Source organism: Phalacrocorax carbo, chromosome Z (assembly GCF_963921805.1).
Source record: "Phalacrocorax carbo chromosome Z, bPhaCar2.1, whole genome shotgun sequence".
NCBI lineage: Eukaryota > Metazoa > Chordata > Aves > Suliformes > Phalacrocoracidae > Phalacrocorax > Phalacrocorax carbo.
In genome coordinates, this window is record NC_087548.1 from 3,064,780 (window position 1) to 3,135,660 (window position 70,881).

At 46.9% G+C, this 70,881-nt stretch overlaps 3 protein-coding genes across 4 annotated transcripts in view; 1 reads left to right on the forward strand and 2 right to left on the reverse strand.

Moving 5' to 3' along the window:
* Positions 1-20,818: 20,818 nt before the first annotated feature.
* Positions 20,819-38,209, reverse strand: SKA1 (spindle and kinetochore associated complex subunit 1). Its single transcript, XM_064438340.1, has 8 exons — positions 38,056-38,209; positions 37,788-37,863; positions 37,079-37,181; positions 36,008-36,132; positions 35,171-35,262; positions 31,525-31,662; positions 26,513-26,682; positions 20,819-22,024 (listed from the first exon to the last, which is right to left on the reverse strand). Exons 2-8 carry the CDS (start codon positions 37,791-37,793, stop codon positions 21,876-21,878), a joined length of 783 nt encoding a protein of 260 aa, XP_064294410.1. The 5' UTR covers positions 37,794-37,863; positions 38,056-38,209; the 3' UTR covers positions 20,819-21,875.
* A 277-nt stretch (positions 38,210-38,486) lies between these two features.
* LOC104048552 (tetraspanin-36-like) lies at positions 38,487-60,601 on the reverse strand. Its single transcript, XM_064438427.1, has 7 exons — positions 60,469-60,601; positions 44,586-44,777; positions 43,685-43,759; positions 43,112-43,207; positions 42,414-42,566; positions 41,612-41,695; positions 38,487-40,188 (listed from the first exon to the last, which is right to left on the reverse strand). The coding sequence occupies exons 1-7, from the start codon at positions 60,526-60,528 to the stop codon at positions 40,102-40,104; spliced, it is 747 nt and encodes a 248-aa protein (XP_064294497.1). The 5' UTR covers positions 60,529-60,601; the 3' UTR covers positions 38,487-40,101.
* A 7,494-nt stretch (positions 60,602-68,095) lies between these two features.
* Positions 68,096-70,881, forward strand: part of CFAP53 (cilia and flagella associated protein 53) — a 20,846-nt gene continuing 18,060 nt past the window's right edge. For both annotated transcript variants that reach the window (XM_064438230.1, XM_064438231.1), the window contains exons 1-2: positions 68,096-68,203; positions 69,662-69,891. In XM_064438230.1, coding sequence (XP_064294300.1) covers positions 68,126-68,203; positions 69,662-69,891 — 308 coding nt within the window. In that variant the 5' untranslated portion in view covers positions 68,096-68,125. The remainder of the gene's footprint in view (positions 68,204-69,661; positions 69,892-70,881) is intronic.

Consider the following 70,881-nt stretch of genomic DNA (forward strand, 5'->3'; position numbering starts at 1 on the left):
TGTAGTTACTCACCCATATTAACGTGTAGATTTCCATGTCTGCACCAAGCCAGCAACCCCACAGCCTGTGAGACCCCAGGGAGCCCTGGAGCATGGCAGCGTCCTTGCGTCTGTCCGCTCCTGAGGTCTGTCCTTGCCAAAGCGGGGCCTTTCCGAGGAGAAAGATGTCACGGATTTTGGGTAGTGCCCCATGGGGCTGAGTTCTTTCCACCCCCGGACGGCATGACCCGCGGATCAGCCTTAATGGAAAAAAAAAGTCACTGTACACTGTATTTACAGTGTGAAAGAACAATTAAAGGAAGCTGCTTCAACAGGCTAAGTGAAGGAAGCACGATAGTTCGATAGTTATTGATCCCCTCCAGACAAGCATGCTGCTTTGATAGAGCCGGAGGGACTGAGCCCCCCTCATCTTCTGCGGGGGAAACAGTGAGAAAAAATAAAAAGAGAAAATGGTCCGGCAAATTAAATTCCCTGGGAATTACACAGGAGGAAATGAAAGTGCATAAACCATTTTTGGTGGTATGGTAACCTGTAGCAAGCCCACTCCATTGTTTCACTAAGATAAATTAATGTTCCCATCTCTGTGAGCAGGAAGGTCTCAAATTGTGCCTGTGAATGCAAGGGGAAAAAATCAGAGAGAAGAAAGAGGAATAAGACTGTTAACAGTTACTATTAAAACCTCCCAGGGAAACAGATTTCCTCTGCCTCGCATCACTGGGAGCTTCGGTGCTGCTTCCCTTTCAAAGCCAAGTGCAGAGGTTATTCCCCCGGTTGACGCAGGTGACAAACACACAGCTGGGGAGAACGAAGGGCATCCTGGGGCCCTCCGGGGAAGAGCTCGATGGGGGAAAATGGGGCCGTTTGGGCAAAGATGTTCTGAAATGTGTCTATTGTCTAGCATCTTGTGTCAAGGTTTTATTACGGCAAGCCATGCGGCAATACCCCTGGCCCTGGCTCGACGGTCCTGGCCCGGTGTTCAGCGGAGAGGTTTCCGCCACCAGAGCGGCTGTCAGCTCTGCTCAGCTCGAGTGCCAAGCACCGTACAGGAACAGAAAATAAATTACCATCCTGCCCGTGGGGTGAGACTGAAACACACAAACCCTGTGCTGTGGGAGCATGGTCCACATCCGTGCTGGCTGGGAGCGACTGGGGATTTGAAGGCTTTTCTTCCGCAGCTTTGGTTTGTGGCACTGCCGTACGCTGAGCCATTTTGTTTTAACAAGTAGGCCAGCGATCTCCCTCTTGCAATTAAGCGATAAGTGTATGCCCACACACGTACACATTTATATTTTCTTTTAAAAGGCAGACACTGCTTTGGTTGATATTGGTTTGGTTTTGATGAAGGGGCTGGATATTACTGGCACTTCTGAAAACCAGGGCAGCGCTCAGTGTCTCACAGGACCTTGGCGGCCGTCCCCAGAGTGGCACTCCATGAACAACAAACTCTGGCAGTGCTGCGAATGGCGTCATGGAGAGGCTCTCACACCCTCCTAGCAACAAGCGCCGCAGCTTGGCAGGATCGGTCCCGAATGCTAACAAGATAAAGGGGCCTCCATTCAAATGGGGTAGTTAAACGGCAGTACTCCAGGCAGCTATAATTAGCTCCTCATCGTCATGAAGCTGCCAAGCGTAATAAATGGAAATACCATCTTTACAGTATCAGTGTTGGTGCGACTCGACGTGTACCCCATAAATCGCCCTCCGGCGTGAGGTGAGCGCGAGGGTGCGTGTTTCCAAGCAGGATGAAGAGAGATGGGATGATAACACAATAAGCGACTTAATTAAACACTATGGAGCCTGAATAGATAATCACGGGCCTGTGCTGCATCTTCACGCACGAGGAATTGTGTCTCTCTTGAAGCGGGGAGAAGCAAAGCTTTCAAAAACCTGCCTGAGTGTTTACATCAATTTCCTGGTGATTGGTGAGGAGGGACCCGGCCCACTTGATCAAAGCAGGCAGCGCTGTTGCCTGAAACGTGTGCCAATAACGGGAGCTGAAAGAATCTCTTTTTTTCCACCCTGCCAGCAAAGTGGTTTTTAATCCAGGCTCTCTCCCTTCCCTATGTGAGACGGCCGAAAGCTGAGGTAAGGCAAACGCAGAAAGGCTCGGCATTAGTCCCGCCTGAAAGCTGGCAATTCAGCCTTCCCACCACAGGCTCGGACTATCGGATGCCTTCAGAATGAGGGTGCTTTTCTCTGCTGTCTCCTTTTCCAGTGCTTCTTATTTTCATTGAGAGACGGGACATTTTTATTCTCTAGCCACAGCATGTGCAGCATTTTATTCAGAGCCTGGAATTCACCCCTTCCACAGGCAAAGAAGCCAAAATCTACGGGGATGGGTTTTTCACCCCAGTTGCATGATGACACTGTTACACGCACTGCAAAATGTTTGTCTTGCATAATATTATTCTGTCTTCTGTCACAGGACTTATCCAATGTTTTTAGGACGATAAATCATCAGCTGCTGAAATAAACGGGACCCGAGCATCTACAGCACGACTGAGTTCCAGAAATCCCCTGCCAGATCCAAACCCGGCGACGTCAGTAAAGTGACACACGTCATCCCAGCGCCATCGTTTCCCGCTGGATACAGCACATTCAGCATGTCCTTTCTGACACACAACCCCGCCTTTTCCAGACACATCCCTGATGTTTTATCAGCCCTTGGAACAAGACACAAAAATGTCGGTGGTTGCCCTGTCTACAGGTGAACTGCAGTAGCGCAACCTGGGATGAATTGTTAACGCTTTCACAGGTATGTAGACAACAGGCAGAGAACGGAGACTACTTTTTTTCATACCAAATTCCATAAAATGAAGCACCGGTGTAAAAGTGGCCGCATTTCCAGAGGTGCTAAGCCCAGCTGCTGGGCTTCAGGGGCATCTCAGGACCTGTGCTTTTATTCATCAACACTTTGCAGGCTGCCTTTTCTCTACATAGATGGGGAATACTGTTAGGAATTGCTCTGTGTTATAAGAATTTCCCATCTTACAATCACTTTCACGTGCTCATGGGGAACCGCAGGATAATTTATGTGGGAAGGGACCTCCGGAGTCCCCCAGTCCAGCCCCCACTGCCGCTTGGAGCGTGTCTCCTTGGATCGGGTTGCTCGCAGAGTTTTCCAGTTGAGCCTTGACCAAGGGTGGAAGGTTGGACGGTGGGGTGGGACAAAGGGGATTTAACAGAATCGGGTGTCTCGTGTGAGGCAGCAAAGAAAATGGTGTTTCTTGCCTCGGCATCCTGCTCTTCTCTCCGGGCTGCAGGCTGCCTACCCCACACTCACATGCTGCTCACCAAATTTTAGCTTTTCTCAGCACTTTGAGCTCGCAGCCCAATTTCGTTCCATCAGCTGTATTATTAATCAGCAGGCTGCAAATTATGTTGCTATAACCCACGTACTTTTTGTATTTTAAACTGAAAATAAAATCATTGAGTGCATAGTAAACAAATCCCAGCTTTCCAGGAGAAGCACGCGACTGGCGCAGCAGAGCAAGGGTAGCTGCGGGTGCTACGGGGCCAGGACAACCAGGAGCCTGGGGGTGGGAGAATGGCCTCACCCAGGTCCTTGTCAGCAGATAATTAGTGGGGCGCTTGTCCATACAGGCTCTGTATGGATCCCAGGGTGGCAAACACACTTGCGAGACCATCTCCCTCCTGCTTCTCACCCAAGTGCCGCTCGGTCTGCTCAGCCGGGGCGGGTTGAACCCAAACCCCTGGGGTTTCAGCCCAGCTGAGCGGCCATGCGGAACCACCCGGAGAGCCACGTACAGCGCTTACCTCAGCCATCACCCAAACCCATACTAAGCAACTAGCTCTCTAAACAGAGGCTGAAAAAAGGATAATAGAACATATTTGAAAATCTCCTTGACTAGTTAACCGTTCATGCAGAAAAAGGAGATACAAAAGTGCCCAAAAAAAGGCTGATCAACGGCCGGGCCAGACCTATTCTTCCCATATCCACATTTCCTACCCAAACTCAGTTTGCCTTTGTAAAGGTCAGTTTGTATTTCTAGATTCAGCGCAGCACACGCTGGTTGGGCTGGGGGTACGGGAAAAAAGCGCCATTTAATAATGCATGGGAACCTTTTTCCCCTCCTGCTACAAAGCGGTGCACTGCTATCGAAGCTCTGGTGCTGGAACAAACACCGGTGTGGGGCACGGCTCGAGTGCAGTCTGGCCACGCAAGCCCCGGCAGCTCCGCTGACTCCACTGAAATTACTCTGCGTTTGCACTGATGCCATCAGGAACAGATGAATTTCTCCAGGGGGGTGTGCAACAGTAAATGTGTGATCTGTTGCCCCGGAGTAGTATTAATGTACAAAAATAAAGTGGAAATTAAAAACAGCAAGACAGGAAAGTGCTGCGAGTGTCAAGCTGGGGAAATTAAACCACTCTAAGTCGCCACGTGTGCTGTTCGCTCCTGCATACACACTCTGATTTCTCCCCAAAGTGTCATAAATCTAGTAGATACTTAAACATCGGTGGCTGCAAAGCAGCCGAGCGGGTGAGTCCTGGCTGGTGGGGACAGGTCACCGGAGTGAAGCTGGCTCGTCCTGCAGCCTGTGCCCATCCTGTCGTGATGCCCTTCAGTACGCGGTGCCCTTCCCCTTCCCGCCACCACTGAGGGCACCAAAAACACAAACACAAGCTCTTTGGCGCAAGACACCACACCTTCCTCTTTTTTTCCCTACCTTTAGAACACCAAAGACAGATCAAGGCTTTGAGTTTATATCTCTCAGAAGGAAAGAGCCGCTGCGGCAGGCCTGGCTCAGCTTTATTCTCACGTAGCAAAGCCGGCTGTGCACGGAGCTGCCTGTTTTGCCTACCTCGCCCTGCCCGCAGTGGCAGCAAGACCCTGGCTTTGGGCACAGACCGTTGCTGGAAGCCTGAACATCAGACGAGACATGCTGTTGAGTTGTCCACTAAGGGAACAGCCCATAACAGAGCCTGCCCCTTTGAAAGGGGAATGCTTTGCAGAAGGAAACGACAGAGTACAAAATCTACCAGGCGCAAATGAAGTTTTACCCGAAGTCCCTGCCAGCTCCTCCAGCACTCTGTGAGGAACGGAGAATTAAATGGAGGAGGAAGGGTCTGAGACAGTTCAGAGCCGCACCGAATCCACAGCTGGGTAACATGGCAGAGGATGGCACAGCATGAACAGTTTGAAGGCCAACCAAGCGGCTAAGCAGATGTGGCGCCTAGGCATCAAGCTCCTGGGGATAAGCCCACGGAATGAAAGTGATGGCGACAGCATAACCCCTTTACCTTCTATTTATTGTAAATAAAGAGGTCGATGCTTCTTTGCTGCCTTGAGCCCACAGATCCTGTCTCTGCCACTCTCCTCCCTCATCCCTACCCTGCCACAGCTGCGCCCAGGCCTCAACACCCTCCTTGCATCCTGAAATAACACCATTTATTCACTTCTTCCTCCGTTTTCCCACATGGTGTTTGATTTAACGCTGGTGTTAGAGCACCCACTCACCAAACCTGGGTGAGAGCAGCGACCGCTGCTGCCTGCCGGCTGTGAGAGATCCCAGCCTGCTCCTTCCGTCTCATCAGCAACAAAACTAGTCGAGAGCAAAGCTTTTGATTACCCAAACTGTCACCAATTTGGCACCGACTTCCTTGAAGGTTTCTTTTTTTCTTCTGTCATATTAAACTGACCTAAAACTGCCAAAGCAAAGAAAAAAGATGAAGCCTCTCATGTCGTAGGCAGCCACCTTTGTAAATCCTTAGGAAGGAGCTTGTTGCAACTCCCCAGTACAGGGGGATGCCGTTAGAGCCGTCATTCTCCACACACCCACATTTCCACCTCCTGCTATTATTTTTCACATGCACTACAACCAGCCTTTACAGACCATGAACATTGCACCCAGGAGCAGAGCCGCCTGCCAGAGTGACAGCAGAAGGAGACCCCCGAGGAGGTGACAAAACTCCCAGCTACGTGTGCTGGGGAGCTCCTGGGATCACCTTGAAGAGCCCAAATTTTGCTACGGTGCTTCCCAGAGCCAGTCTGTCGTGAGCAATTAGTGCTGGCACCGGCGCGCTGGGGCAAGAGCTCCTGCATGTCTCAGCATCACCTCCCTTTCCCTGCCCGGCGTCTTTCCTGGCTTACCTGCTTACCACACAAGGCATTTATCCTGGCATCTCGATCATTAATAAAGAGGCTAATTAAAAGCACAGTCCCTGCCTACCCATAACCCCTGATGTCACTGGTTTAGCTGTAGCTACTGGAGCTGTGATGGGCGAGGGGAGCCCAGGCAGAGGGAAGGGACCACGCAGGGTCCATGTGGAGCTGCAAGGCAATTTTGGAGACTGGTACCCCGATTGCTCTTAACATTTTGTACTCATAGCAGAAATCCAGCCACAGGAAAGAAACCCAGCAGAATTATTTTAAAACTTGTGTTTTTCTTTCTAAAAGCAACTACCTTTATTTTGCCATGGCTGTCCACAGCACACCACACCCAGACAATGCCCGGATTAAACAGCATCACCTCAAAATTGCCGTTTCCCCACTCTTCAGGGCAAACCCCTTGGATTCAGGCTTGGCTTTAAGCAAAGGAGCTACCTCAGGAACAACTCACCTGCTCACATGGGTATTTGAGTGTTTTACCAGCTCCCAGCATTTGCATTGCTGCTGATTTGCAGGACTGAACCCACAGTAAACAAGCAGCTGGATTATCTTTTGCACGAACCTTCACAAAGCATCGCTCCAAATTACCTGGGAGAAGCACAGGAAGCAAAAGAGAAATAAAAAAAGGGAGTTAGTCAAGGTTTTCTTATTCATAGATTATTTTATCCGTTAATTAAAGCAGAGCAGGCTTCAGAATGAGAACAGCTTCCACAAGGTCCCAGTTAAGCAGGATGGTGTTGCCCCTGCCGCAGCAGGTACCTGAAGGACTGCGTGAGGATGGAGGGATCCATGGATGATAACAAAGGAGCTGTCTGAACACACGCAAGTGAAGTTCTCAAATGACCCTAAGCAGCCTGGTTTGGGAAAGCTGCGCTGTCTGCACTGGGAGATGCTATCTCCTCCGAGAACAACCCAGCTGAGGCATCATCCAGTCCTTTGTATTTTAGATCAAACGTCTTGGAAATATTTCAACATTTGAAATAACTAATGCCAAGTGCTCTTCTAATTATAAAGTGTTTTTAAGCTTAAAAAGGTGTTCTTGGAAGCGCTGTGAACTGTTGAACCTCCCAGCCTGCAGGACTGCTGACTGACGGGGAACGGATCGTGCTTTCTAACCACGGTTTCTGGCTCTTGGCCTGACGCTGGCCGTCGCCAGACAGGTCCCTGCAGTAAAAGCCATGGACCTGGCTGAAAGCCATAAGTCCCACACCCACACTTAGCACCTCTTGGGTCCTGTGAGGTACTGAAGCTGAGCAAGATTTTTAATAGGATATCAACCTGAATTTACAGCTCAAGCCAAACCCCTCTAAAGCTGGGAGCATGAAGGGGTCAAGGAGCAGATGCTGACAAGAACCTCGCCGCTGAAAACTCTCCTGGCCCAACACACGGCTGGGATGTCACAGCAGGAGCACATTTGAGGTAACCCCCAAGGTAGTTTGGGAAACGAGCTTTTGATTAACACCACTGTGCCTCTTCTAGGGGCTCTTGGCCAGGAATTCAGCAGGGTGAGGTTGGCAGCGATGCCGAGCTGCTGTTTTCCAACCCAAGATGAGAAGATGCAAAGTACCCTACATCTGATGGGCTCATGACAGCAGCATGACTGTTTGGGGAAGAACAGCTCAGGAGACACTCATTTAGCCCTAGATAAACCCTCTGACGGCACCCGTGTTATTGCACACTCGCTTCATCAATGCTCCAGGTTTCAGTGTGCCTCCAGCAAGGCCCCACGGGCAGCCTGAGGCTGGGATGCGGGAAGCGATGCTGCAGCTTGCTAGCACGTGGCAGCCAGAGACACTAGGACCAAGCCCCGTGGGCTCCAGGTCACCAACAGCATGAGGAAATTTGGCTGCTGACGATGTGCTAATGATGGCAGAGCCACGAGCCCTATTTTCCCCGCCAGCCAGGTCTCCTCTGGCCATATGGTTCTGGGCCAGTCTGGCAGGCCCCGGCTGTCACTGGAGGTGTGCAGACAGGGCTTGAGCTCCAAAATCAGACACGGTACATGGGGCAGGGCAGGACAGCTGATGGCCCCTAGCTGTCCCTATCACCCCCTTCCTCCCAGTTCCCCAGGCTTGGATTGTGCTGGAATTGTTGTCCAAAAGGGATGGTGAGGCAACCGCTCGCTTCCCCCTGCACGCATCTCCCCGCTGCTTCTCCCAGTCAGCTCCAGGCACTGCTTTTGTGCCTGGTATTGGCCAGCGAGCCTTGCATGTCCTCGTTGACCATGGGGTCATCCTGGGAACACCCCTGCTGTGTGGGACATCAGTGGTTGCCAGCAGGGACACAGAGACCATCTCTCCCATCCTTTTCAGGTGGCCGCAGGCAAAGGTTTCACTGTGCTGGGGTGGAAAGCAGAGCTTAGGGCTCTGCCCCTCACAGCCTGCGGCTCTCACATCCATGTTCTTCTTCTTGGTGGCCCCCAAGAAAAGGCAAGGACTATGTGATTTCATCGTGAGATCTGTTTCGCGATGCACACCATGGTTCATCACCGGGAAAGGGTCTGGATAAGTCAAGGCTGCTTTTATGAGTTGAAGGAAGCATCAGCCTCAGCTCACACAGAGCCCTGAAGGTATTTCCAGTGCTGGTTTGACCTCTCTGGTCCTCCCAAGCTTGCAAGATGGGGAAGAGGTTTCCAGCTAAAGAACAAAACCAGAATAACCAGCTAGGCCACTGGTGCCTTTGGACTGGCGGAGACTCCAGCTGCCAGACACCATCTACAGAAGCAAGCCCTTTGATGGCAAGCAGAGCCCAGGCAGGGTAGCAGGGGCAAATGATGCTCGACCTCTCCCAGGTCAGAGGCAAAACCTGCTCTGGGTCAAGTCACAATGGCCCCAAGAAGGATTTGTGTGGTCCCTTGTAGAGTAATTCCTTAACAGACAGAGGACATTGATTTTTCTCCACCCAGCCCCTATCAGCGCCGTATGAAAACACAACATTACTTATTGTAAAAAAAAGACAACAATTTTCTAGGGTGATTTCTCTTCCTGGAGGCACGGGGTGAAGTGTGGCTGCGTGCACACAGCTCCTTGCGCCCAGCCTCCATCCCAGCTCCAGCAGCAGCTCTGGAAGCCCTTCCTCTGGCATCGCCCAGCCCTGTTCCTCACACCCACCCGGAGGACTTTACTCCTCCACCTTCCTTTCTGCGATGCTTGGCATGAACTCAGAGGGCAGGAACGGGTTTCACTCAAGCCCAAGGAAGCTCTGGATCAGCTACCCCATCCACCTGCTAGCCTCTGCTTGAGGTATCATCTCGGGAAGGTCGTGGTGGCCCCAGCTCCATCCACGCATCCAGAGGTGTGCCTCAACCCAAGCACACGACCTGCTGCTTCCACAGCCCCCAAGCAAGGGACGGCCTTTTTTTTGCATGATACAGACGGAAAACTTCCATCCGAATGACATTCACCACCCACCGGCACATGGAGTCAAGCCAGCTCACCCTAATTCTTTTCCTCCTTTGAAGACCCAGTTGGCGTCAACAAGACGTTTTATGGACACCTGCCCTGCCGTGACATGGCCGCGGGCTGGGGAAGAGAGGCAGGACAGCGTAGGAAAGGCGACGCTGAAGGTCGTGCTGCACCATGGGAAAAGCAAAATGAAGCTGGAAACCCCAACTGAAAGAGCAGGACAACCTGCAGAAGGCGCAGAAGACATCAAGCAGACCCTGGGATTGCTGTCGCTAAAGCCCACCAGTGTCAATGACAAGGAGGAAGGTGCCGCAGGATTTCAGAGGAGACCTTTAAGATACATGCAACAAATTAATCTGCAATTTGATGTTTGCAGCCAGGGAAATTTTGTTTATCTCATCAGCTGAGGAACTCCATGACCCATTTGTCCTCCACCGGCGGGCTGAGACAAAAGCTTGGCCATGGCAAAAGAGAATAAGAGACTATAAACGCTCCGATGGAAAAGCTGACTCTAACAGGCTGAGGAGCTTTGTGTCTGGGCTCTGTCATTAGTCAAGCTAATTCAGATAAGTGAGCCATTCAAGGCCCAGCAAGAGCCAGAGCAAAATAATCACGGGGTTAGAAGAATGAAGAGATCTCTTGAAAATACCCAGATTTCTGATGGCTGCTGTGAGCACACGTACAAAGCCAGAGAACCAGAGGGGCTGAGGGTCTGGAGGCCCAGGAGGTGCTTTTGAGTCAGAGCACGGAGGGCTTGGTGGCCACAGCGAACCAGAAAGACCCTTCAGTGGCTGGACCTCGGTGATGTTTGGTTCAACGGCACATCCCATCAGCCCAGTTAAGAAAATGAAATGGTTGGGCTGGAGACTTCTAAGCACCCTTTTTCTGGTCGTTGGGGAGTCACTTGCCTGCATCCGAGTTCAGAAAATAGGAATAAGTTAAAATTCACCATCTCTGAAGCACCTTTGCAAGAACCCCTGCTGCAGCCAGCGCCCAGGTCCCCTCCCAGGCATTATCCCCCAGGCGTGGGTGCAGAGAGGAACCAGCATTTCAGCCCCTTCCCTTGCTGGTGCCTTTGGGGTGAGGACAAGTTTGGTAGAGCTTTTGCATCGCCCCACACCAGAATTAGAAGAAAGGAGGTAAAACCAGCAGAAAGCAAAGGATAAAAGTTGCTGTTCAAGCCATCCTATGGTCCCTCTGTCACCTCCCTCCGTGCTCTCTGTGCCTTGAACTGGTATTTTGTAGAGCTGAAAGAAAATAGGAAATACCTTCCCCAGCCATGAGGGGAGCTTCCCATCCTTCAATGCAAGGCAGCCCAGCTTTTCCCCACGCTGCTGAAAAGCTGGGACCTCAGCTTTGGCTGGATGAATATATTCCAGCTGAAGGCAGATGAAGGGAAATATCAAAACCGGCATCAAAAAAGCTGCACTACCATCAAAGCAGTGGTGAGCAAAGCGAAGCCTTCGCAAACCTGTATTTTAATCTTGATCTGCTCTGAAAGTCAGCTCTGCAAAGCCCAGAAGCTTTGCCTTCCCCACCACCTCCACGCAGCATCCTCCCGGCCTTGAAATGAAAGGGTGTTTTGCTGCACTTCCTGATGCTTCTGATGCTATTTTGTAGAGCATCTCCCTGACACTCTCCATTTCCAGGTGAGCTTCCCAAGGTTAATAAAGAATTCGGTCACGGGGCTGAAAAAAAACACACGCAAGGGAGCAAATCTGACATGCAGGTGGGAGAAACACAGACGCCCGTGGCTTCATGTGAGGAAGAGCTCAGGCAGCACCAAAATGTGGGGCCAGAGCTTGCAGCAAACAGCTCCAAAGGCTGGGCAGAAGGTTCTTCTCAGCTGTGGCTAGGTTTAAGCTGGATATTGGGAGAGATTTCTTTCTGATAAGGTGCGAAGGTGAAGCCAAGTGGGTTTAATGTGGAGCTTGGCAAGTCAATGAGCAAAAAGCATCACTCCTTGGAAAGGTATTTGCGAGGCGAGAGCTCAGGGGAACACGGGGAGGCGGTGGCCATGAATGAAGAAAACTGCACTGCAATTCTAACCGTCGGCTCACGGTGTGGCCTTGGGAAGTACTTTAACGCCCCGATGACTCATTTTCCTTTTGTACAATAGGGATAACAATACTAATCCGCGCTTAGGAACCACTCCAGACATCAACATTAAGGCATAATCACAAGAGAACCCCTCCCGGTACACATTGCAACACAAAATATGAATAACAGAGCACTGAGCCCAGCCCAAAGCAGGAAGAAGCCCCTTGAGCATGTCACTGCAGGTGATGGAAGAGCCAAAGCATCTCAAAACCTCTAAACCCCTCCAGGAGCGGGGGACAAGCGGCCATGAGGCCAGGAGGGGATGGAGGAGCCCTGGAGCCAGGCACTCAGCAGCGCAGAGACATCCTTTTGATGCTCTTATACTTTATTAATAAAGCAGGGGTCCCTCCACACAGGCTTGGCTCGCTCTTCGCATCAGAGGCTGTTTAAATTTTAATTGGTGTGTGCATATACATTTATACCCAACCAGCTCCTGGCTGAGATGTTGCCATGGCATCTCCCAGGCCCAAAGCACTGGCATTCGGCTGCCGGGTTATTCACACTCGGCCCTGCTGAGGGAGAACGGAGCAGTTCATAGCCGGGATGCACCAGCACAGGGAAAACCAGGCTGGTTTTTCACATTCATAGGGCTTTAAAGAATCAGGGAAATTGCAGCCATTCTGCCTAATTACCCGCTTCATTATCGGCAGGGGAAAGCAATGCTGAAACTCCGGCAATTTCCAAATTTCCCTGTTGCTGGGAAGGGAGAAGCGAAGAGCTCGGTGGGGCTGGTTCACCAGGACAGCCCAAGCGCCGGGTTTGCGATGTTCCCTGCGACAAGAGCCTACAGCAGCTCACCTGTTGCTCATATATCCCATCCTCCTGGGTGCGGCTCTGTGTGGGGTCCCAGGGCTGTTTCCCAGCAGGGAGCAATCCTGAGCCTTTTTCTCCTCAAGCAACTGAGCATCAACTAGAAGGAAACTCTGCTGCAAAGAATAACAACAGAAATCAACATATTTCCAGCTTGTAACAGTTAGCATGTTATTTAATTAAAAAACTCTATTGAGAGCAGTGTGAGTTCCCAGAGGGAAAAACGTGTTTGAATTACTTTGGCGGCTGATGCTTACCACAGTTATCGCTAGGCTCTGCCCCAGACCCCCACTGCACCCGAGAGTGAGGAATACTTTTAATGCTAATTCCCCATGAAGTCATGTTCTGGGGCCACCTTGGCTTTGTTGAGCCTTCCCAGGAGGTTGCGTGACAGATCATTTACAGCCTATTTACTTGGACACATTTAAATGAGGAGCCTTTGCACCCTGTGTAAGTTTTTTGGGGGTTTTAAAAGCCTTCAAACTTCTAGGATATCGCAGGAATACATAACTGAGCGCCGCTAAAGAGCTAGAAAGTGTGAAGTGTAGTTTTGATTTAAGCTTATCTGGAGGCATCATCCAGAAGAACAGTTTTCCCCCCCGTTTTCCTTATGAAGCACCTGGAGCTCTGACGAGGTAGGGAACACTGTCCCAAATTACGGGTTCATTTCAAGGCAAACCTGGTTTATCCACAGTGGGTGTCATCAGAAGATGCGGATTTGGGGCAAAGCATTATTTAGAAATTAGAAGCTCACAGGGCAGCACCAGGGAACGAAGAGGCCCATTAATGTAACTAATTCCCTTACTTTTTTGCAAGGGTGTAGAATCGGACCATCAGCCCTTCGATCCAGGTTGCCAAGACGACCAACACAACCGCACTCTTTCCAGATGGAAGCAGACAAGAGACTAGCGATAAACCTGCTCTTAATTAAACATTTGTCTTGCAATTACATACTTCCGTGTAATTATCGCCATCAAGACAAACACCAAGTGGATTACACAGAAAAGAGACAGACGGTAAAGGTTAACGGGTCTTTTTCTCCCTTTGCAGTTATTCCTGAGCAGAGGGAAGGGCAGGACATCTGGAGAGCCGCTGCTGCTTCAAGGGAAGAACAAACCCATTCAAGGAAGAGTTGGTCTGAACTGGCAGATTTTGAAGTTACAGGACTTAGGATGGACAACCAAGGGCTTGGTCCAGGCTCAGTACAACCCAGACCCCAGCCAACAGGCTCCCGTGGCTGTGCATCACCCCTCTAACACCTTCCTGTGTTTTATCATCCTCAAGCTCCATGAGGGTAAACCTGAACCCACTGTTAAGGGCCTGCGGCTTCACTGCATGGTTTTGGGCTCTGCAAACACAGAGGTTGGAAATACCAGGAGGTGGCTTCAGGTTATCCCTCCTCCCACCCCAGCCCATCCGTCCCCACAGCAAGGTCAGCGTAACAGCTGCTTCAGACTTGTCTCCCCTTGAATCACCTCATTCTACACTAAATAATGCAAACTACTCTTTTCTGTTACATCAAACCTTTTCAGCCATCCTCATATCCATTTTCTGGCTTCTCTTTAATTTATCCTAAGATGCAACCTGGACCTCACAGAGAAAGGATCACAGAATCATTAAGGTTGGAAAAGACCTCTGGGGGCATCAAGGCCAACCCCCAACCCAACACCCCCAGGCCTCCTAAACCATGGCCCCAAGGGCCACGGCTGCACGTCCTTTGAACCCCGCCAGGGACGGTGACTCCCCCACCTCTCTGGGCAGCCTGTGCCAGGGCCTGACCGCTCTGGCAGGGAAGACATTTCCCCTCATCTCCAACCTAAACCTCCCCTGACGCAGCTTGAGGCCGTTCCCTCTCGTCCTGTCCCTGGTGACTGGGGAGCAGAGACCAGCCCCCCCCTCACTCCAGCCCCTCTCAGGCAGCTGCAGAGAGCGAGAAGGGCTCCCCTCAGCCCCCCCTTCTCCAGGCTAAACCCCCCCAGCCCCCTCAGCCGCCCCCCAGCACACTTGTGCTCCAGACCCTGCCCCAGCCCCGCTGCCCTTCTCTGGACACGCTCCAGCCCCTCAAGGCCCTTCTTGTCCCGAGGGGCCCAAACCTGAGCCCAGCATTCGAGGTGGGGCCTCCCCAGGGCCCAGCACAGGGGCCCCATCCCTGCCCAGCTCCTGCTGGCCACACCAGGGCTGACACAAGCCCGGGGGCTGGTGGCCTCCTTGGCCACCTGGGCACACTGCAGGCTGGTCCAAGCTAAGTCCCCACCTCTAATTAGTACACTGACTGACTGCCTTCCATTTCTAACAGAGTTCCCACTCGGTAAACCCAGTTTTATTATATATTTTTAATCGGCTTGATTTGCAATAACCACACACAATTGATTCCTACTTCAATTTGTGCTCCGCTGTGATCATCAAGTCTCCTCCAACATATCCCTTCTGACTCTACCTCGGTTTCTCTTTACCACAGGTACCTCTCATCTCTCAAAGAACGTGCAGATGTGGCATGTGGGGACATGGTTTAGGAGACCTGGGGGTGTTGGGTTGGGGGTTGCACTTGATGCTCCTAGAGGTCTTTTCCAAGACGCAGCACAAGGAGAAGGTGAGGCAGCACTGCCCAGCACCCTTAGGCACGGGAGCTAGGGAAGCAGAATTATCTGCAAATCAGATTTTAACAAAATTCACCAACCCAGCACCTTGGAGCCCGGATAATTCATTGCATCCAGCTGTAACTGAGAAGAGACGAAAGGGATGCTCAGAGGTGAGGCCTCCCTCGAGACTCCCAGGGTGAGATGTAAGGAAGACAACACCAGACAGAGGTTTAGCACCCACATGCTCCCACAGTGCGCATCACACAACTGCGATAACCCTGCAAGCCCTGCCAACATCCCCACGCAGCTCAAGACAGAGGTGCCCTGGCACGGCTGAAAGCATCACGTAGACCCAGGCCAGTAAAACAAAACGGGAAAATATGGATTATTAAACCCAAACTTTTTAATAGCTTGAATAAACCTCAGACTCGCCCAACAACCGACTTGAAGTCACGCTTACTCACAGCCGTCTCCCCCAGATGAACCATCCAGAAGCAAGCTGCAGGTCTCCTCCCTCCTCCAAATGAATCATTTTTCTACTCTGAAATCGAAGGCCGCATAGAAGAGCAACCTTGCTGCGTTCCCAAAGGTTAATCTGATTTGCTGAGCCACAGCTAAATTATTAACGATTAGCGCTGCAGTTTCTATTAAGGAACGAGCGGACAGGTAGCAACCATTACGCCAGCAAATCTTTTAAGCCGGCACAGCTCACGTCTACGAAGCAGCTCGTCCGACTCCCGGCCTGCTCGGGCCACAGGGAAATTTAATTATTTAGGTTTCTCAGCTGCTGCATAAATATCAAACGTAAAACAGCAGTTCATAATTGAAATGCTGCTGCTCAGAGCACGGCGAGGCGCTGCCTCAGCAGGGAGGAGCGAGACGAGGCTGGCCAGCGCGATGAGGTACGTGGGCTGAGCCGCTCCCCTCAGCGAATTCCCCTTGAAATTAAAAAAAAAGGTTAAAAAAAGTGAAAAATGCAAACTTCAGAACAGATCAATCCACAAGGCTTTTTGTGAACATGAAACAGCCTTAAAACACAGCCAGGAGAGTCCAAGCAGCTCCAGTTCACAAAGTGATTTAAAGGCCTGCACTTATCATCACTTATTAATCTCACGTCAATTAAATAAGAAGCTCTGCTCAACTGGGATAGAAAACCATTTTAAAGCCATCGCATTGCTATTGACCGCTGGGATATTCTAATACTTTACCTACATTCAGTAAATCCATGAAGAACCGAGGAAATGGGAAAACCTATTTTCCTAGCGCAATTCTCAACACGAGGAAGCAGAGGCTATGACCTAATCCATCAAAGTACAACTACACTTAATTGGTTTCGATCAGAGCTTTCCAAAATACTTGGGTTTATTCAGCTTGGAAAACAACGCACGTAGGAATAAACCTGTTCCACGTTTCTGCCTATATGTATAAAATGCCTGAGTGCTTCTGCCTATACATAAACCCCAGCGTGTTTAAAGTGGTTTAATTTAAACAAGTTTTTCTGCATTTTAATTGCATCCCAATTCCCAGGAAATTCCCTGTGACACAGGTTAGATTTAAAAAAAAAAAAAGAATTTACCAATTAATAAGAAAACACTGTTTAGTTTTTGTACTTTACTGGGGAACATAGTAAGCGTAATTTACAAGGATACTAAGCTTTATAGCCGCTTAAATATAGATTCTCCTGGTTATCATCCTCATGAGTTCCAAATTTAGCCCAGCTCTTGGTTCTGGTTGCATTCAACGTGTCTTCGGGGATCTCGTCCAGCAAGGAGCAAGGACTCAAGGGAAAAAAAAAAACCCTATAAATGTAAAACTGGATTTAAAACTATTATTTAAATCAAGGTTTCCTGGTTTCCCACGCTGGTCCTCAGCAGAGGATTGCTCTGTAAAAAGCTGAATGGCTTTGTAGCTTGTTTGGAACACGAAGCTACGCCGCTCCTCGTACACCCGCTTGCACGGGGCAGGGGAAGGTTTGCCTCCTTAACGAGCGATTGCAATCACGACAGTACGTTACGGTTTAGTCCCTTGAGCCATAGTAAGCACCGTCCTAGAGAAAAGGTCTTAAAATTTTTAAATTTTTAAATTCTTTTTTTTAATTGAGAACAATTCAGAGAGCCACTTGATAAAACTGTGCCTGGGAGACGCCCTTCTCAACTCAGAGCTTCTTCTGTCAAAGTCCCCGATAGGAATTACCTCCTTTATCCAGCGTTCCTTCGCACAGTTATTTACCGCCCTTGTTTGGTATCAACTCCCTATCAGCGAAGATCCAGCATGAATGACATAAAACGCTCATTTTCCCTTCCTCCTCGTGGGCACTGTGAGAGGGAACATGTGCTCTCACAGATGGAAATCACTACCTCCTGCAATAACACGCAGTTAAACACCCCCAACTAAATACTCACGGGTAAGAGCGCTTTGAGCATTGATTGCGACAGATAATTATTTCCATCAGTGCCTCTTCAAGAGGAGCAAAGGGAGAACAAAAAAAAAACAGCCCTCCTTTTTTTAAGCCAACAGAACAGCAAAGCAACAGTACCAGAGAGCATTTTAAAAAGCAACATAGCTTTGTCTCAACTTTTTCAGATGCACACAAGGGTCCCCGACAGGCACAAAACCCAACTACCCTGGACTGTGCACATCGTGGGCTTTCCTCTTCCACGTAGCACAGCCGGGCATTTCGTCAGTCCTGCTCCTGCCGGGCTTGTGCAACGTTCCCCATCATTATCAAGTAGCATCTTTCCCGCCCTCTAAAGCCCCCCCCAAACACAGGGCAAGAGAATTTGGTTTGATATCTGACCATCAAGGCCAAATCTAACAGACACTTCTTCCCGCCTCTGGCCAAGACAGAATCATTAAAGTTGGAGAAGACCTCTGGGAGCATCAAGGCCAACCCCCAACCCAACACCCCCAGGCCTCCTAAACCATGGCCCCAAGGGACACGTCTGCACATCCTTTGAACCCCGCCAGGGACGGTGACTCCCCCACCTCTCTGGGCAGCCTGTGCCAGGGCCTGACCGCTCTGGCAGGGAAGACATTTCCCCTCAGCTCCAACCTAAACCTCCCCTGACGCAGCCTGAGGCCGTTCCCTCTCGTCCTGTCCCTGGTGACTTGGGAGCAGAGACCAGCCCCCCCCTCACTCCAGCCCCTCTCAGGCAGCTGCAGAGAGCGAGAAGGGCTCCCCTCAGCCCCCCCTTCTCCAGGCTAAACCCCCCCAGCCCCCTCAGCCGCCCCCCAGCACACTTGTGCTCCAGACCCTGCCCCAGCCCCGCTGCCCTTCTCTGGACACGCTCCAGCCCCTCCAGGCCCTTCTTGTCCCGAGGGGCCCAAACCTGAGCCCAGCACTCGAGGTGGGGCCTCCCCAGGGCCGAGCACAGGGGCCCATCCCTGCCCGGCTCCTGCTGGCCACCCCAGTGCTGACACAAGCCCGGGGGCTGGTGGCCTCCTTGGCCACCTGGGCACTGCTGGCTCATGCTTGGCTGGTAAATTTACCACATCGCCTCAGATTATCGCAAACGTTAAGTTCCATATTTTGTCTAGACCAGCCTGAGGAGGTAACTTTGCTCCCCAAGTTTGTATCCATCAACTGCTACTCCTGCTCCTTATGGCTCCCACTATGTCGGGGGTGGGGTGGGTAGAGAGTAACAGGTGTGACAGCACAGAGCCAGCCACGTCCTGAGGAGGACAGAGTCACGCTGCAGGAAGAAGGCGATTCCCTTCTCGTTTATCAGGTAATTCAATTTGTGTTAACTCAGTTTTATTTCCTCGTTTCCAGAACAGAAGTTTTCAAAGCTTTCAGAGAAGCTGACATTTGGAAGAGCGCAAGGTAGCGCTGGAAAGCTGCGCGTTAGCTATGTTTTGGAGGATTATTACATTAAACCATCTGGCAGGACTGGCAAAAACGCTCACTGGTATCCAGCGCTACTGCCAATTGTATGCTGATGAAAGGCACGGCGAGCGCCAGCCTAAGAGAAGTAATACAGCAGGAGAGAGTCATCTCGAGGCAACTCCTGGAGACGACCATTTTGTCCCCAAAACATTTTGGAAACATCAAGAACTCATTCGAAAGAGAGAGGAACTTGCTGAGCGACTAGGACGCCATGTTCTGGCGTGAACTTTTAGACAAAGGAAGGTGGAAGGGTACAGCGAGTGACCACAATCCACGGCTTGACTTCCTCGTGAGAAGAAAGAAAACACGTTAGGGATGGGGGATTAAAATAATGAGCACATTTGTGAGAATCTGCCCGAGGGAGAATAGTTTAGAAAATTAAAAACTCCATAGTAACAGGCTGAAAGCTGTTAACCAACATCTAATTAATCACAAACTGCAATCCCCACAACAAAACATTAAAAGGAATTACAGGCAGGAGAAAAATATTCCTGCAGCAACCAAGCTTAGCCAGACCAAAACAAGTACTAAGGAAAAAAAAAAGAAATAAAATCACTGCAGCCACAGCGATGATACCTGAACAGGAAAAAAACCCCCAAACTTCTGACAAAACCAGCAGGACTTTACTGTGAACACCAAGAAGGTGGTTATGGTGTGTACTATTATCAGGTCTTGCCTTCTGCTCGATATTAAAAACCAATCTCTAGGGTCTCAGCCTCAACCTAAGCATAAAAAAAACCCTGTTGGCAGCAAGCAGCCATCGGGCCGCGGTGAGCACAATCACGCTGCGCGCTGGCACAAGCGGCGCTCGGCCATTTTAGAAGCACAATTTAGTCTTTGGCTACAGTTTGCTGTTACACCAGCCGTCAGAGGGCACGGTCGCTGCAAGCTGGCCTGATTTCTGCTGCTCTCGCTCTGCTCCAGCCTTTAAATCTGCGAGCGCAGATTCTGTGCCTGGCCAGAAGGTCCCAGGGAGCTGCCAGAGCTGCATGTTTCCTGTCCCTGGCGCTACGCAGGGATTTCACAACCTCAAGTCCTGCTAATTTGAACAGCGAGGAACCAAATGTTTTGAGAACTGCAACTTTTAAAGAATCATTAAGAAAGGGTTTCTCATCTTTCTGATTACTATAATAATTGAAATATTAGATGCCCACGTCTCTGTATCAATTGCCCATCAACAAATTCCTTTTTAAGCCTGCCATAACTGTCCTGTAAACTCAGATCTCTCGCCTTACAGCAAAGTGTTCACTTGGACATGGTTCTCCTGGGTCCATTTGCGGCTCTTTTTGCTTCTTCCCCACATTTTTAAAGTTAAAACCATACAATCACTAACTAAATTGCAGAGAAGGGAAAGTCAACATGCTGTAAATACTGAAATAGCCCCACGTCCAACAGACCAACCTCCCTCCAGGGACACCTACGCAGCGGGATCTCCTCCTGCTGCAGGCTGGAGGGCTGACGAGTCAGATGGTCAGAGGAGAACGGAAGAAAACAGAAGCTCCAGACTGTCCAGCAGCTGAACAAGTCACCTGGAAATGTCAAAACCAAATATGAGTATGAAATAGAAGGTTGTGGGTCCTGACTCTTGAAGGACTCTTAAGAGAACTTGAAGCTGGGCAACATAAAAACACATCAAACCAAACAAAAAAAAGGACCTGATGATCCATGGACTCAAACCTCTATGATTTAATATAAAATAAGCTTTGCAAAAACACAGATGGACTCAACTGATGCCTATGGAAGCTGATTTTGCACATCTTCCTGTGCTGGGTGTTTATCCAGATGTGAAATATACGCCAACACAATGCAGAGTAGGGACCTCTGCTTGGATGTCAACCTCCCAGGGCAAAAGACCAGAAAACCCCCCCAAAACCAACCACTCAGCACAGAAAAAAAACCCCAGGAATTCTAGGATTATATAGCACTCACCAGTGCCTCTTTATTGAGAAAGTTCAAAGTTCATTCAGGGTCTTTTGCTCATTAAATTGTCATCTTAACACTGACAGGGTACAAGAGGAGGTATTTTAGATTAAATGTTAGGATAAAAGTAGATACAGGCTCGTGGAAGAAAGAGTCCATAGCTTTTCTTATCAAACCAGTTTTGATTACTCACAGAGCTGATACTGATCACAATAATTCTACTCAGGAACTTACCACACTAATAGGTCATTTGAAAACAACCTTCTAGAATAAAAAACTGTGAGGAGTTTGACCAGTATTTTCAAAGTGAAAGTCAGCATTTTTCAATTAAAAAACCCCCATTGCTTCACTGTTTGAGTCTAACGGGTTGGTCTGAGGGGAAAAAAATCTGGCTGCATGATGAAGTATGAAAACCACATGGCTAACGGAACTACCGATCATCAGTCTGGAAATGTTTAAACCACCTCAGATCTTCCTGCTCAAGCGATGCAGGAAACATCAAAACATACAATTAGGATAAGAAGAAAAAGATTAAGGAAAGGAAATCTGGAAATTGGTTTGAGGGATTAAAAAACAACCCAAACAATCAAATGCTTCCTTTGAGTTGCTGCAGAGCCTTAAACAGTCTCCAACTCATAAACACAAAAGGAACATTATTAACATGCAGAGAATTTAACTTTCAAGTGCTGACCTGCAAATGTGATTAAAACCTCCTGTGACCACAGGTGCACCAATCGCCCTATCTGTTTTGCATCTGTAATTTGCCAGAAGACAGTAGTTCCTCTCATGTTTTCAAAACAAACCTCAAATCCTTTAAGGCCATTTGATGTTGCCACTCCTGATTCAGGATAGATGTTTGAAAAAAAAACACAAAACCAAACAACACAAAACCCCTTCTTGGTCCCCACTACTGCCTTTTAGAAAATAAGGGAGGTGAACAGGAATGCCCTCATGTAGAATCTCTCTGTGGACAACAAAATCCCTCTGCATCTCAAAGTACTTCTGCCTTCCGTATCTTGGGTAAGCGCAACATGGAAAGCTCATTAGCAGATGACGTAGCGGACAAGTCTTGAGCCACGGACTTCTCTCACTCTCTGGCAGTGCCGCAGGATATTGAGGATCCTATGGAAGCGCTTATCCACTTTCAGTTGGGTGAACTCTCTGATATCAGCCTCCACAATAAAAAATTCACCTGGAAAACAAACGATGACTTTGCTGTAGAAATGACCGTGTTGTGGGATATGCTTAACGTTTCACAAGCAACAATACAACCTCTTTCAAACAGTTCCACGCGCTGATGAGAAAATACAACTGGCAGTATGAGGGCCTCACGCTATCTCAGGAACTTCGTTCTGCTTCCCAAATTTGCCACCAGAAAGAAGAATTCCCAGCCTTCCCATTAAGTTCAACTACCCTGCACCGGCTGCGGGCCCCATCCAGCGAGCTCCGTCCGTTGTCAGCTGTGTCTGCCAACACCACTCACACCATCCACTGACCCGAGCAAAACCAGAGAGGCTCAGGGTCTCCTTAAAGATCATAGGGCATCTTTACCGTGGAAGGGCACCACACATCAGTGTTTCAGTCACGGAACACAGCCGAGTAGCTGCGTTATTTGAATCACAAGTAATTGCTTTGCAAGGTCCAAAATAATCATAGAACCATAAAATGTCCTGAGCTGGAAGGGATCCACAAGTATCATCGAGTCCAACTCCTGTCCCTGCACAGGACACCCCCAAATTCACACCATAAGCCATGGCCTAATGATGCTCTCTCAGCAGGCACCCTAGTTCTGGAATTGGCCCTTTACAAATAAAAGGAAGAAGCCCTGCATACGTCAGAGCTATGCGGCCCACCATTCCCTTGACTTTCATCAGGTTTGGAAAAGACTAATTCTTTCTTAATTAAGGAAATGCAGGAAAAAGACTAAACCACATGGCAAGGCATCCTCCCTGCGCCTCTAGGAGAGTGGCGTAGGAAGGTCCCGCATCAGAGCTGGCAGCCCATCCCTTCTTGTAGTTGATTAACTACTTCTAAAGGAAATTCTCATTATCAAGTGCTCGTAAGAAACCAGGGCCTCGACTGGAGTTAAAGCATCTAAAAGGCCCCCAACAGAAAGTCCCCCCCAAGCTAATAGCCGACACGACGAAGGAAGGCATTATTCTAAGCACTCCATCACTATATTCACTAGCTGTGATTTCATATTCAGTCTTTATACGCTGCTCAGGTGGGGAATTAATTATACATCTAGTAAAACGACTGTACATTTAATGCTTCCTGTAACATGCCATAAGGTTTTAACCACTCATCTCCACAAAGCTGTGAGAATGCAAAGTAATCTGAAACCAGGAAGATGCTAATTAAGGTATAAGGAAGAAACATCCAATTATCTCTAAGGATAGTAAGCAGAAGGAAATAACGTATTCTTCCACGCTATCACACTTCCAAGTCTTATGAGAAAAGAGTCACAAGGCTAGGGGTGTTCTAACTTGGAAGAAGAGAGCATTCTCCCTCTTCCTGTTGCCTGTAAAGTCAGGCAGAGGCACCATCGCCTTAGATAAGATGGAGCATTTCTTCTTTCTATTAAATTATTGGAGAGTCCTTCCAGTTTAAGCAAGGAGAAAGCAGCTGATGCTAGCTGGAAAGCTGAAGATGCCAGGAAAGCTTTTGTTTAATAAACAAGTACAATGCTGGTTTACACAGGGAAGTCTATTTTTTTTAAATGTAAACATTTAATCTTTAAATTTCACCTGCTGAGCGAGCTCACAGGACACACGCTCCGCTCTGAAGGAGCATCCAAGGACGTGATGGCTGTTAGAACCAAGGCCCCAGGGTGCTGTTTAGAGGCACAGCGTTCCCCACGATATTGCTCAGAGCTGAGGAATATCAGGCTGTGTTTTCTCACGGACTGGGCCATTTTGAGAGTCGGTGACACAGACACCTAATAGGCTCTTCCAGAGACAGTAACTGTCAAGAGCTGGCTGTTTTCCCCCAGATGGGAACTAGCCTGGAATCCAGGAAGAGCTTGCAACACTGCTAAATTCACATACAGGTGAGAAGGGGAAGGTTTGTTTACTCCAAAAAGAATAAAACCTGCATAACTGCTTAAAATATACCTACAGCTGGATAGAGCCTATTTGCAATTGTCAGTAATAGGGCAATACCCCTAAACAGCGTTAGGATTATATCTGGGGGAGCCACAAAATGTCCTGAATTTGTGCAGAATAGAATTTCTTCTTATATTTGCCCAGAATTCAAGGCAACAACATTCAGCATAGCAGGATCTTTATTTATGAAGAAACCAGAGCTGGAGAGAGGGCAGTGGTTTGGTTGGAAACAGTAGGTCCATGCACTAAATAACTAGCTAAACTAACCAAATCAGCTTACTGGCTGGGAAGTTACCCTGCATAAACCAGGCAGCATCTTTTCTCATCTTGAAATGAGAGGAAGAGGTCAGCTGGCAATCAGCCCAGGCTGAGAAACTGTGGGAATCCTAAGCAGAGACTCACAGCAGAAATTCAAGCAAACAAATCAATGAATGCACCACCTCATCCTGAAAAATGCAATGGATAAAGACATTTAATCATTTCGTGCTGGCCAGATAAGAACCATCTGACAGCCTGCCAGCCTTTTTCTCTAGACTTTCTAGTCACAACAAACAAACAAAAAATCTACCACACACACACACTCTCAGATGCTGAATGTCCTGGTTTCCTAACTGAACCTTCCAATGTAAACAAGAAAATAAAAGGCTCTTTCTCAGGTACCTAAAGAAATTAAAAGCCTCAGTTTTTCAGATATAAAAACAACCACCCCAACAAAACACTTCCTTGGAGAAAATTCTCTCTGACTAGTTGTAGCTTTCTCAAGTTGCTAGAACAGCTCCTCCACTGCAGCCAAGGCTGCTGCGGATCACGGTTCAGATTAAGCAGCATTCCGGACCTAGGATGGCCCTTCTAGTGTTTAGCCTCTCCTCTGTAGCCACGGGCTCAAACCCCTTACTCCCAATCTGAAGACAGTAACAGTTAAACCAAAAAAATACTGTAAGTTAAAAATGATGACGCAAGTATTTTAAGAAATCCCAGATTAATATGAGCCATTGTTAGACTGAAGCAGAACTTGTCTAGGGAAAAACTAAACAATCCGAGCCCAAATCAGCGGGCGGTCACGTGAAGTAGTGTAGCTGCATGCCCTTAGCGTGCTTTCATTAACGTCCTTTACAACGTTGACTTTCATGACATGTTTATCCTCCAAGTCTCAAAGTGAAGAGCCAGGTATGTCCACCCTATCAGAATTCCTTCCCTACAGAAGAGATGCATTTAGAATCTAGAAGTTAGTGATGTTATCACCATACCGTAAATATTGAGAGCGCAACAAATCCAAAGGAAGGAAGAAAAAGCCATAGTTTGTCACAAGGTGACCCCCGAGTACGCAGTGAACGTGCTTAGGGCGAGTGTTCTTGCGTTCTGGCCAGGGCAGAAATCGGGAGGTTGGCGCCAAGGCATTGTCAGAAAACGAGCTCTTTCTGTGAGACATAATTTGTGTCTGAAGTTGGAAACATGAGGGCATTCTAAGGACATCGCCATGCTTGATATGCGGTACACCCCTCCAGGAATAATTACATACTTGTCCTCAAAAGGAATGCCAAAAAAAGAGGAGATTTTAATATTAGAGATTTACTGTGCCACATATCTTTGGGAAAACTAACCCGTAAGTACAATTCACTGTTAAATTGAGACAGACATTTTGGTGCATTTTTGCTCCCTTTATGCCTTTCAGAGGAGAAAACTTCTTAAGGTTGTCAGACAGCCCTGCCTCTTCCACAAAGTCACTGTGGCATGACTGATTACCCAGATTTTCCAGCTTCAGAACAAATTTTTAATAGTTCATGTCCATTCTAGCTTAAAAACTGGAAACGCAGTATATGCAGTTTGGTTATCAAACTAGGAGTTTCCAGAACTTGTAGTGATTCCAAATACAATCTTTGTGCACTCAAAGTTTTTGCTAAAACACGCCACAAAAGTGACGTATTGTCAGTGAAAACATATAAAAAGTAACCAAATCAGTTATGGGAAAACTCTTCAGTCACAACAATAACCCTTGTCGCTACGCTATAGGACTTCATCCAGAAAAGGCAACTGGATTTTATTCTGAGTACCCAGGTCAGTACAGTAATTAGGCATTTCTATTCCTTATGGCCTGGAATCTGTTCTGGAGACGGATCTCATTTCTGTTCTCCTCCCCTTACAGCAAGGGAGAGCCAAAACTTCCATCGCTCCAGGCTGTCGAAACGTTGTTCGCCCCTGATAGTGGATAAGAATTCTTCAGGGCCAAACCTGATCTCGACCGCGGCACCCCGTGCTGGGAAGGGAGGGAAAGCCCCACTAAGCCTACAGATTATGACTTTTTTTTCCACTGTTCTCAGTCTGAGAATAAGCAATAGCAGGTTTTCTAAAATTTTTCGAGACCGATTGTTTTAAACACTCCCACAGGTTAAACCGTTCCACCAACCACCAGAGTGCCTGGATGGACTGTTTTCTGAGAATAAGATGCTACAAGTTACGCTATAAAATGAAAAGCGCATGCGGTCATTAATCATTCACTATTTTGTCCAGTGTTTTTATACTTGTGCTGCAATATCCAAATTGTACGAGTTTGGTACTAACATTGCAAACAAACATACCTTTTGTATCCTTAGTTTCTTCTTCCAGGAACCTGTGGTAGAGATTTCTGACTGCTCCATTCATCGATTTCAAAGGCTGATGCAAGATCTTGTACTTGCCCACCACAGCCTTGTTCATATCTTGAACGACTGCGTTAATCTGATCGTATGTTAAACGACCTTTCATATACCTACAAATAAAAATAAAAACCAGTAACCAGAAAGTCACAAATGAAGTTCATGCTTATTTTTCTCTTCCATCAGCCGTAACTGAACATGCTATTCCTAGTTAGAGGCGGTTTCTTCTGCTTCGTGTTAATGAACAAACGCAGTAGTTAATATTGTTCATTTCCTTGATTAATAATCCTGAAAAGCCAGGAAGATGAAACATCAGAAAACTAAATTAATAAATAAAAACTATCCAGTGCTTTAGGTGTAAGGAGCTTTTTCAAGATGGAGTAAAAGTTGCTTTTCTAGCGTACCACCTACACTACAAACGCAGAAGAACCAAGTGGCTTTGCAGAAAATATAATACAAGCCAAAACTGAAATTCAGTGCTTCTGCCTAAAAGTGCAATTTGGTTCATATTATAATCATAAATAGCCTGTGTTTGATCTTACAGCCATTCCTTCGGGTTTGGTTTGTGTGGGGTTTGTTTTTTGTTTTTTTTTTTTTTAAGACATACCAGTTTTGGGTTGGTTTCTCTATTTTATTGTGCAGCCAAATGAGCTATACAGACACAGTTCTGCACTACCAACATCCACTTCTGAGCTTTCAGAGCATTTCATAAGACTAGTACTAAAATAATAAGATCTGTTGATAACAGCCTAGAGGTACAGGAAGCACAGAAGATAAAAAACAAAGCGATGTGGAAATATTAGAACATTGGAATAGTTGCAAGTAAGGCTATTCAGTATTTATAGATGTAAAGGCATGCATTCAGGGAAGGGGAAACATGCTACAAACTGAGAAGCTGTTCTAGAACATTAAATCTGAAGCCTCGGAGGACAAGCAGTAAGCTAAATACAAAACAAAACCCCAGAAAACACCGCAGTAAGAGTAAGAGCCGGGGCAACCTAGCAGCTTGAACTACCCTGTGATCATCAGGCTACAACAAACGGAACCCGGCTGTTTGTGTTTGGTTTGGTATCAGTTTGCAAATATGTGGAATTGAGGAAAGTGTTACAGTTCGTTTTAAGAATGAATGGGGATCGTCAGGCCAGGACAGCAGGCAGCTAAAAGCTGTAGAAAAGACGACTGAAAAGGTCAATGAACAGGAAATTCTTCCCTCATTTTAATCTGAATGGAAAAAAAACCCCTCAATCTTCAGAAAACATACAAAGAATTTAAAGCATAAGTAGCCGATCAGTTACAAATTCAATATTCCAAACCAGAATGTGGGTGGGCGTTACACAATTGCCAACTAAAAATTAAGCCCTTGCTGTAGCTTTTAATAGCCAGCCCCACCAGGGAGACAGGTCTGCACAGGGTGCGTAAAAACTCCAGGAATCGAGCAATTGCTTTAACTTCAGTCTGAATTGCTAAATTATTTGTAGCCAGTTTCCAACGTTATTGATATTTTAATTAATCCCGATTCAAAGTTGGAGGTGCAGCCATTTTTATAAAGACGCTCTGCGTGATGCACACAAATAAAAGCAGCACTGCTGCCCCTGAAACACAGTCACACTGAGCAGAAACGAGTAACACAGCCTCTAACCGCAGAAGGGCTCTGCCTGTGTACATGAACTGCTATTTATGGCTCTATCTGCATCCCTTTGCCCATTCAGAAAGTCACAGGGGAACGCACAGAGCGATGAAGATTGAGGCCAAAGGTATAACACACCTATAAGATTGAGGCCAAAGGTATAACACACCTATATTTAAGTTCCTGTGCCCAACAGACACACAGTGAATACACTCGATAAAGCCAAGAAAACACCTCAGCTCATCCTGACACAGGAACAGAGAAGCAGGATTCAGCTGCCTAAACCTAAGAACCGAGTGCTCTTGGAGAGGCCCTCAGGCATCCAAGACGCTCACACGGGGCCAGACGTGCCAGGGTTTACAGAAAATTCAGTACCTAGAGATCTGGCAGTTACACGCTAAAGCATCTCCAGCGGCACCAGCCAGTTCTGCCCAGGCAACCACGGTTCGCCGCCCGCAGCCACGCAGCTGAGCCGCTTTCTGGTTTTGCTGATTTGCCCGACGGGCCGTTCCGCAGCAAGAGCGGGGGCACGCGGTGAGCGTGGGGACACCTGTGTCGCAGGCATTTACACAGAGGTGCCATAATCCGAAACTAAAATTCTGTCAAAAGCAACTGGAATTTTTCTTCTGCGTGTAAACTAACTCCAGCTGTTCGTCTTCTCACTTTTCTATCAGCCGTGGCTAGCAAACCCGTAAATGCTGACATTTATTGCAGTCCATACATACACTAATATAAAAATACAAAGTTGAGAAGTTCCAAATTAATCTATTTAATTTAGATTTAAAAGAACTTTAAAATCTGCTTCACTATAAAAAAGGCAAAATCATTCAGAATGCTTTTCTTTTTATAAAAAGCATGGCCCAATTTCTTTTTTTTAAACCACAGAAGCCCTTTTCAAAACATTTTTTTTCCTGTAGGTACGAAAACCAAAGCACAGCGCTATGTGCTTCAAAGAAAATAACATCAATATATCACATATATACCACTGGAAAAAGAGATAAATCTCCTAATGGCCAAATCTGCTTCCTCAAAAACGCTTAGGCTGAAAGAAACAAATATTCCCCCAAGTTCCTATCTTCTGAGACTTTAGAGTTATAATGAACATGCAGATTCTAAAAATGTATCTTAGGCGGTAAGAATTTTAGAGACAGAGTAAAGCAAGCATTTTCCTTTGCCTTGAATTGAAAGTTAACCGAGCCATCTACTATGCAATTGCCCTTTTCTTCCTCCAAAAAGTGTCTTTCTGCAACAGATTTGAAGGCTCAGATAATTTGCAAGTCTCTTACTGTGCGAGAGTATTCTATTTGATCAAGGCGCTCCGTATCCGACCCCAAACACAGCATGCGCCTTTGTTAAATACCTGCTGCAGAGTTCTAAAAATATGAAGTCACTGAAGACTGTATATCCCTTTTAGTGCCCTAATGATGTTGAGGATTGATTCTCCTTCACTTTGAGCACAGAGGGGGTGAAAACCACCTAGATTTTTCAGTTACACTCTACCACAGCTGTGGTAGGAAGGGAGAGAGGAATGAGACACTCTTGGCTGCTGCAAAACCCACGATACCCAGCTGGTAACGGATTTAGACTCATATGTGACGCATATGCACAGTTGTGCTTTATTAAGTCCCTCAGACAGGCTTTGCACATCAGCACAGTCCTGTACGAGCACAGCCACTCGGCTCCGGGACCGGGGCTGTGTAAAAATGCGGTAGTATCCCTTGTTACTGTTGCCAGCAGGTATAAAGAGATCCTACATCAGCGCTGACCTGGAGAACTGGGATACGAACCTAATTCTCATCCTTTTAGGAGAATATGTTAGGTGTGAGAAAATCGGGGTCATGGACATTTGCTGCTTCGATTTGATTAAATGGTATGTGAAATCGCAGGCTTTGCGGACTCCCCCAATCTGGTATCAAAACACTGCCAGGCAACAGAAAAACACCTTGCAGATTAATAGATCTATTTAAATTCATGTAAATCTTCCTCCACAGAACAAACATGCTTTCCCCATCTGAATAAAAATAGTTATATAGCCTCACAAGCACAGCTTAAGGTGCAACCTTTCTGTAAACCAGCAAGAGTATCCAGCTGGCCTCCATCACCACTTTCCCCACTATCAAATGTTCCACTTTCAAGGATAATGAAACACTTTAAGGGGTTATCAGGGAAGATCATAGCTTTAACAGGAGGTTAAACCAACATTTGGCTGGAACAGGCTACATCTACTTCTTTTGCCTTAGCAGAAATAAAGGCCAAAAATTCCCATGCTCCAGCTTTACCTTTCCCAAATTTTATCGGGAGAAAAGTACCTAAGGGAGTAAATCCACCAAACACGAGAGATGACCCGCAGAATAAGAATACCAGGTGCACGCACTCCTAAGAAGTAACCAAAGAAGAATCCTTTATTATTAGCTCAACATTCAGGCTCCTTCATTTTTTGGATTGAGCAATTTGGTGGAAGAAAATGGTCACTGCTCACCTGGATATTTTGAAGGTTATAGGAAAGATGACTTGAAAGCCTCAAGTAAAACAGAGATTAAAAAAATCTTACTGAAACAAGCGTTGTCAGGGAACACATGGAATGGAGAGGCTAGATAACAATTTAGCCTTAGGCATCAAGAGAATTTTCTCGTTTTTGCAGAAATATTTGTCATTGTCCCAAAAATGCCATATAAGAAAAGTTATTCCTACAAGACAGACTTCAGACAAGGATACCTATTAATCAGATCCTGATGGTAGGGGAAAAAAACCCACAGCTCTCTATTCCAGAAAGTCGGGGTGTTTCAGTGGGAGGTGTTTTTTTTGCTTTTAACAAGTCTGACTTCTTTTCCTGTCTCAAAACAGATTGGTAAATCAAGACTTGAGGTTTTCAGAAACCAATAGTTGGGTCAAGTAAAACCAGCATTTATCATTATTTTACCTTTTAAGTGTAACCACACCTTTCATCTTATGAGATGATGGCTCTTTTTTTTAAACGTCCGTTCTCAAACCCCGTTCTCAAACCCCATCCATTAGCTAATATATTTCTGTTTGTACAATCGAAGTGACTTTTGAGATAAGATGTTTGGGTTTTAACTGATTAGTTCTGATCTTCCCAAAATATACATAGAAAAAAAGAACCTAATTAGCTCTATTCATTTCATCTTCAGGTTTGCCAGTGTTGCATATAAACTATTTGCAGCTATCATCACGATGTTTCATCCTGTGGAACATTTAAAGCTTCAAAACATCCCCGTCAGCCTCAGCTCTGCAAGAGCTCACTTTCCCAAACCTACGTTTACCACCCAAATTGGCACGACGGGGTCTAAGAAAAGCCACGCTTACTTACGCAGGAACGCTTTGAAATTCTTCTGTAGTTATTAAGGCTGCTTCTTTAATAAGCCTTGACTCTTTGGTAGGTTTCTTTGCACGTTCGGGTTCTACAGCTTTTGTTTGTTCTTCACATTTCACAGTTAGCCCAGTGATGCTGTAAAATGAAAGAATATTAAGTGTATAAACAGCAGATCAGTAGTAAGGAGAATACTGTGACATTATCAAGCCTGCTTACTCACAGGCCTAAGTTCCAACCCATCTGTTAGGCTGGATGAACACAAATCACCATCTTTCCTGAAAGAAAAATAAATAAAGCAAGCCTACTCCATTTCAAATTGCATACTTTAGCTGACTTCATTATAGCTCTTCATTTCTCTGCTCGAGAGGCTGCTAGCAGGTGAATTGGCAGGAGGCCAAACGCAGCACAGAGCAGTTAAAAATTCAATGTACCATTACATTTCACAGAACATGAGGCCTCGCTTTTTATCAGATGAACCGCAGCACAGAGCTGCAGCCTAAACAGGCAGATTTGAAATACTTCACGGCTCTTTGAAAGAAGTTCACATCTTGGGAAGCCTGACTCATCCATTAATCTTTTGAAGCAAAGAAATTCAACACCATCCAGCAGGCTGGGATTTTTTTTTTTTAAATACATATAATTTTTTTTTTTAGGCAAGATCCCAAAAGCCAAGGAGTTTCCTGCTTTGCGTGATTATCGGAGCGTTATTTTTATAATTTCACCCTTCCTTCAAACCCTCGGCTTAGAGCTTCAAACACCGAGTTAGCTGCCAGCCACGCACCTAGCTGCTCTCCTACTCAGCGGTAAAAGGACAGCAAAAGCGATGCATTTGGCCAAATTCACCATCATCTGACTACAAGGACACCAGCAGGCTGCGATGTGCAACAGAAGTAACGCAGCACTGAGCTGACCTGTCACAAAGACCTGATCCGCTAACTCTGACCTAACCCTCCCACAGGAAGGGACTTTCGTTTGACGTGGGGCCCTGCAGCCAGCGAAGGGCACAGCAGTGCCTCTGTTGACCCGAGGGCTGGAATTTGTCACTTGATGTGACACCCCCAAACCTGGCGTCCCCGTTTCCCAGGGAAGACGACTGCGGCGTGTGGGAGAGCGAGTGCCACCTGCTGGGCTCCCAAACTGTCTGGCCCGTGACAGAGCGACAGTGGGAGCTCTGCTCCCCGCCGTGCCACAAGGCAGAGCCCTTCAGAAATGCAGGGCACCAACAGTTAAACTAATTCAGACGCAAACATCTGAAAAACAAGGCGAGGCCCTGCACAAAACTACTCCTGGCACCCTGGAGCTAGCACTAGTGCAGGGAATGCCGGCAAAGAGGCAAAGGGAAGGGTGGGGAATTTGGGTGGTGTAGGGGTGGGTTTGGAATAGAAGGATAAACACAAGGACCGAAGGAGGTGAATTTGCGTCTTAAAACTTTTCTCCTCCTGTATGGTCCAATCTCCTGCCATCCTCCTCACTGCAGCAAACCTCTTATCTTTTCTAGATGATTCCCCACCCCCAGGTACTTCTGCTTTGGGTTCCTACCCGCTACCTTTCATGTACGTTGCAGCAGCGAGATGCTATGCTTACAGCTCACTGCTGGCCAGGACCACGCAAACAAAGAACCAAAGCTTGTATTCAAAATCTGGGTTTGGTGTAATCAGAAACCGCTCTCAATAAACATCTGGAGCACAAAGGGCTTGGATACCTTGTACTCGCTTTTTATTTCAGTGACATTCCTCCATTAAATAAGAACACCAAAACCAAGAACACAGGAGAGAAACAATAGTGAAAGCCATGAAGCCACAAAGCCCAATTCGTCTGTGTGGGCTTTTTCATTCTTTCTGAGGTTTGAAGGCCTGTCTCAGCCACGTTCCAGCACTCACTCTGTTTTCTGAGGGACTTACCTCATGACATTCACTCAACAGACAATTAGTACTCAGCTCCCCGAGTGTTCTGGGACACGCAGGAAGAGAAATGGAGAGGGTTAACAGAGGAAGGTTTGGGGAAGGGGACTGAAGATCCCTTTACACTGACACAGATGGGTTCTGACCAATTGCAGTCTGTTGGACACTGACAGAACAGCCATTGCAAGGTGGCAGAGCACCATCTGTAGAAAGTTATTAGAACAACTTGCTTAGTTTTACACGTGGTTCTGCCTAAAAAGAGAAGAACCAGCTAAACTTGTATCACAGTTAACTTCTTGATCAAAAGCAGGGCAAGACTGGAGGTGAAACCAACACCACAAAGAATCTTTTTGATATCAGAGGCGATACAATCACTAAACCAGCCTCATTTGCATATAAACTATCCCCAGGAGGTAATATAAACTTAAGGTAAAGATTTTTCCTAAATTAAGAAAGTTCTGAAAAGGTGGCAGAACCGCAGCGATAATTTCTGAGGAACTTCCATTCTTTCACACACAAAAGCATGAATTCTGCAACACCTAAATGGAAATGGGAATTGAAAAGGAGCAAGGCATCTCTAGACACGTTTTAGGAAGCTGTTTCCTACACCGAGGGTTCACGCCTGGACAGTCACGCTCAGAAAAAAAAGCTGCTGCACAAGTCATCTCTTCACCAGGTAAGACCAGTCCAAGTTTCAATACAAGCAGTACCTACACAGGTGAGAATATTGCTACATACTATCTAAAATTACAGTTCATTTTTCCCTTCTGTAACCTTGTTTCCATATCCTTAAACTTTCACTTTGCTGGAATACGCCTGTAATGTTTTCAGCCTGAGGCTTGTCTAGTATTAGGAGCGAGACCAGGTAAAGCTGATAGATTCAGGGCACATATTGGAAGCACTGAATTCAAAGAGACTGACACACTGAATTCTGACAAGCTACAAGGGTGGATATAAGTTCTGGGACCTCCAGATGTTAGAATCTAGGAGAGACCCCTATCTGGCATACACTAACATCACTCAAAAATAAAAAGCAGCTCCCAACAGCCAGAGAAAGAGCTGACCACCCTGAGAAAGCTCAGCAGACTTATAATGTCTTAGAAGCTGAAAAATAGCTATTGTTTCTCACACTTGTGTCTCATTCTCCCACTTGAGAAAATTCTCAACATTATTTTGAACAGCTTCTTAGTACAGCCCTCTCAAGGGCAGGTGGATGTCATTGCTAGCTAAAATAAATGCCAGGCTGTTGCAGGGAAAGGAGAATAAAAATACCACAACCATAATACAAATCCCCACAGAAAGATGATTGAGTTAGAGGATTTTTTTTCTTTTTATTATATTGGAAAGGCAGCACTGAGTTTCAGTCCCAGTGACCCAGCATTTGGATCACTAACCGACCCTTCAATCCTCAGGTGCTACAGCTATCAAACCAGCGCGTTTGCAATTCTAAAGCAAGGAAATCTCAGATTTATTGAAGAATTAGTTTTCGACTGTAATGTCACACCTGCCACTGGAAGCTTTCGTCTGAACAACTTGGTGTGTTATAGGTTTTACCTGAGGGATTTGTTAGAGTGCTAGGACAAGCCTGGTAGTGATCAGTCAGGAGCAAACTCCAAAATCAATACACATAACCACCCTGGCTCCCAAAAGTTCACAGTTAATGTACAGTAAAAGAAGCAGAGCTGTACTACGCTGCAGCTGCCAAGAACTGCCCAGTACCTCCGTACTCACGTACCACATACCAGCTCTGTGTTGGTTTTGGCAGATGGGAAGGAATGTTTTCACGGAGGTGCTGTGCTTCATTTTGATCTCTCTCAGCAGACTTCTGGAGCTCCTGAAATTAATGTTAGACTTCATCAGAAATCAGAAACTTAATATCAAGCAAGTAAAATTAGTTTACTATTAGGGGAATGCTAAAATGATTTTTTTAACTTGAGAGGTGTTCTTTGCTCTCTCTCTCAACATCATCTGACCTCTTTACCTAATTTCCCCAAGAGCAACTAGCAAAGCTCAGAAAAACAAAGCTAAGAGTGAGAAAACATAAGCTTGTCTGTCCTTGCTCTCAAAGCATCAGAGATATTTGAGTGAGCAAGAAGTAAATCTTTAACAATATACCCTATCAGGTCTGGGCAGGGAAAAGGCGGTAGTGATGAAGAGATACTACAGGAAAGTCATCTACATTCTCCAAACACCACTTTCACAAAAGACTTAACACATGAAGGCGCTGCAAACGCACAGTAAAACAGCGGATAAATATTCTCATTAAATCCATTTCATAGCTATTGCAAGGATGTAAAGATAGAACTGCTCTTTCAATCGCAGTATCTATTATGATAAAGACATGCTTTCAATGTATACAATTTTTTTTTTTTTCCAGGTTTAGTGTTCACTCTGCTGGAGAGCTGCTTAATGTTTATTAAGCAAGCCTGTTCTGAGTCCCAGTTCCACTTGTGAGCAGCCTCATGCATCCAAACATTTCACTTCAGGTCTAGAAAAGAACAATGATGCACTTATCAAAGATTCCTTTGAATTTTTCCTTATCTCATGAAGCAGGAAAAAACCCACAAACAAAAGATTACTTTTAGCAAATTCTTCAGTTTTTCTTGCTGTTGAACTTCCATTTCCATTTTATTCAGGAGATCATGCAAGAGAACCATCTCATGTCCTATTTTACAGAGCATAGATTTGAGGGATGGTTCTTGACCTGTCAAAGAGAGAACATTAAGCCAAACAGCCAAAACACCACTTAACACAAAACCAAAACCACAGTTCCCTCCCTTCCACAAGCATCAGTTATCCACAAACTCCAGCTCCCCAACGACCATATCATCCCAGGAAAAGCAGCAATGTTCACTGGTCAAATAGTCAGCCTCCTACTCTGCAGAGCCAGAAGAGTTCAAAGCTGCTGCTGCAGGAATAAAGGCCCCTCTCCAGCATGATGCTGGAAGTGCTAATCTATACCTGCTACCATTGCGGGTGGAAGACCCAGCTTTTTAACATAGCCTGGCTTTCACAACTGCTTGGCTGCACAACCCGTTCTTCTTCATAACCTCCCTGCTTAGGGGAGCTAGAAAGCTACTGCCCTTTTTGGAAATGGTTATAACCCCTCTTCAAACAGGAGGTTAGTCTAGATGACCCTCCCAACCAACATTTCAATGATCCTGCATAACATCTATTTGTGCCTAGCGGAGGACAAGAGATGACCCCAAAACATTCAGATCAATTTCAGTACCTCAGTTTAAGTAGGCTTGCAAACCCCTGCCTGTTTACATCTCAGCCAGGCACTCCTGGAATACTACAAAGAGACACTTGTATAAACCTCCGTTTGTGCCTTTGCATTTTTGTAATTAGGCCTAACATACTCACCAAAACATTCTCCCACCTAGAGCTCTCCCCACCAAGTATATTGAATATAGAGTGCATTAATGACCAGTCTCCAAGCCCTTCAGAGGAGCACACTTAGCTCGTGTTCTCTGCTTGGCACCCAGTTCCCTGATAACACTCCCATTTTGCCATCCTTGCTCGCATTTTTGTTGTTGTTTTCCGTATTTCACTTGATTTCACCTTCATGTTACATTCTTCATCTAATTAGAGCGTTCCCATTTCCCACAAAGGGGTGCAAACCAAAACCCTCTCTTAATTTCTTTTACCTATGTTTCTTAATTGAAGGGTCTTTTTAATAGTCGAAATCTTCGTGTTGATGTGAAAACATAAATCTTCCAGGTCTGAGGATGCCATATTCCTGTTATGATACTGAGGGGAAATAAAAAAGAAAGCAGTAATTTAAGAAAGAGCTAAGTCACAAATGCTAAGCAGAATTTTAAAAATTACCGTGATGCATCAAAGCAGCAAGGGAACTTAACTGAATCAGTAAGCATAGTAACTACCTCTTATTTTAGTAAATTGAAAACAGGAAAGTACAAAGTGACTGGTGTAAGACAAGAGAAAGCAGTTTCCCTGAATTCTGGCAATAAACGCAGTGTAATATTAATACAATCATTCCTCATGAAACTGGGAAAGTCTTTGTTATATTAAGGCATTCACTACCACAAAGTTGGAAATTTACTGTGATACATAAGAAATACCTGATTTATTTAAAAAACTGCTATAAGGCTCTCTCGGGGAGCTTGGATCTGATTATCAATACTTAAAGAGGTGGGCTTTGGTTTTTTTTAAAAAAAGATCAGTAATTAACCAAAAGAAAACGCACACTTGCTTGCTAGCAGAGCACGGAGGCACAAAATTTAGCATTATATATCGGTCGCTCTTGTGTAAGTATACTTATTAAGGCTATTGTAGGAACTAATTGATAAAAACACGTTGCTGAAATGCATCTTATCCAACGGCAGCGTAACAAACCTCCATTCAACACTATCGCCTGACAGCCCTTGGGTACACAGCGCTTACGCGGCTCCCTCTGGCGGTCACCTCACACCTGAAAACAAGCTTTTATTTTACTCTTATTTTTAAAACACTAAGAACTAGCACGCTCGCTAAACGAGGCCCTAGAGATTCGCCAGCTTCCGCACCTCAGGAGAAACCGTTACCACCCGCGGCAGCCCGCCCTTTTACCTCACGTCCCGACCCAGGACGAGCTCTTCCCCCCCTCCCAGGGCCCCGCTCTCACCGCTGAGGCGACGGGAGGTGGCTCGGTGGGGCAGGTGAGGATGAGCGAAGCTTCCCCACGCGAAAAACCCAACCAAATCCACCGTCCCGCGGCGGCGGCGCCGTTTCAAATCCGCCGCGCTCGGCCGGGCCGTGAAGGGCGCAAGCGCCTGCGCATGCGCGGGAGCCGCCAGTGAGGCGGCGGGCAGAAGGGCGGGCGGAAGGGCGGGCGGGAAGTGCTGAGGGGAGAGGCCTCCCGCCCTGGTGAAGGGCGCAAGCGCCTGCGCATGCGCGGGAGCCGCCAGTGAGGCGGCGGGCAGAAGGGCGGGCGGAAGGGCGGGCGGGAAGTGCTGAGGGGAGAGGCCTCCCGCCCTGGTGCCGGCACAGAGGGCTACCCTCCGGAACTGGAATTCCACCAACAAAAAAAAAAAAACACCCCACAGCATTTATTAATTGGTGATATAAATTAAGTTTATTTCGGCATTCAACAGAAGACAAAGCCCTCAATAAAAATTACGTCACACTTCAACATATACATGCTCATACTAGTATGTCTCCTATAGAACATCACTACCCATTGCTTTTCTTCTCGCGGGGGGGGGGGGGGGGATAAATAAAGACCTCACATTTACCCCAAACTCCTTTTCTTCTAATTAGCTACAGATATAAAAGGTTTATTGCTAAGGATAGAGGCTTATCTCTCCAAAGAAAAAATAACCAAATACACTATTGCTTTTTCACAATTCCCTGTTAAAGAATAGCTCCCAGTTCCCTCCCTCCCCACATCACAACCCTAAAAATAACCCCAAAACCCCCTGAAGAACAGAGAAGCGGATTAACATACAAATGCGTTAAGGAAGGTTCATTTTTAACGCAGCGATGCAGTCCAAGAAGTGACCACATTCAGCAGACCTTTAAGGAGAAAGGAAAACTAGCAAACAAGGAGTTGCACAACACTGCCAGACAACAGGTTACTGTAATTCCTTGGGCCAAGAAAGCATTGCCAACATTTTAGCAGTGAAAAGCGGTCAGGCCTTCAGCGGCACAGGGACAGCTGCACTAACCCCTCCAGCAGTCCTGTCTACAGACCAACACTGCGCCAACATGTCCTGTGACTCCCAAGTTCCAGCCCATATTTGCCTCAGTAACTCTTGCAACTTCTACGTTAAACAGAGAGACATAGTCTTTTAGACATTTAGACATTGTCTTTTAGCCAAACCATAAAAGCAACAGTAAAAAGAGAAAAAAAATTCAAAAGCCCTGCTTCATAAGCAATTTTTAATGTCAAATGATAATAATAATTAAAAAAAAAAAGGACAAAAAAAAAACCAAGCCAAAGAGAGCTCTCCCGGGCCCAAGAGCTCGTCCCCTTCTAACTTGGGATTGTTCACATTTGCTAGCTGCTTCAAAAAACAACTCAAATGTCTGTTTTAGACTTTAAACACGAGGTTGTCTTGCACTAACAACCTCTGCAGTAAACTGAATTACAACATGTGACCATAAGAAGGAGGAAAAAAACCTAAAAGGAAACATCATCAGATGTAGAGACAACATATTCTAACTCCCCATGGTTATGAAGAATATTTGAACCTGGCTTTCAAAACCATCTTTTGCTTTTTAACCACGCCATGGGACTCACCTGCTGCTTGTGCAGACAACTGAAACCCCTCCTGTGGTCTCAATCAGCTGAGTGATTAAAAAATAACATTTCTTCTGCATGTTTTAAGGGTAGAGGACAGAACTGCAGAAGAAAAATTATTTCTGGAATCTATTACACCATCTGGTGCTATCCAAAGTCACAAACCCAAATCTACAATAACCATACAGAAAGCTGAGGTGTGCAAGATCAGGGTATGTTACTGCAGGGCATGGAATATTGAGATTGCCATTTCACATCACCCACAAGAAACTGTCTCAAGTCAATATAAAATGTTCTGTTTCATGTACATAAAATATTTAGCAAGAAGGTCATAAATTCTCCTTTAGCGTCCATCTTTACAAGTCTATTTTATCATCAGGAAGCAAAAAATAAAAATAAAAAAAACAAACCAGTGATCTTTGCATTTTATTAAGCAAACACCCCTGAGTAAAGAGGCTGATATCCACTGTCTTCTCTCTTGCAAGTAAGCACGCAGACACTCAGCATGCCAAAGAACTGAAAAAGAGAGAGAGAGATTTAGTTCTGCTGTATTTTGCTTCAGTCAGACCCAATACCAATATGTTCATTAGACATTTTTATCATAGCAATGATATTCTTTTCATATTATAAAACACTTAGAAAATACATCTACAAAAGTAATTTTTTTTGCATATCAATTTCTAGTAATAGTTCTAGCTCAAATTTTTCCTCCCTAGTTTCTTCCATTAATTTACACATCCACATTAATTCCTAGTTAACTTACTGTGGGAAAAAATTTCAGTGAAAGCATGGGATTATTCTGGACTTAAAACAAGTTTTATAAAACATTTAAGCATATAAAATATGCAAATAAAGGTAAGCAGAATATGCTATGGAAATCTTTAGAGATGATCACAGGAGAGATCCTGGTGGGAGGGTTTACCACAAATAGTAATGGGACATGTAATGAGAGTATAGAACTCATCACTTTTATAGAGGGAAGGGAAATGATGGAAACTACGTTCCTGAGCCATTTAAGGCCATGAGATCAAATGCTGGAAACAATCACCTCTCTGCTAGGGCTAAAATTAAGACAAGGAAAGTTTAACTACGTCAAGCCCCAGTCCTGAGATGACAACTGGACAGATTTTGGCTTCTGCATTCAGTTCAGGAGTGGGATGTTAAACAGTGAGTGTTCTGCACTGGCTCACCTTACAGCCGCTCTTCTATAGAGAGCAGATATTCAAAGGAAAAAAAAACCACTTTGCTGTTATTAAATGATTCAAATCTCTGTCAACAAGGAACAGGTTACTAATCATGGAGAACAGGCACAGAGAACAATGACAAACCACCAGGCTAAAATTTATGGGTCAAATCTTTGAAGAAACACCTGTGTAACTTTGATGTGCCAATTGTGTCAGGGCTTTTCAAATCTAGTTTTCACCCACAAGATGATCTGGTTTCACATTTCATTTAATTCAACCTCCTATAGATCTTCTATAAATAGCCCTTCTGGTTTCATTCCTAGTCATATTTCTAGTTCATTTTGATTCTAAGTCTCTAAGCACAGGACTATTCATTGGATTCTATCTAAAAACAAACTTTGATGAGCAATTTTTTAAACCTCAGTTAACTATAGCAAAGCTGGTTGTTTTAATAAAGAATTCTAGATCTAGGCCTTTTAGCACATCCAGCTTTTTGTACTTCCTACCAAACAACCAAGATGGATTCTCCATTGACTTGCCATCCCAAATCCCCCACCAGCTTTCTGGATTCCTCCCCTTATCATCAGGCGGATGAAATGGAGCAAGTTGGAAGAAAACAAGCGAGGAACAGAGGACTGGGTCTACTTCAGAGCCAGGAAAAGGCTGTATGCTAATAGGACATGGTAGTAGAAAAAACCCTGGGATCAAAGGATAAACAGTATTATTTTCCACAGGAGAAGAGATAAAACATTCACCTTTACAATGGCAAACCCCAGGATTACAAGCATAGCATAGCTGATAACGCTCTGCAGCCCAGACTCCAGTTCCCCTGCGCAGCCCTGCCATGAAAAAGATGGGTGAAAACAAATCAGAAGATGCAATTCAGCTGTATGGGTTTTGGCTTTTTTCTCCCCCGACACTTAAAAGGAAGCAGAACCTTGTAAGACCTGACTGACCAACCGCTGCAGACCTGAGGGCTTCTGTTCTTGTCTCCCAGACCCAATGGCTTGTTGTTCACCTCTTGCTTTGGGAGAGGCACTAACATTTGATGCTTCTCAGAGTCTCCTCTGGCTTGGGTCACTTAAAGAAGTGGCCAAAACTCAGAGCCAGGAAGACCGGCAATGGTATCGATAAAAGGCAATTTATGGGTTTGTGGCCCAGACTGAAGAACCTGGTATGCAATTCTCCAGATTCATGGTCAATCCTAGATGAGTCTCTTCCCCTACCCCAGGGAACAACTACATGCCCATAGCTAGCGCTCTGGCCTTGTCACGTTGCTTCTGTAGCAACATGAAATGGAGGACTGTTACCAGCAGACAGACAAGCCAAACATCCAGACCGGTGCCCCTCGGTCATTACCTAGGAGCTTTTATAGAGTAATAGGAGAAGGAAAATAGCTAGAGGAAAATCATGGGGAGAGAAGGGGTTGGGGGACAAATTGCTGAAAAGAATTGGATTAAGTGATGCCTAAACCCTGTCTAAAGTGCTTTCCACATTGGTTCTGGCTGGCTGAGAATGATCGCGGCCCAGCTGTGAGACCGTGCCCTTCACCCTTACCCGCGTATTGAGTTCCTCTGGCTGATCCAGACGCCCTGTGCAGTTCTTCATATCTTGCCTGCAGCAGCTCAGAGGGACGCTGTTGTTACCGGTGGAGTTAAACCACTGTGTGTTTGTCCAGTCGCTGTAATTCTTTACCCCACAACAGTGAAGCTGCCAAACACAGGATAGTTATAGGGATGTATGAATACATAGGAACCTGAATGCTAATGTTGAGTGGGCAAGAGTTGCCTGCGGTACGCAGCAGATTTACAAAGAGCAGCATTTCAGGAAAACAATAGTAGATATAATAGCAGCTTCCCTTCATACGCTATGACCTTCTTATTAGTTTATTCCTTGTGAAAGCTTTAGTAGTAGCGTGACAGGTTGCAGGATAGAGTCTTCTGTCATCTTTCTGTTTTATGGTACAGGATTCTCAGCAGCAGTTTTTCATTTGGTCTGATTCAAAGGCCACTCATGTCAACAAGACCATTCGTTTACATGAACTTCACACCAAGAGCCTGAAAACACCAACTCTGCAAAGTGGGGAGTGCCCTCAATTGCCTTGGAAAATCAGATGCTAAACACTGCTGCAGAGTTGAGTTCCCGGATATGACCGTACTGACCCTCCTTCCCTCCCTTCCCAGCCCAAATTCCTTGTTTAGGACCCTATTTTTCTTTTCTAAATAATTCTCAGGACAATTTAAATGTTTTCTTACCTGTACTTGCAAGTAATCCACAACAGTAGACTCTGGATTTTTCCCATCATACTTGTCAAAGACTGAGTGCATGGTGCCTTGCACGTCAGTTTTTACCTATTTAGAGAGGAAAAAAAATACATATTGTTTTAACATGAGAGCTAAGAATTTTACCTAGTGGAAACAGCAAAAGATCTGTATCCCAGCTAAGTTGGGGTGGGGAAAACGACTTAAAAAAAAATAAAAAACAAGCGATGTTTTAGATAAAATGCAGGTAGCACATCCCCAGAATCCCATTCCTGTATATAGGAGCTTGCCTCCCCTGCTGGAAGAGCCCTCCTTTGTGAGCATCAACAACTGTTTAATCCAACTTTAGAGACTGTTGCGATACCTGCCAGGTACTTTATGTATTCACCATGTTCCTGATAAAAACTGATCCACGCAGCGGATGGTGACATCCCCATTCCCGCTTGCCCTGCAGATTGCAGGAGAGGGGATGGAGTGCAAGAAAACTGCATCCACTGGAATGCTCTAACAACACAAGATATATTCTTTACGTTTAGGTTAGCATAGAGATACTAATTCTTTGCTTACCTTTTCCCTGTAAACAAATCCCAGGACAAATGCAGATACTTCTGCAATAAAGATAACTAGGATAATGGCCAAGAACTGAAATTAAAAGAAAGAGACTGTAAGGAAGAATCCCGCAACATTTGAATTCAACTGCACGTTACCCATCACATTAGTTTATAGTGGTAAGTTGTCATTTTCTGTTGTTGCCTCTCCAATCAGTTTCCAGAAAATAATTTAGAACAAGATTACTGTGCACGGCTGGGACTACGACTGTGGTTCCACAGGATCTGTGCCCAATGCGGGCGGCCTCCTCAACACTGCCACGATGTGATCTGTGTGAAGAGCCCATGAAACACTTCACAGGGTGGCTGTTGAACAGGACATTGCTCAAATAACCCAGGAGCTTAGTTAGGTACCTTAGGCACTGCTTGCTGAGGTCATACTGCCTTCAAGGCATGAGCTGCGGGCCCAAAGTTATTCAGCTTTAGCCTTTCTGGGTTTTTAAAAATCATTCTAGAAGTAGTCGGGGATTCAGAGAACTAAAGTCTGCAGAAAAATACCTTTTTTCCCTCTCTTGCTTTGGAAATTCACATCTGTTCCCTCACCATCACCCTTCTTCTCAAAACTTGCTGCTCTCCACACTTACCTCCAGCAAGCTAGCTGAGGCAGAGCCATGAAACTGCCCATGGCTGTGGGTATTTGTGGGCAGCGCAACTAATAATTTAGCCTGCACCTCACTCACCGTCAATCAGTGCGTCACAGCGGTACATAACGCCCACGACAGAGCAGTGCTTCAGCAATATACTCCAAAATAATATTTTACTTTCTGTTCTGCATGTGCTGAGACGGTCTAGTGTAGCACCTCCCATACCACGCAACAGGGTGAAGAAGACAACGACGTGCAAGAACGTGCAGCACTCACCAGCCCTAGGCCAACTCGAGACTCCCGGAAGGTGGCACAGCAGCCGATCAATCCAATGATGAACATTACCACAGCAACACAAATAATGATCACGGCTGGCAACAGAGCATACTTGTCCTGCAGAAAGTTGTCGTAGCTCTTGTAGGTGTTAATGACATATGCCCCAACATAGCTGAGACCAGCTGCTGCTGCCTGAAATGCAATAAAAAGTTATTAGCAGTTATTTATTAAGCATTTGCCCAAGAAATTAAATATGGACCTTTTTGTAACAGTGCAATTAACATCTCAGCTTTAGAATTAATGACTGTAGTATGCAAAGATCTGGACAAAAAAAAAAAAAGATGCATCTGAAACTGAATGCAATCAAAGGTTGACACAGAGAAGACAACGTTCACTTCCCGTGAATCAATCCTCTACTAATGAGGCACACGTTAGCTGAGCTGAAACACGGCCATCTATCGCTGTGCATCAGCCAGTATCTCTGCAGAAGGCCAAGTTCACACTTCCTACCCAAGATCACCTACATCCTACCCAATGCTGCATTTGGAGGGATCAACTTTTAAGATGGTCACCACAGGGGTGGGTTGTTAGGTTTGGGCTTTTTTTTTTTTTTGAGAAAAAACTCATCCTTTCCACTCTCACAAGAGCATTAACCACTAAGACAGGCAGAAATGTTCTTGATCTTAGCAAAACACAGTCCCTCCTTTTCCTGGAGGAAACAGATATCTGCATCCTCCAAAACAAATTCTCCTCCAAAAGGATGTTTTGCCAATTGAAGCCAACATACAGTGCACCAGTGACAGCTGCCCAGCTAGCAGCCCTGGAGACCCAAGGCTTTTATCCGCAGAAGTGAGTACAGCCCTGGAAGTAACCAACAGACTCAGCAACGCCTTACCAATGCCTTACCAATGGCATTAAATAAAATTCAAGAGTTAAAACAGCTCATCCACCCTCTATAGCCCTGCAGCACAAGACTACGCCTGTAAAAATGAAACACTGTCCGTACTCACGTTCTGGAAACTTGATGGAAACCACTCTGTTTTCAACAGGCTACAGCTGGATTTCATCATGTAGCTTACGAGCCATTTATTACTTCCCTCAGTGCTGTACGTTTTAATTAAATCAAATACTCCTCGCACTGGAGCTAGGACTTGCTAATTCCTTTACCTTGTTTGGCTCCTTCCCCTCCAGCCAAGTCTGGTGCCTGCCCTTCAATTACCTCCAAGCGCAGGGGACATCCTTCATTTCAGACAGCTCTCATTCCTCTCGCATTCCTGGACGCTGCCTGTACCTCAAAATTACTGGAATCCGATGCACCAAGTGATAAAACCAGGATCAAACTAACCCTTAGAGATGTTTAGCAAACATCATGCAAGATCCTGCTGTGTCGGGGCTCAGGTAGGGCAGGTCCTCTACAAAGTGAGATATCAGGAAAAGGAATAGGGTCGCCAGTTCTCAAGAGATTGGTTTTTTTACTTCTAAACATGCATTGGGTTTCCAGGGGGTGCTAAAGATTAAAGCAGTTCCTAAAACTTCCTTTAACTTTTCCTCTCATTGAGGAAAATCTCTTTCCCATTTCCCCATCTGCAGGCATACAGTGACCAGGGCTTCTTTCTCCCACCCCTTTTTAGGGATGCAGGGAAAGGATGAGACCGCTTTAGCTCAAAGGGCACCATTGCCTTCTCACTTCACCACCACAAGCAACCTCACCTCCTCCTCCTCCAACACTACGCTTTTGTACTGAAAGTGGGAGATGAAAAGTCGCTGGAGCAGTAGCAGCACTAAAGTTGGGGCTGGGGACATCGCACCTCCATCCTGCCTTGCCTCCAGTTGCACAAAAAGAGTGAGGCGTATGACTCAAAAAGCGCATCCCATATTTCTGGCCTGGAGAGCTGGACACACGTGGAACTATCCACCTATGCTCCATTCTGGAACAGCATCGCCTGGGCAAGGGCAGCCACGGAGAAGGAAGCAATGCTCCTGCGCTAACTATCCATCATCGTGGAGAAAACGCGATGATGGGATTTACCCAATATAGCCTTTATTCCTAATATTTTCTAGGACTATCGAGCACCGTGATTGGCCACGTTGGTCCCAAGCCCAGTGAAAACAACACAGAATTACGAGGAACTTTTAAAGGCTTTTTCCAGGCTCAGAACACTAACTGTAGAGGCTCTGCTCCCAAGTTTAAGATGGAGTTTGCAAAGTGTTTTAAGGTAATCTACAATGGAATTAGTTTGTTTTGTTTTGGTTTAATTTCTCATGAAAAAGTATCTTAATTCAATGTTCTTCATCTGGAAGAAAGAAAAACCACTTTTCCATTTGCTGGACTAAAAGATGTATTTTATTTGAAACAGATGCTAAAAAATGAGCCTAAAAAATGTATCCAGATACAGAGAATTCATCCAAGTTAAAAGTTGATAACTTTTTGCTTATTCCTTCATAGTTTTTTGTGCAGTGTTAATATCCTAAATCTAAGGAACATAGCATTGTGAATTCTCAGTCAGATCACAGTCACTCAGGACACAAGATTCAAGATGGGATGCAGGAGCTTTTATTGACCACAGAAGTGCTCTGCTCAGCTGGGCCGGCACCAGCTCAGAACGCAGCTCATACAGCTCCTAAAAGGGTTCAGAGTTTGTCCCCTGCTCCCATGGAAGAGGTGGAAAACATCCAAGTGACCACAACAGGAACAGAGTGATGCTCTGGGCTGACTTAAAAACTTCTCCCTACTTTTGCATGGCAAAAAATATTACATGAATAATGCCACAGTTGTTGTCACAGTCATCCCGTCCTGACTGTAACCCTTGACTGCATTTGTTGCTGGATTTTGAAGCCCTCCTGGTAAACGTAGGTATGGCTGGAAAGTAATGGTATTCTGGTTTCTCAGGTTTTTGGGAAGTTTCGGGCAGGTGCACCATGGATCCCCAGCATGCACCAAGTCATAATCCTCCACTACGAATACAGCCACAAACACGGCAATGCTCTCAGCCCCTGTGCTTGTACCCCAAAACCCCCTCGTCCTTGGTCCTTCTGCTGCTGCCATCACCACCAACCTAACACAGAGCTAAGTTATGGCTTTACAAATTCCAGGCTAGAGAAAGTACTCCCAGGCAGTCACCCCAAACCAAAGGTGGAGCCGGCCACTTGCAGCACAAAGCCTCCTGCACGTGCATTTTTAAATCAGGCACTTGCATCTGGGCACAGCCACTAAGGAGAACGTTTTCCCTGAGGCCATCAGCCTTCGGTGCAGCTCAGCATCCAGACTGGGACGCCCCACCACAGCTGTCATCAACTGCTGAGCACCCACAGTCCCAAGAGAAAACCAGAAGGACCACGAGACCCTCAGAAAGCTTCATGATGGAGGAAGGCAGTCCCTGGGGAAACGGAGCAGGGGTGACTTCACCGCAGGAAAGGCGGCACGGACTGAATAGCCAGGGTACAAATAAAGCATAAGCCATATTTTTGGCAAGTAAATGAGTCACCTGCATTCAGCAGCAATGTCATGGCAAAATATGCCCAACGGAACAGCCTTGTGACTCAGTTAATGTGTAAAAAGTTAATGTGCAAAAAGTTAATGTGCAAAGTGCGAAGTTAATTGTTCATTGTATTTGGAGAACGCAAAGCCCTGCTCTTTTGCATAACTCCCGTCCCAGCCTTTGCAAGTAGTTCTGTACTTCTAAAGACAGCCTAGAGACCGTCTGTTTCATAATTTGATCTTCCTATAGGATGTTTTACAGAAAAAGAATCCTCCAATATTTCCATTATACTTCTGCAAGCAATTTAGACAACAGAGGCATTCACCATCTCTCCTCTCTACTTTATGCCTGGTTTTCTACCGATTTTCCTCAACGCACGATGCAAAGGAAGCATGCACAGGAAATGCTAAATATGGACCAACTGTGAGAAACTAAGCAAAACCTTGTGGCTAGTAAAGGGCTACCACAGGTTCAAAAGAACACTGTGAAGCCAATTCACAGAAGTCCTATAAAGCCAGGACTAGAACCATAGAATGTCCTGAATTGGCATTGAGCCCAGCTCCTGTCCCCGCACAGGACACCCCAAATTCACACCGTGTCTCTGAGGGCCTTGTCCAGGTGCTTCTGGAATATCACCAGGCTGGTGCCGTGATGCCTCCCTGGGGAGCCTGTTCCAGGGCTCCACCACCCTCTGGGGGAAGAGCCTTTCCCTAATGCCCAGCCTAACCCTCCCCTGGCACATCTCCCTGCCGTTCCCTCAGGACTAGCAAACCTCCACAACAGTAAACCAACATCAGAGGGTCCAGCGTTGAGTTCAAGGAGATTCTTGTCCACGCTTTATCAATGCAAATACAGACTGGCACTAACATAGCAGGTTTTACTGAAACATTCACGATTGTCTGGCTTCTGGTCAGAGATGAAACACAACCAGCAAGAAGGCTATTATAATTTCTGAACTTCTGCTTCCAAGCAGAAAAAGGAAGCGTAATGAGGTAAAAATAAAAGACTTTGGGTTAAGACCTAGCTTGAAGGAAGTTCACTTTTTTTCCTGACAAACTGAGATACAGCCACGGCTTCACCCATCGTTTTTAATTCTAAGTGAAGATTCTGAAGCCCGAAGGGCAGGGTCACTCAGGAGTGGAAGGCATTTCAGGTAACAATCTGTTCCCTGTTTTATTTATGCAGGTGAGTCTCAGAGCCAAACTTGGAAAGCAAAGATGGAAAGTATTTCGGAACATAAATTTGAGCTCTCCCCTTAAGTCTTCTCAGTACTTAAGTTCAAAATCCAGTGGAGGGATTTTCCCCTAATGTTGCAAAATCTTCAGCCCATTCCTAGATTTACAATTAAACTTCTCTAGAAGAGTACGAGAAGAAATGTCCTTTGTACTGCTGTAGTTGTTTAGTCAAGAGTAAGAAGTGTAAAGTACGCCTGATTAAACAGGTTTCTGTTGGATCTCAAAAAAAAAAAAAATCACAAATGCGAAGGCCAGTTTAAGCGATTACTTTTGGGGAGGAAGAGATCAAATAATTCCGCCTTCATGATCAGCCAAACACCTCAAACGCATCTAAAATTGTAAACAAAGTTGCCAGGATTATTCTGAGAAATTAATACTTGAAATTGTTATTTTTCTTCACAATTTTTTAGTCTCCTGCTTGGAAGTTTTCTTTCATAAGAAGTCAGCGCAGAATAGGATCACGCGATGCACGGAGAGGCTTGGCACAACGCAGCTGGCACAAACCTCAGCGCAGGCAGCCAAGGAGTGGTGCAAGGCTTGTATGGGAGAACCTGTTCGCCTCGTCCATGGGGCTGCATTGCTGCCTGCGCATTGCTGTGGTCTGCCAGTGACGGCAAGCAGAACATCCTAACCTTACCCCTTCCTCCCCAAACATCCCCAGCTGACTCACTGGGGCTGTAGGAAACGCTGCTGCTATTTCCTTACAACGCTGATGATACCCATAAGACAAGCTGAAGAGATGAGGTAAATGGAAATTCTGCAAGAAAGCCCCGTTTCACAGCTGAGCGACGAAGCTGCGACTCTGCTGTCTCACCCGCCACAGCTCGCATCATTCAAGGGCCTTACACCAGAATTACTTGCTTTTTCATATCCCGCGCCTCTGACAGGAAGCAGAGATGTCCAATTGTTTGAGTGAGAACAATGAACTCCTTGTTGGGGTTGAGAAAAAAGAAAGCCACGCTGTAACAACTGGGTTTTCCAAAGGTGATGTTTGGGCAGGTCCTGGGCAGAGTTACTCACCAAGTTGATTTCACCCACATCTTCCATACTTAGCCCAGCCAACCGAGCCAGGGAGGCAGGTATAATACGGTGATGGTCTGCTGCAGGGATGTATATAACAAGCCAGAACTCTCTCCAGCCACATAATGCACACAGAGCACTGTGAATAGTCAATCCTGCCCGTGAAACAGAAGGGGATAGGACTGGGTGGCTACAAGGAGCCCGAGCTGTCTCACTGATGCAGATCAGGACAACCATAGTGGATTTAATATATTTTTTAAAAGTACAGCAAGTTTGCCGATGACACCAGGCTGCGTGGTGCGGTTTCCCGCTGGAGGGAAGGGATGCCATCCAGAGGGACATGGACAGGCTTGAGAGGTGGGCCCGTGCGAACCTCATGAAGGTCAACAAGGCCAAGTGCAAAGTCTGCACATGGGTCAGGGAAATCCCAAGCACAAATACAGGCTGGGCGGAGAATGGATGGAGAGGAGAAGGACTTGGGGGTGTTGGTTGATAAGCTCAACACAACCCGGTAATGTTGTGAAACCCAGAAGGCCAACTGTATCCTGGGCTGCCTCAAAAGAAGTGTGGCCAGCAGGTCAAGAGAGGTGATTCAGCCCTTCTCTTTGGCTCTTGTGAGACCCCAACACTGAGTGCTGCGTCCAGCTCTGGGGCCCCTGACATAAGAAGGACATGGACCTGTCGGAGCAAGTCCAGAGAAGGGCCACGAAGATGATCTGAGGGCTGGAGCACCTCTCCTATGAGGACAGGCTGATAGAGTTGGGGTTGTTCAGCCTGGAGAAGACAAGGCTGCGGGGAGACCTTACTGCAGCCTTCCAGCACCAAAAAGGGGCCTACAAGAAAGCTGGAAAGGGTCTTTTTACAAGGGCAAGTAGTGATCGGACAAGGTGTGATGGCTTTAAACTGAAAAAGGGTAGGTTTAGATTGGATATAAGGAAGAAATTCCTCACTCTGAGGGCGGTGAGGCACTGGCACAGGTTGCCCAGAGAAGCTGTGGATGCCCCATCGCTGGAAGTGCTCAAGGCCAGGTTGGACGGGGCTTTGAGCAACCTGGTCTGGTGGAAGGTGTCCCTGCCCATGGCAGGGGGGTTGGGACTAGATGATCTTTAAGGTTCCTTCCAACCCAAACTGTTCTATGAATCTATGATTTTTACCTTGTGTCCTACCATCAGAAGGGGAATTTTTTTATATGCTGATGACCATGAGCCCCTGCCTTTCCAGAGAGACTTACGGCCATGCAAAAACTTCACAACACTTTTACCAGTGTCACAGCCATAGAAGGGGCCCCTTAAACCTCCCTCTGTAGAACTGCTTTGAAAAAGAAGAAAAAAAAACCCAAACAAAAAAAAACCAACAAAATTTGCATCTATCATTCAGGCAGAACAGATACTTTTCCACCTTCACTTCTTTGCTTTAATCAGTTGACTTTACTTGATGGCTGAGAACAGAAGTTTGCATTGTTTGCATTTCTCAGCATAGGCTTCTTTCCTCCTCTCACCAAATATAAATACAATACAGTAAAAGAGCCAAACTACTAGCTATGATATTTGAAGGCAGTGTTTGTTGTTTTGAGGTTTTGTGGGTTTTTTTGGAAGGTTTCTCCCATCATCCTCCAATTTCAGAGTGTTGATTTGATCATTTGGTCTGTTCATGTGGACCAGCACAGGATTTTCTTTTTAAAAGGCTGGTCAGTTAAATACAGAATAACAAAGCTATAGTGTTAAAAGGAAAAGCTGTAAGAACAGGTTAAATTGCAAATTCATCAAACAAGCGTGTTCAGCAAGATGCATCCTCTATACAGTAGAAGAACTGAGACAACGAGACTTAAAGGCATTTGTCCCACATCAGACAGGACTTTCCCAGGGCCAGCTCTAATATCCGCCGCAGCACAAAACTTGCACTGAGTTGACTTTGTCCCATATCATTAACTTTTTATGGGCAAAGAAAGATATGGTAAATAATACTGTTTGTCTTTAAAGAGTAATAGCAGTTGCTTTCTGCAGCAAACTACTACAAACACATCTTGGAAGAACTATCAATATCCACGCCAACACTTTCTCAACTATTGCATTCTAGTTCTTCATTAGACAATCAGCCCAGGGAGGTGTTTTAGTTAATTTTAAGGCTTGAAAACTACTTTTTTAACCAGTATCTTTGCATAGCAATGACTTAACGTAGAGCACCTCACCCAGTACAATACCTGATAGTGACGTTTTGCCCTCACATCCAACGACTACATTCACTGGGATGCTATCACCTTTCCAGCAATTTTAATTTGCCAGAGGACAGAGTAGGATATTATCTTCAATTATTAATTTGCCAAGTGTTTGACACTACAGTGCTGTCCCCATGCCCCCCATATCTAGAATCAGGCCCCAGTAACACTGGTCTCAATTACAGCTGCACACCCCCTCCGTAATGCAGAAGATGCTCCTTGTCTTTGGTTTTTTTTGTATACAAAAAAAGGGGGGGTTTATTCACCTTGACAGGTAAATCCCCTGTTCAAAAGGGTTTGCACAACATTTCCTCCATAAATAATTTATTATTACCCAGCATGCATGGCAAGGGGAATTACTCTTTCTGGCTCCCTCGCTGCTTTATTGTACCACAAGTTTTATTCTTCCCAGACGCCACCAGATTTTCAGGTTGCCCCTAGCTGCTGCGTTACTCTGTTTCCACGGAGTCAACAGGTTTTCTAGTGACTTCAGGGGAAAACAAAGCCACTGAGTACTTCCAAGAAAGCCTTCTTCATTTTATGCTCTCTATAATGACTTTACAACTCCTGTTTAAAACTTCAGCCACCATTTCCTACCCTGCTTAGGGTAATCATTTCTCTGAACCATAAATCAATTATTGCTGCACTGGTGTGATCCAGCTTCATGCAGGACAGCGTGTGACCCTCCACCTGTGGCACGGAGCAGCAGGTAGGCTCTGGCATGTCCATCAGATGGCCATGCAGGCGGCAACTGCTACGGAGGGGATGTACCCACCATGTGCTGCAGCTCCCGGCCACACGCCGGTGCAGTACAAGGTCACAAAAGCACAGTAGGGTTGGGGTGAGAAGGAACATCTGGAGATCATCTAGTCCAACCCCCTGCTCAAGCAGGGCCACCTAGAGCTGGTTGCCCAGGACCACATCCAGATGGCTTCTGAATATCCCCAAGGATGGCGACTTGAACACCTTTCTGGGCAGCCTGTGCCAGTGCTCTGTCACCTTCACAATGAAAAAGTGTTTCCTGATGTTCAGAGGGAACTTCCAGTGTTTCAGTTTGTGCCCACTGACTTTGGTCCTGCCACTGGGAACCACTGAAAAGAGCCTGGCTCCGTCCTCTTGGCACCCTCCCTTCAGGTATTTATGTACATCAGGAAGATCCCCCTGAGCCTTCTCTTCTCCAGAACAAACAGTCCCAGCTCTCTCAGCCGTTCCTCGCAGGAGAGATGCTTCATCGCCCTTGCTACCCTCTCTCCAGTATGTCTGTGTCTTCTTCCACTGGGGAGCCCAGCACTGGACGCAGCGCTCCAGACGTGGCCTCACCAGTGCTGAGCAGAAGGGAAGGACCACCTCCCTCCACCTGCTGGCAACGCTCCTCCTGATGCAGCCCAGGATACCCTCCTCCTCCTCCTCCTCCTCACAGCAAAGGCCCATTGCTGGCTCATGGTCACTTTGGTGCCCACCAGGACACCCAGAGCCTTTTCTGCCGACCTGCTTTCCAGGACACACACAGCTCTGCTCCCCACTGTCCTACAGGTCCTTTAGTTTCTGAGGACTTGGAAGCCCATAGCTTTAAGTCTTTCTCCACCTTTTTTCTACTGGGGAAAACAAAAAAGCAATCAGCAATTTAAAAATCTAGCGCACACATTTCTGTGTTCCCTCAGACCCTCAAGTTGTGAAAACTTTGATTTGCAAGTTGGCTTTGGATTGGAGCAGAAAAGCACCGAAGCTGTGAGCCCCTACCAAGCTGTCCTCGATAGCCAGCAGCACCAACAGCCCAGGAGAGACTCGCCGCTGAGCTCGTGCCAGTCATTAGCCACAGTTTCAAAACCTTTAAATCACGGTCTCCTCCTGCGGGATGCAGAGGTGAGACCTAACCAACAAAACTGTACATAGCCTGCTTATACAAAGCCATGGGATACTCTTCAAAATACATTATATCTAAATATTTAGCTGCGATGTACAACTATGGGGCATGTTTCAGCTTGCCTTCACAACACACTGCAGCGCTGCTCGGTGGGAAGCGCTTGCTTTTTTGTTTTCTTCCTCAAATTAAAAAATGAGCAGTAGCCAAAAGGCTCTGAAAACCTGTGGCTTTCTTTCAAGGGGAAAAAAAAAACAACCCTAAACCAGCATCTACTTGCAGTTTTTACATGCTGCAAACCCACACTATTAAGAGATTCTGGTTTTAGTGCATTTGTTTTCAAGTTATATTAAATAAGCGTTCTCCTTGGTGTTGTCCAAGCATGTTGTCTTCTGTTCCTCGAGCCTAACTCCAGGTTTATTTTCCCATCCCTAAAAGCCAGCATGTGTCCTATGAGGTTTAAGTGGTGGGATGTCGTCGTGGAGACTCTGCACGCTAGTGCAAAGCAAGGAATCCTGCCCCAAATCCTCTGACTTCTAATGCTTAAACCCCTGCCTTGGGGTCAGCGTGCTTCTGCTAATCAGAATCACAGAGCGTCACGCCCCTCTGAGGGCAACAGGACCACTATTAGGAGAAAGCAGCACTGCCCTTTTCACTCTTATTTACACCAAAAATACAGACACAGACTACAGGGCAAGAGCCGGCTGTGAGTATAACTTCAGCTGAGAGTGGATGGATTTATCAGCTGCTGCCAGGCTGTTTGGGATCTGAACAGGCAGTTCAGACAAAAACCACCTTCTAGTTCAATATTTGCCTTCAGAACCACCCTAGTTCCTTAATAAGCTGGTCCTGGCTCAGCCACCAGATCTTGCAACTTCCATCACATGAGCTACAGAGTGAACAGCAAAGAAATGCTCCTAAACCACAGTGGAGCTAATCTTAAAGCCTGGGGAAACTTCTTGGAGCTGTTAATGGGGCAGATGCCTCTAATCTGCCCTGAAATATTGCTTGTCACCCAGCTGAAAAGGAAGGGATGGGGGGAGCAGGGCCACGTGGCAGCTGCGAGCTTCTTCCCAAAAGGAAAAGCAGAGGTTGGGATTCTCCTGACACAAAGGGATCCTGCCCGCTCCATGGTAAAGCGAACACAGCTCGGCAGTGCAACGCTTTTGGGGAAAATGAAGGAAGTGGCCGGTTCATACATCAGCTAGAGGAAAGAGCTGCTTTCTGTTCCCCCTGGATAGAGCATCCGCAAGCTCTGAACTTCTTGCGGAGGGGTGACACCATGGGACCTCTCGAGCAGTTGTAATTATCAGAGGCGCTTCTACAACGTCAGACCTCTGGCTCTGGAGAGCTGCAAACCCTGAGACTCGCAAAGAGACCACAGCGTGTTTAGGACCGGATCCAGAGCCCGGCCACGCGACAGGAGCCTTTTCACAGCCTCAGGGACCACTGGGGACAGTCAGGTGAAGCTTGTACCCTCTCCTCTGCCCTTCTGGGGAAAAGTTGCTCACGCCATATCTGCATCACCATGCGAACACTTCCCCTTTCCCGACCGCACAGCACCAACATCTTCGTTTTAATTTTGGCCGTGAGGCCCTTACGCATACAGCAAAGCGCATTTTCCTGAAAGTCAGTTAAGTTCTGCTTCCTGATTTTGGGCAGAGTAGTTTAAAAAAAAGGAGGAACTTTGCTTTTCAAGGTACACTCAAGTGGATCACACCGAAGTGCTCACGTCCGATACCAAGCCCCGGCCGATATCAGCCCCGTCCCGTGACCACTCTGGCTCACGCGGCTGTTTTTCCCCCCACAGTTCAGCAACGAGTTCACAGCAGAGCTCGAAACGAACCCACCCCTTTCTGCTTCCCACCCAGCGCTCCTCACGCTGCGTCCAAACATCCCCCAAACCTCCCATGGCTCCATCAGAGCGGCAGAAAGAAGGAGCCCAGGGGGGCAGCCTGTCCCGAGCCCTTTCAGAAGTGGATAAATGACCACAGCTTTACTTGTGGATGTGCTAAAAAAATACATCTATATATAAAGCTCTTGGTTAAGGAGCTTTTTCCACCACGGACGCTGCTGAGTCAGACTGACCCCGTGGCCGATCAGCATCATTTCCCTGACCCGCAGCGGGGAGGAGAGCTTCCAGAGCTCTTCCACTTTCCTGTCAAGTATCACACAGAGGGTTAAAACCCATCAGAGCTGCCTGTCCCTCGTGGGCAGCTACAGGCAGGATTAAGGATTTGCCTAAGAACAGATGGAGGAAAGGTGAGAAAGAGGTCACAGGGCTGCTGACACCCAGGCCTCTAATGACGCTTTGGAGAATACTTCTATCCTTAAAAATGAATGTGTTTCTACTCAATCGTTAAAAATGTATGTTTCTAGCGCCAATAATCTCCAACATAACCTTTGCTATTCACTACATTTTCAATTCCATCCAGGGATTAAAAAAATCTCCTCCTTATTGGGGTTATTCATTTATTTTTTAAGTATCCATCTGATTTCTCTCAGATGGAGGCTTCAGAGCAAGCATTCCCAAACACTCCCATCACCAGCATGAGTGATTTCAAACCACTCACAAATGCAGGAATTTATTTTTTTTTACAGATAAATTCATCCCTTTCAATTACTAAAAATCATTTAAGAGCAATACCACAGCAATGCTGTGATTGCTTGAGCTTCCAGTGCACCCTCTCACATCACTCAGCAAACTACTTTAAGGTTGAAAACAAGTGGCTTTTGGTCTTGGATGCACCAAGGGCAAAGGAGATAAGGAGATAGATTAAGCCCAGACCAATCAGACAAAAATACTCCTTGGATGCCCAGACCAGTCTGGGTATCTCCTCAAAGCAGAGATAACACTAATACCCCAAAACACATTTGATTCATGCTTACTGGAAGCTTCTGGGCCACAAATCCAAAGATATTTGCAGAAACCACCTGATGAAGGGTAGAGAAGGGAGATGGGGGACAGCTGGCCAGCGTGAGCTTTGCAGTGCTGGGACATTCTCACCAGCGTCCAGGTGGGCAGGCAAAGCCCCTCTCTATTCTCCAGTCAATGGATGACTCTTGCAACCATCAGGATTCAAATCCCAACCCTGAAACTGTAGTTCACACCTCATTAGCAAAGAGGCAGAACCCATCTGGGTTTTCTGAAGAATCAATAAAGCTCCTGAAGAAGCCATGATGAGCTCAAATGCTCCCTGAGCGTGTGCGGCACAGAAGGAGCCAGGGATCGGCTGGGGAAATCTGAGTCCGGCTTCGTTGCTCACAGGCAGAGCACACCCTGTCAGGGATCACTCTCCTGGGCTTCTCCTCCTTGGACAGTCCCGTTGCTGTCAACAGATCGACTTCTGCTCTCCCCAGTTCCCCAGTCCTGCTAAAACCACCCAAGGAATAACTTACCTTTATCCTCCTCTCTGCTGTCAGGCAAGCGAAGCAAGGCTGGGGATGCGCCTGCCTCTGATAAAAAGTGAATGGGAAACCTGGGCAAACCTGGAGCAATGCGTAAGGTGGCTTTTTGGCAATGAAGTCCACAGGACTTCGGTCCACAGGACAGGGTGGACACCAAACCCTCTCTGGAAGCAGAAATCTGTTAAGTCCAAGTTAAGCGACAAGCCCCCTCACAAGATGTTGCCAAGAACATCAGAGTCTCCTCCAACACTTCCTCTCCCTCTTTTAGGTTACCTGAATTCAACCAAACCAGCATTTCATCTTCACCTAGAACAGGCCAACACCCATTTACCAAAATAACCACACACTTGGACCTAATTAATAGGTGCTAAAAAGCAAAATTGGAGGTGGGTAGATCTCCCCCAGCTTGAAGCACCACCCTTGGTAACTGGAGTAAAGCCAGCTTCAATCAATGCCTTGTTTGTGGGGGTCACACACAGCCACAGCCCCCCCAAACCACCCAGTAGCAGAATAACCTGCAGATATGGTGCTGAGTCTGGTCAATAAGGGAGAAGTTCCTTTTTCACCTCATTTAGGAAGCCCCTAGATGTTATTCTGTAAAATCTGTCTTTCTTCACTCCTGCAGCCTGGTAACAATCAGATCCAAAAGAGGATCTATTGCCTTTTTAGGACATTTCTAAGCAATAAACTTTGTTGAAGCACCATAACTGCACCAGCTGCTGAATACACAGGTGGTGAATTATTTTCCACGATCACTTCCAAGCTGGGCAAGATTTGCAGCTTGCAATGCTTGGGCACAAATTAACCCTTAGAAAAGTCATCTAATGTTCTTTGCAAACCTTCTGTTTTGATAATGATCTGGAGCCTTGTACTTGAAGAGCCCCAGCTGTTAGAAATGTTCTGAAAGAGAATCTAAGAGTCAGTTCCTCCTTCCCCACCCTCCGAAAACCTGAATTCCAGGTTCCACAGTTCTGCTGCAGGAATGCGATTACCACACGTAATGGTGGCGCAGCGTCTAAATGCCACAGGCTTTAGGGCTGCATTGCTCTTCCTAGGGTAAAAACCAAAGGGCTGGTCTGGGTCGCCCCAAATTCAGAGGCTATAGGATAATTACAGGTCATCCATGGATCCAGATGGCCCAATAGCTAAAATCACGTTAAGATTTTCCCTATAGCAGAAGAAAAGGTACCAGAGACGCTTCTTGGAGGACATAAGGCTGTTGTTTGATTTTAAAAAAGCCAAGCAATGATGCTAATCCAAGGTGCACCTGAGCTCAAGCTCAGGGGCTTTCCACACACACATACACAGAGTGGGATGCTCCAATGTTTCTCTGGAGGTATTTAAAAAACAAAACACCCTCCACAGAGCAAACACACATGGTAAGATCACGTTACTTGGCGTGCAGCAGTAAACACGGCCCCCTGCGCTGCTCAGGCGAGCGACACGAGAGTTACCAGGAACACAGGCAGCAAGAAATGGGGCTGAGCCCCCCTAAAGGAGGGACAGGACTGGGAGGAGGCAAGCTTCTCGCTACAAGCAGCAGCAAGTCCCGCACTTACAAACCAGGCACAACACCCCGTGAGACCTCAGCATTTAAGCACTATTTCCTTTTTCTTTTTTTAGTTATTATTTTTTCCATATAGCTTCTCTCTTTGGGAAACCTCTGGTTCTTCTCTTTGAATCTCCCTTGCTTTAGAAAAGTCCTCTGCCCTCCCCATTACCCGGCCCTGCTGAGCCCGGGGGAGCTGAGCCCTTACGCGGTCCATCACCGGCATGTTACATCCTGTGTAAAACACCGGTGTGAAAACACCCCGGTGCTACAACGCCGATGCGAACGTCCAAATCATGCTACAGACACACACGGGGTTTAACGAGGCCCCTTCTCGCAGAGCAGCGCACAAGTCCCCAGCTGATGATGGGGACGGGGGGGTGGGAGTGGGTTAAACTTCCCCATGCAGGGGGAAAGCCCAGGACTGGTACCAGAATAATCACCCCCTCTTCTGAGCAGCCCCAGGGCCCCCCGGTCGCTGTCACGATGGTACCGCGCCACTAACACTGAGCCCCCCCCAAACCAACAGGGGATAGGCTAAAACATACAGAACACCCCCCCCCCCCTTTTTTTTTTTTCTTTGCTTGCTTGGAAGTAATTATTGAGGAAGTGATTCGGAAAGGTGTAATTGTACCAAAACGTAGTCGGAGCAAAGTTCTCAGCTGCTTTCCTCACCCCAAACTGGGAGGGCAGCCCCCTCACCCCGCTGCAGCCAAACAGCCCCGTTTGTTTCCGATCACAAAATTAGCTCGCAGATTGCTTTAACGACACGTCTTTAAAACCACTACTGAAAAGTTACTAGATTAAAAACACCCCGCAGAAAAATCCAAACTCCAACACCACTTTTTTTTTCCTCTCAGAAACGTAAAAACCCAAATCTTCTTGTTCTTTTAAAATATATATATATAGGGTTAAATATAGAAATGAGTAAGTCACCTGCACACGGCTAAACTAAATACCCGATTAACTCTGGAAATCCTGGTTAAACTCGGTCGTGTCCCACATCACCCTCCGCCAGAGCCCTTCATCGCACCCAACACCCGGGACAGCAACCCCCAGGTGAACCCCGCGGGTCCGTGTCCGTGTCCCCCCCCTCCCCGCGTCCCGCCGCGGTACCCAGAAGGCGAGGCTTAGCAGCAGCAGCACGGTTTTGGAGGTGATCACGCCACAGTCCATGTCGTGGGACGGATGGAGCGGCTGTGGGACAGGCGAGAAGGGATCGGCTTTGGGTCCCGTGTGCGGCCGCCCCCGGGCCCGCCCCGGCAGCGCAGCCAACCCGCCCCATCCCTTCCCACCCAAACGTCAAAGCAAAGGTCTGTCAAGTTCAACATGGGGTTGGTTGTTTTTTTTTTTCTTTTTTTTTTTCTTTAACTTCTGCAACTTTCAAGCTTAGTTAAACCGAGATTTTGTGAAAACCTCTCACTGCGGCTAAAAGTTTTCCTAGCAAATCTGCCTTCCAGGGTTGCTAACCCACAGCCGAGCGCCTCCCTTCATCCAGCACGTCTCAGGCTTTTCGGTTTGGCACCGTGTCATGCCCCTTTTTTCCAATCACACGCACCACAAACAGCAGGAATACAGCTGCAACGTGGGTTTGGATGCTCAGCCGTGCGCCCTAACCACTGAAACGTGAGGCTGAGCAGCCACGGGGTGAGGGATTTGGATTTGGTGACTGCAGAGGGCTGCAAACGCTGCTTTATTTCCATCGGTCCAGCCCTCCTGCTTTCAAAAAGAAGCCGAGGGCGAAGGGCTGGCAGGCAGGGGTTTGTTTTGCAAAGACCTCTGGCAGCCTGAATGGAGCTGAACTGACTCTCCGTTCAGATGCAGGATGCAGCGCTAACAAATTTCCCGTCTTTGCCTCTTCCCGGCAAAAATAGATGTGATCCCACTTCCTTTCGGGGATACGGATTTTGGAGGATTGTGCTGAGGTAGCTCTCCAGCGGGAAATCATGGAACAGGAGATCACGGACACTCTCTGTCATCAGCCCATGAACTTAAGCCAGGCAAAGCTGCCGCTGCGGGGAAGGGCAGCAGAAGGGCCTGTGCTGGCTGCTGAAACCACAGAAATCCCCACGCGGAAAGCGGGGTGAAGCTGGTCTCCTACATAAAAACCCTTTAAGAGCAAAGATCAGCACGGAGTCAGACCTTGATGCCAGTGCTGATAGAGCTCATCCTGCCTGAAAGCCTGTCTCTGCCGCGGCAATTTCTATTACAGCAACAAATATTTAAAAAGTGTGTAATTGTAGAGCGTTTCTTCACTTCAAAAAAATCAGCATTTTCACTTTTCCTCGCAGTGTGGCAGGCTGGGGTGTTAATAAAGAAAGGAAATAGCCTGGAAACCATTTATCTTGAAAATTGTGTGGGAATATAGGGGAAACACTGGGTTAAAATGAAAGGGCAAATTGTGAACTTTCATTTGAAATGAAATGTAAAGGAATAATAATAATAAAAAACAACCCTGAGAAACCACCTTGCCAACCAAACCTCATCTTTCTCAAATGTAAAAACCTTGTTTCTATTTTTGTCGCTTGTCAGTTCTCTGTTTTATTTAAAAATAAAATAAAGGTAGTTTCACAATGAGAATGGAATAGCGTTGTTAATCAAAACGTTACCAGCTGTGTGCTCTTTCTTTCAAAGCAAAATGTTATCAAAATCAACGACGGCTGATTTTTCACTAAGGTTGGGCTAGAAAGTACCTTGCCAGAACAAGCACGTGCCCGTAGAGATGTATCCCAACCGGCGCAGACAGCCCCTCTCATGATATTCCGCACTGTTCTCCACCAAATTAGTCTTAAAATCAAGTGATTCCTGTTGAATGTGGGATTTTAAAAAGGCAGAAAGCTGGAAATTTCACACTCAACTTCAGAAAGGAGTGGGGAAAAAAGGAAATAAGAAGTATCTAACACAGTAACAGAAAGATAGCCCACGAGGAGGCTCGGTTTCCAGAGCTGCTCTCTGCCTTGGGACCTTTTGCCCTGGATGAATTGGGTGGGTTTGAGTCTGAATTAACAGATTTCCCACTGATTAATTTATTGTGAGTTTTGCAACGTGGAAGCTCAGCGGTTTGCACTGGAAGCCATAACGTTTGGTAGGAAAAGGATCTTTGTTTTTTCCCTTATCCACCAGGCATCAATGACGTAAAGATAAAAAATCCCTTCTGCACATCAGACCATACATCTGAAAATATCTCTTTTTAGTTTTCTTCCTCTTAGACTAAACGACTCGTCGACTCTGGTATTTTCCAGATCTGAATCTCTCCCATTGAGCCTCATTTTTCTTGAAGTGCCTAAAACCAGGGAGCGTGTTCCCAGAGGGTTTAGCTGTGCCAAAGAGAGACGCTGAACCCCTCCGTCTCCTTTGGCAGCGCTGGGGCGTTGCTGACTCACTTCCAGCTTGTGACCATCCATCTATTGCTGCAGATCTGTTTGTGCCAAAGGAACCCCTTCTGAGCCGGCTGTTCCCCATCCGCTTCTCCCCATCATTCCTGCCCGGGTGGGTGACCCTGTTCCTGTTCTTTCTGTGCCACATCCCATTTTTCAGCCCTTTCCTCCAAGTCCTCAGGGTTGTTTGGAAACTCCGGCCCTAGCCCTCGCTACCTGCACATGCTCTCCAGATTTAAATTATCTCCTCCTCCGGGTTATGCCTGAAATTAAAACCCACAAGAGGCGGGTGGAGAAGCCCAGGTGACAGCAAACAGTAGGTGACTGTCGCCAGGCCGGGGACCGTTCCCGACGGGCAGTGGGGATGAAGCTGCCGTGGCGTGCGGGGAGGTGTTAAAAGCCTTATCATACGATATTTATTTCTTCTTCCCCCACAAGGCCTGTTACCCACCACAGAAGGAAATAAGATTAAAGTGAAACCATTTGTCCTTGACAAACCTATGTTGGCTGGTATTCATCTTCATATTTTCTTCTTAGTTGCTTACAAGTGATTTCCCAATTTCTTATTCCATGGTCTCTTTGATGTTGTTTTTCAGGAACTGAAGTTAATTGGCTTCTAATTTCCAAGCCCTTTTATTATTTCTTTTTTTTTTTAAATGGAGCCTATATTCCCCCTTTCTCAGCCTTCCAGCACCTCGCTTCTCTCCCCAAACCCCCATTGCAAACAGCTCCGAGACAGCTGGAAACACTTTTTAAGTCCTCTAGGATGAAGTCCATCACACAAAATTCATTTCAGAACATTCAGATTTCATAAAACCTCAGCATAACCTGTCCTTTCCTCATTCTCCCGTTGACTCTAACCCTTTCTCCCCGCTTTCCGCTGCGCCAGCTGCCGAGCGTGCCGGACGTTCTGGTGACCGGTGCTGCAATGGGGACAGAAAATCAAGTCTCCTGTGGTTGGCACGTGAGGATGACGCAGAAGCACCTTCCGTAGTACCTGATCTTATTTCTCAGAATTGTTTGGATCTCTTGAAAAGACTCATGTAAAAATAACGGGAAGGGAAGTTCAGTCAGCAGAGAGGGCTTTTTAGATAAAAACATTGAAATAATCTTTCATGGAGAACATAAAATTAGCAAAAAGTGAAGTTTGAAAAACTCAAAATTCAAATACTTTCAGTTCCTCTTTAAATACTCCAGCTGGGTTACACACTCATTTCTTCTCCCAGTTGTGAAAAAATTTATTTCCCAGCACCAAATATTCACATTTTCTCATTTTTACAGTCAGGAAATTGTTTCTGCATGGAGTTTAATTAGGAAGGCAAGGAGTTCCATGGCTCTCCATCCCACGCCCTCAGAGAGCCCGCCACGGCAGCTGGATTCACTGGAGCGCTCGCAAGCGTTTGCAGTTTAGACCTTGCCATAGCCAGAGAATTTTGGTTTCTACCGTCCTTTAGTACCCCGCTGAGAGGTACTACAGATAACGCTGCGTCGACCCCGAAGCTGTGACTGTGGCACTTCGAGCCTCACGGCCCGCTCTGCTCCATCAGCCCTGATTTGCTGGGAGGGGAATTTTGGCCACGCCGCTGGTCCTACCCCACGTGCCGGCCTGGTGACCGAGGACAGCCAGGTAAGACGCAGGTGATGAAACCCTGCAAGATGCCTGGTTGGCTCTTCTGTGGTATTTCATTGTAGTTACAAGGTATGGTGAAAGCAACTCAAAGTTGTTTTGGTCTCTGGATCCCAGTGGCAGCAGTGAAAGGTTGGCACCTAAAAGCAGAGGAGGGTCTGGGGCTGTGTCCAGCACAGGACTTAAACCAGTAGCTCCAGAGGTACGGGAATACTGGCAGCACTGGGTAGCAGCAAGCCCGAGCAGGAGGACAGTCTTCTCAGTGAAACCTGGAGCGTGCAGGGAGGAGAAGTTTGTGGAGGAGAGCACTGGCGGGTCAGCTCTTGGGGCAGGGAGGGAGGGAAGGGCCACAGGCAACTTTTTAGAAATAAGCACACTTTTAATGGCCGGATCCACCCAACTGTCTAAATGTGCTTCTGGGCAGCCCTAAGATACCCTGTCCATGCTCATGATCGTCTTTTCATGCTGGGATTATTCACCCCATTTTGTGGTTACTCTTTGCTCTTTCAAGGTTGAGAGAAAGAAAGGAGAACATCATCTCTACTTGCCCGTGGGTGTGGGGAGAGGAGAGCAGCTGATCTTCTCTCCCACTCCCTTCCGCTGTGTGGGTCTGGGGTAAAAGAGAGCATTTGTCTGACAGCGCCTGGCTCAGACGTGGTCGGGGAAGGGCTCCAATCTTTGCACTTCTACATCTAAACCACAACGACCAAGCACAACCCATGCTCCCAGCCGATAACCACCAGCCAAGGCCAGACAGACCTGTCCTATCAGCCGACTCCTTTATTCACTCAGAAAGTTCACAGATCTCTTTTCTCCTAGCACTTGAAAGCTGACCAGCAACTCCTGGGCTCCAACTCAAAATTTGTCAGCCCTCACACGAAGCTCAGAGTTGATTAAACATTACGAATTACTCATCTCCAAATGACTCGCCAGCACTAGAGGCTTGCATCTTGCTGCCGAGCAGCTCCACGGGGAGACACGCAGCCGCAACAGAAACACATTCTTTATCACAGGTAACCCCGAAGAATGCTGATGGTCAACGCTACTTACAGCTGCATGATGAAACACCTGCAAGACTTTTAGGCTGCAGAACTTAGTACCAGCACCAATTTAAATTAATCCCGAAGGTAAGAGATGAGCGCCAAGATGTGAAGCTGCTTTCTCAGGGCAAAGCCGCACATTCCTGTGTGGCGCTGCACCAAGACGTGTGGTGCTGGCTGGCAGGTACCGGCTCTGACACATGGCTGAAAGAAAGACTTTAGTTTTAACTCGTATTTTTAACGTATGTTAGTTTAAGTTCTGAGCTCTGCTACCCACACGAAGCACATCAACAGAGGCATGATTGTGTCACTCTCCTTTCCCTATTCCTGACTCAGCCAGTCATGTGGATCTGAGCAAACGGCAAATACTTCAAAAAAAGTTATTAAAAGTATCCAAAAGACATAAAGACCAGGAGTCATGATTTCCCTAAGCGAGTATTTTGAAGATTGCCTGACAGCACTGGTGGGAAGGGTTAGAAGGGAACCTGAGACCATCCAGAGTGCGTCCGGTGAGGAAGCCCTGGGGGAATTCAGAACCAGAGAGGAACCAGCAACTTCTCAGAGCCCCAGCCTGGGAAGCCCAGGGCATCTCTAGGGGGAGAAAGACTTTTGATGCTGTAGAAGGCAGGGCACACAGAGGTGTGCCCAAGTGCTGGCTCACACAACCACCGTAATCCCACATAAAAGGAACAGGCAGCCACTGTAGGAAAAGTTTTATCTTTTATGAGGGATAGGGATGACTTTAGTTCCCTTAAAATTAGTTAATTTTTGTTCTGGAAGAAGAAGTAAAATGTTTCTTTTGTAAAAAGGGGGAATTTTCACCAGCTGATATCGATCAACTTCTTATACTTCCTCAAAGAGCAGAAAGGCCCTACTGTCCTCGCCCGATTTTCCCACCACAGATTTTGCTCTTGAAAAATGGCTCTAGTTTGCCGAGTTGCTTTAACTTACCACGTGGTGCTGTCCCACCCCCCACTCATTCCCAGCCCTTCCCTCATGCCAATGTTAGTGTTCTTGCCACTGGGCCAAGGCAGATCGAGCCCGAGGAGCCACGTCACCCCGTTATTAGGGTTTAGCTACATGAGCTGTATCTTTGTGCTGGTCTGGCTGAACAGGAGAGAATGGAGAGGCGACTCCAACCCTTTTTGTGGCTGGCTGCACTCCGCTGAAAGCGGTTTGAAACCTCAGCCCACGTCTAAAGCTTTGACTTTTGTGCAGTTGTTGACACCTGAGTGTCAAGTGGGGCTTTTTCCTGGAAAGTTCCTTGGCTGTTCCTTAGAGAGAGGTTTCAGGAAGGAGAATCCAAGCCAGCAAACCCAGGACAGACCACATGCTATATATATCCTATATATATTCCCCCAGTGAGGAAATCCTGGAGAACACCCCAGTGACCAGGATCCCCTTTGGCCTGTAAGTTAAGAAGAATCTGTCTTTTCATCTAACATTAATATAAAATAAGATCAAAGTCACAAGACATCCATCATGCCTTTGGACTAAAAGTAGCTTTTTCAGGAAGAAATCTTTTCACAGCTGGTAGAGGGACTTCACAAAAAATAGGGGGATGGAGGATCCACACACCTCCTATTTTTTTTAATTTCAAACAGATGGAAGTGCTGCGCATTCATATGCTGTCCATATTTATTTATTATACATAAAATTGATCTGTGGTTTTGTGTAAATGTTGAGACTGAGGCAACATTTCCCATTAAACACCCCATAAAATATTGGACAAAACTACACTATACCAAGAAATTGAGCTCTCCCAACACTTCAGTACGAAAGTTTTCAGGGGGAAAAGCCACAGTTCCCAGCAGTGAGGCTGTTTTTCTCCCAAACATCTTAAAGACTTAGTCACAAAAGCATGATAGACTAAGTCTTGACTGAAATAAAATCAAGAGTTCCAGTTCAAGCACTACCGCAGTGGCAGAGCGCATACTCCAGCGTGTAAATGCTGTTTATCATACAGCGTGCTTAGATCATGCAGGGATCCCATCACTGATACCAGAAATAATTGCCCTGCAAATTGCAATGGAATGAGAATGAGCTTTACAGTCAACTTCGAACATTGACCTTTCTTCCTTCAGATCATTTTTTCAACTTATCAGCCAAGTCCTGATTATCTGCAAGACAAACAAAGTTCTTGGCAATCATCTGCGTTCCTGGGCTTCAAAGCTTCAGCAACAGCTTTTGCCTGCGACTTCTCTGAGGGCAACAAACTTGAAGCAAACGCTGATCCACAGCCAGTGTTTTATTTCCCACTTTCCTCTACCCTGGGCAGCTCCGGAGCCTGCCCATCGGCAGGACTCGTATCTAAAGGACACCTTTACGAGGGGACTGCCCGCCCTGACCAGGGCGCTGTAGGGTTCACACAGCGACCGCCAATCTGCGGGTACAGGGAATCCGTTCTCCCCGTTAAACTCGACCTTCCTTTTATGCCCTTCTTAATACAGAACCTTTTCGCTGCTCTTACACCCGCTTGTGGCAGCCTCTGCTCCCGCTAGGTGTCACCAGCCCTTCACAGCCAGGTAGCATGACAGGCTGGCAGCCCCCCCCTCACGGCGCCATCACAGCCCCGCCTTCCCCTAGCCCTTCCCGCCAGAGTGCGCATGCGCCCCACCGCCCGCTTGCGCTTGCGCCGGACGGTGCTCCCGCGTCTCAGCGTCATGAGGTCATTTCCGCCGCGGTGCGTTGCTATAGCAACGCGCGGCGCGCCTGGCTGACTTCCTGTCATGGCCGCGGCCATGGAGGCCCGGCGGCGGCATCGGCACCGGGAGGTGACCGGGCCCGTCCCACACTCATTGGCGCTGGTGAGGGACCGCGCCGCCGCCGGTGGCGTCTGCTCCGCTCACGGGTGGTGCGGGGTGCGGGTTCGTCGGGGAGCCCGCCCGGTGCCGTGCGGGCTGAGGGTCTCGGCGGGACCCGCCGCAGGTCCCTGGCGGAGCCGGGCTAGCTGTACTCATTGGTACTTCCTTTGGGGGTACCTGGGCGCCGCCTGTGCGCGGTGGGGTGCGGTGGGAGCTCCCGGGAGCTGTGCTGGAGGCGGGGGTGGCTGGAGGTTACCTGCGGAGAGAACGTTCCTTCAGTATGTGTAAAGCAGACCATAACCATCCTCTCGGATTTGATGGGTGGACTGTTCAGTAGATAAGGAATGCCTGGATGGTCGCATCCGGAGGGTAGTGGTCAATGAATCGATGTCCAGGTGGAGACTGCTGACAAGTGGTGTCCCTCAGCAGTCTGTACTGGGACCAGTGCTGTTTAATATCTTCATCAATGACACAGACAGTAGGATCGAGTGCACCCTCAGCAAGTGTGCAGATGACACCAAGCTGAGCGGTGCTGTTGACACACCAGAAGGACGGGATGTCGTCCATAGGGACCTGGACAGGCTGGAGGCGGGCCTGTGAGAACCTCATGAGGTTCAACAAGGCCAAGTGCAGGGTCCTGCACCTGGGTCGGAGAAACCCCTGTATCAATACAGGCTGGGGGATGGAGGGATGGAGAGCAGCCCTGCAGAGAAGGACATGGTACTGGGGTGTGAAAAGCTGGACATGAGCCAGCAGTGTGCGTTCGCAGCCCAGAAAGCCAACCGTGCCCTGGGCTGCATCCCCAGCAGCGTGGGCAGCCGGGTGAGGGAGGGGGTCCTGCCCCTCTGCCCCGCTCTGTGAGACCCCCCTGCAGCGCCGCCTCCAGCTCGGGGCTCCTCAGCACGGGACAGACACGGGGCTGTTGGAGCAGGGCCAGAGGAGGGCTGTGAAGATGATCTGAGGGCTGGAGCACCTCTCCTGTGAAGAAAGGCTGAGAGAGCTGGGGCTGTTCAGCCTGGGGAAGAGAAGGCTGCGGGGAGACCTTATGGTGGCCTTTCAGTGCTGAAAGGGGGACTATAGGAAGAATGGGGGCAACCTCTTTAGCAAGGCCTGTTGTGACAGGACAAGGGGTGATGGTTTTAAACTAAAGGAGGGGAGATTTAGACTGGATAGAAGGAAGAAGTTGTTTACAGTGAGGGTGGTGAACCCCTGTCCCAGGTTGCCCAGAGAGGTGGTTGATGCCCCATCCCTGGACACACTCAAGGTCAGGCTGGACAGGGCTCTGAGCGACCTGATGTAGTTGAAGATGTCCCTGCTTACTGCAGGGGGTTGGACTAGATGACCTCTAAAGGTCCCTTCTAACCCAAACCATTCTATGATTCTATGTACTTATTTGGTCATGAATTCAATTAAAAAGAACCCAGAATAGCTTTCACCACTGACATATGCTTTCTCTTGCAGAGAGCCAAGCCTTCTAAAGAACAAACCTGTGAAAATTTAGTCTTGGCCCGCAGACAGAAAGAAAAGGAACTCCTTGAATACGCGGATTCCTTAAAGCTGTACAACCATTATCGCAAGGTCTACGAGTGGCAGCAACGCAAGGAACAAAAATGGCTGCACAGTGCTGTGCAGAGAAGGATGGATGACACAATGCAGGAGTATCTGGCAAGGACCAATGAGAGACGAGAGAGGTAGCAACCAAGTAGCTAATACCAACATCTGCCTGACTATTTTTGACTTCACTGTATGCTTAGAGGAATGATTATGGCAAAACACTCGGTTGAGCTCAGCTCTGTATGTTACACTGTGCTTTGTGGCATGGTAGTCATTATTAGTGGTAACAGGAGGCGTAGGTGTGTGTAACTGGCTGCCAAGCAGCAACGTAGAGCAAACAGTAGCGTTTTGGCTCTTGTTGCTAGTAGTAATCACTGAGCCAATCACTAGAGATATCTATGCAAACACACTAGCTAGTATGGTTTAGGTGGCATTTAGAGCCTTGTTTGCCAAATGCAAGATAAAAGTAGTATTATACCACTTTTATCGCTGGAGTTTTAAAGAGAATGAAGAGTACTTTTATCGAATTGTGAGAAGCTCTAACTGTTGGGTGTAACAGGGTTTTGTTGCAATCTCACTTAATTAATGTTTAGATCCGACAAGTAATACTTTGCAGCACAGGCAGTTGAAAGAAATGAAAATTTGGCAGAAGTCTGTCAAAAATAATAAAGGTGAGGTGAATTACTGCCTTGAAAAGAACATAATTGTGCTGAACTTAGAAAAAAAATCATATGGTTTGATTTCTTGGTTATTCTTTCACGTTAAGTGACTTTGGCGCTGTGAAGGCCATCAGTTTGGTATCCCAGTCTGATGTGTCTTCATTGGACAGGAATTGTACACCAATTGCACGGAGTCACTGAGGTTGGGAAGGAACCTATGGGAATGAGAATGGCAGGGAGGTGTGCCAGGGGAGGGATAGGTTGGACATTAGGAGAAGGTCCTTCCCCCAGAGGGTGGTGGAGCCCTGGAACAGGCTCCCCAGGGAGGCATCACGGCACCAGCCTGGCAATATTCCAGAAGCACTTGGCCAAGGCCCTCAGAGACACGGTGTGAATTTGGGGTGTCCTGTGCAGGGACAGGAGCTGGATTTGAAGATCCTTGTGGGTCTCTTCCAACTCAGGGCGTTC

Bases quoted from the DNA above. Each gene is read 5' to 3' on its own strand.
- SKA1 (XM_064438340.1), bottom strand. The intron at 36,133-37,078 runs GTAAAAGAAATT...TCTCTTTGACAG, and splicing joins CCTTCAATTAAGAAACATAG to GTCAAGAACCATCCCTCAAA. The intron at 31,663-35,170 runs GTATGTGGTACG...TTCATTTTACAG, and splicing joins CCAAAACCAACACAGAGCTG to CATCACTGGGCTAACTGTGA.
- LOC104048552 (XM_064438427.1), bottom strand. From the start codon at position 60,528: ATGGACTGTGGCGTGATCACCTCCAAAACCGTGCTGCTGCTGCTAAGC. The intron at 42,567-43,111 runs GTAAGAAAACAT...TGTGTTTGGCAG, and splicing joins TGGATTACTTGCAAGTACAG to CTTCACTGTTGTGGGGTAAA. The intron at 41,696-42,413 runs GTAAGGGTGAAG...TTTTCATGGCAG, and splicing joins CAGAGGAACTCAATACGCGG to GGCTGCGCAGGGGAACTGGA.